The following is a 70,056-nucleotide window of genomic DNA, read 5'->3' as shown; positions in this document are numbered from 1 at the left end:
GCCAGCCAAACTATCGCAAATCTGACCCCAGTTTGATCGGCAGAGCTCCTCAGCGTGCTCAGTAATTTGTGTTTGCAGCGCGGCCAGCCGCTTTTTAAGGGTCCGATTGAGCTTTTGCCCTTTCCAGCGCTCTAGGATGCTATGGTGGGCTTCCCACAGGTGGGCCAGGCGAGTGTCGAGGGTGGGCGTATCTGATGTTGTGACATGGGTTCGCGTGTGCGTGGAGACATCGTTCATGAGTGATGCCACCCACTGGTCGATGTCTATAATAGGAGCGTCAGGGAGGGCCGCCCGTGCGGAGCAGACAACATCCCAGTTGGTGATTTTGTGTGTTAGGTGACGGGCATGTCTTTCCTTGTACGGTACTGTAACGGAGAGGATGTAATGATCGCTTCCTAATGTATGACGCGTTGTGGTCCACATAATACCAACAAGGCAGCGGCTCAGTGTCAAATCCGGGCTGGTGTCCGCGCTGACACTGTTACCAATCCTCGTGGGGGTGTTAAAGTTGAGTATTGTGAGGCGAAGCTCTTGTACCAAGGACCAGAGACGCCGGTCTCTTCCAGTGGTGGTGCGGCAGCCCCAGTCAGTATGCTGACTGTTGAAGTCCCCTCCGATAATCAATGAATGCTTGCCTGCAAGACGATGGAGATCTCGCAGTAGCGTTTCCAATGAAGCCATCGGGTGAAATCGATGGTACTGAGTGTGTATCATGTATGATTTCTGTAATTACGCACGGCGTCTCGGAGGTGATGTAATGGATTTGGTGTGTAATGGAGCGATGTATGAGTGTGGACGCCTTGGGTGTATTCGTGGCGTCCGAGTGAACAGATGTGTAGCTAGGAAGTCTGGCAGGGCTATGTGTGTCCTGAAGAAGGATGTGGGGCGTGGGAAGTGTGGGGAGGAGGAATTGCAGGGGTGCGCGCTTGCCCCGGAAGCGGCGGCAGTTCCACTGCAGAATTGATAAGGAATTAGGAGGTAGCCTCGCCATACTGGAGCTTTGGTGGGGTGAGGGTAAGTGGGTTGGTTGGGGAGTTCTGTGGGGTAGGTGGGCGGGATTGATGCGGCGGATTGAGGTGTAGCGAGGGAAGGGCCTGCTCTATTGTTTGGAGGCGGGCGTCGTACTGTGCAAGGCTCATCTCTAGGGTGTGCACCATGCGCGTAAATGCCGCTTCAATTTGTTGCTCGAACCGTTGGGAGAGGTGGTCGATGAGGTGATTGAATTTTGCCGGTTGTTAAGGACGAGATAGCAGCATCCCACCGCTGCCACCAGTTTGTTACATACGAGGTAGCATGGTCGTGTGCCGGAGAGGGAATGAGGGACGTCTGAGACGCGGCTGCTGGAAAAAGACAATGAGAGAGGACTTTATACAGGAATTTACATATTTACAAGTGAGCTCTACAGGAACGCTGCATCACGACAGCTCATCAGGAGACGATTCGATGACAAAGAGCTCCTCGGCCGTGCCGCTGCCGGGGTTTTAAAGAGTTCCCTTCCCTAGGGTCCCTAGATGGGGGCCGGGCCTGCAGGGGAAGGAAGTTCTCACTGGCACCAATCACCGACACACACGCACTCACTCACTCCCGAGAGATCACACCTCATACGAATTCAGCACTAAAGAGGAAACCAATACCTTTAATAGCATCACAGACATTCAGAAAAAGAACAAAAGGATCTATCCTCCTCCGGATAGATCGCTTAGCTCGGCTGAGGCCTATGACTGGAGAAGACTCCAGGCTAGAAGCTTCGCATCCCTGGTCTGGAGTAGCTGGACAGGAGGTGACACGAGGGAGGATGCGGAGGTGTGCGAGTTCTGCGGGCATACCGCTACACTCGAACACATACTATGGAGATGCCCCAGTGCCCCAGGATATGGCAGAATCAATAATGCAGAGGAATGGGAGACCATACTCAGAAGTGCCGACCTTAGCATACAACGATACGCTACCCGCCTGGCAGCAGAAGCTGCGCGACTATACCGTTGTTAGTCTTCCAGCTGCGACGCTGCCCCTCCCCGGACGCCTGCGTGCGGACCCGGAGGGGCACGGGTCTTCTTCTGGCGGAAATAAAGTTTCTTCACTCACTCACACCGCCGTCACGCGCTGGGAGAGGGGGAACGATGCCATCCACGTAGCGCAGACGCTGGAATGTCCATGAGCGGCGTTCCCGCGCAGTTCGAACGCGCGTTCACACTCGGTGTAGGGGAAACGCTCGCTCAACCGGGCAGACGGACGCGGCTTCCGTGGCAATCCAGGCGCCCACCCAACGCGCGTCTCGGGGTTTGTCGGCGTTTCGGTGCTGCCATGTCGTCTTCCCCACGACGAAGGCGAGACGTAACACTGTAGACGCGCGTCCATCTCAGCGAGTTTAGCGTCCAGGCGGGCCTCGAGGGATGTCAGGTCGGTCTGGGTAATAGGTGGGGGCTATGTTCTTCGTTTTTCCTTGGGTGAGGGTGAGAGTGGGGATTGGGAGACGGACTCTTCCATGTTTTCTGTTGATGTTTAAGGTAGTGGAGTGTGCTGGGCGGGAGGGACGGTACGTGTAAGCTGCGGAAGGACGGAGGTGGGGTTCTTGATAAGAGAGGTAAGACGACTCACCTCGTCTCGCAGGGCCTGGAGCTCCCGGTCACGAAGATCCACCTGTGTGGGCGGAGGGGCCGGGGGCTTGCTGGCATTGTTGACTCTGCCGGCCACTCTGTCCGCGACGTGCAAGAACTTTCTCGTTAAGCAACGAACCAGTCACTGCCGCCGGTCAGCTTGAAGCACGGTTGAGGCATCCACTATTCCAAGAGGGAACTTATGCCTTCCCTCTGGTTCAGGTGTCCACCGAGATGTGGACACCTCGCCCTCACCTCACGCTACGTAGATCCTGGCATAGCAGAGCTAATCCACTGCCAATATTTTTGCAGTCAATGCCAGTGCCTTCTCCCACTGGTCCTTCTGCGGATGGGGAGTTGTAGGGGCGCACAGCTGCGGTGGTTTCTGTGGCGAACATGGCCTCCTCTGTAGCTTCGTCAGCTCAAGCCAATGACACCTATTCCTGGCTGTTTCCCTTCGATACTTTCGTGATACATGTTAGCACCCTGTTAGTGTGAGCGTTAGCTTGCTGGCCGCTTCAAGAAGCTATTAATGCGTTCGCATTGCTGCTGCCATGTTATGACGTTGTGCCATGTCGCTGAGCAAAATGGGGGAGGTTGCTTCTCTGGGCTTTTATCCGGGGTTTTTCGCTCAGGGTGAACGACACCGATGTTTAAGTTTGCATTTCTGGAACTGGGGACCCCTGAGGCAATCCGGCTACAGAGGGAAAGAGTGGATACTTGTTGTTCTAGCTTCAGAGATGAGAGGTCTATATCGTATGAGTATGAGCGATGAATGAAACGGGCGGCTTTGTTTCGCACGGCTTAGACTACGCTCTGGTGTGCCAGCACTAAGACACCACGCTCACCGATTTCGCCACTGGGTCATGGCGATGCTGGCTGACTGTCTGTCCTCACGAAGAGCACTTAAAGGAGTATAGGCACTCAATTTTGCTGCCATGTTTTCTTCTCTGCAATGATGCAGAAGACACTACTGTGCATCAATCACCAAGTGGTATGCGCCTACGACCGCTGAATAATATCCAATTGTTTTCGTCTCGCACTCTGTCGATTTCGGTTTCAACAGCCGAACGATGACTGTGACGTCAGAGAGAGGTTATAGGTCACGTGAGGCATGAAAAAACTGCGACATGATCCCTGCATCGCGGCTTCATTGTTTTAATTCACTGCAGTGCTGAAGCCAGCCTTCCTCAAGAACCGGAATGCCAAGGTATGCAGAAGCACCGATTATATTGCAGTTTTTCATGCCTCACATGACCTGTAACCTTTGACGTCACAAACATCGTTCGGCTATTGAAACCGAAACCGTAACAAACAACACGAGAAAAATTCGATTATAGCTTATTTACTGGTCGTAGGAGGATGATACCCCGTGAAAATCCGTGTATAATAATGCAGTACTCGTCATTGCAAAGAAAACATGCACCCAAAGGATAGGTGTCTATTGTCCTTCAAGTGCCCCCGAAAGTTTTAATGCTTTAAGGCTCCCCCTCACCGGTTTCGCCAATCGTTGTCCTTGCTTGACATTGAATCCGATCGCTTAAGTGTCCCTTGTCCCAGAAAAGCCAACGTAGTCTTAGGCAACGGGGCACCTCATCTTTACCATTATTAATTGCTGCTCCCGCCTCTTGTATCTGCAATTTAACCACTTTCACATTTGTCTTTACTCTGGTTTGTTTCCATTTTTCTTATGGGTAGCTAGCTAATTATCGCGTCCGCACATGTATTCCCATGCCCTATATTTTGCTTCTTAACCTGTCCCGGTTCCTGGGTTGTATTTTTTTCCTGTTACGTTTTTATTCCGAAAGCAATACTGCTCGAGGTTTCCGCTCTTGGCCGTCGTCCCGGAGAATCCACCATTGACCTTTAGCGTGACCTATGTGTGACGTCATAGCAGCTGTGGAAAAGCGGCCCCCCAACTCGGCTCGTCGCGATCGTCCCAGCGAATCCTCCATGCCGCAGCTGCGCGCCGCTGCCGCGAGGGGCACTCGCTGTACGTGACGTCATGCCAGCTGTGGAAAAGCGCCCCCCCCCCCCCCCCCCCCCCACAACTAGGCTCATCCCAGTCGTCCCAGCGAATCCTCCACGATATGTCGGATGATGTGTATAAGGTGAAGCTTCAACGATGTACTGCAGCTAAGAAGCGGCGGCGTGCGGAACAAACGGATGAAGAGCGGGAACAATATTTAGCTAAACGGCGTGCATATTATGCAGCCAGGCGAAGGCGTTCAACATCTCTTGAACTGGGTGCTCGCTTTCGCAATCCACTAAGCTTAACCAAGCCAAGCCTCTGCCAATTTTTTATCTTTGTCTCTTGCCGCAACGTGCACTTTTGTCGGCTGTTCAAGGTTTTTCTCGGTCAAAGCTTCGTTAGCCACGCGCATTCAGTTTGACCCCTTCTGTATAAGTTTGTTGTTCTTTTCGTTCAGATTTTTATGCCGGTTTAGCGATGGCAAAAGTTTTTTTAATTTTCCCATGGTATCACCCACTTGCAGATACATCATACCTGGGATTTGTAAAGTGTTGGAGCTCGAGCCCTTAAGTGTTCCTTGTAGCTTCAAATAAAACTTGGAAGGCTGTGCTCTGTGTGTTTCCGTCCTGGTATTTTCCCGCAGTGTTTTAAACTGAACGAGTTTGAATCGGGGGGCCGGAAAATTTTTGAACTAGATGCCCTTTTTCTGCTGCAGTGATGTTAGCATAACCAGATATCCACTGGATAGATTCTGATTGAGAATAAAAATACGATGGAGTGTTCGCACTTTTCTTTGAGGGCTCTCCTAAGACTCCTTGCGAGATTTTCCAGTGCCAGGAATATGTAAATGCCCACCTGCCAATGCTCGTAAACGGTGTGTAGGAAAGGAATAAAAAGGTAGGAGCGCAGCCGCCATATATTCATAGCCATTTGGTAATAACGTGATATCATTAGAGTGCACGTTCGGCGGCACCTCTGGGGTGTAAGAAGAAAATTCCATTCGACGGCAACCCCCGAGTGTGAAAATGAAATCCGCATCGGTAGATGACGGTGTGGCATCAGTCTCTGGACTCTTTAACAAGGAGCAGGGGGAAACTAATTAAAATATAAAAATGCAAGAAAATAAAGAATGACCGCCCTTGTCTGAGCAGTGTATGCAAAGATGTCCCCTGGCCGCTGAAGTGACACATTATCGCTATCACGGAGCGATTGCAATGCACATCGATATAGCTACACCAAAACTATGCTATATTTCATATTGTACGCTCGCTGCCTTACGATCTACCAAACAGAGCAACGCGACTAAAAGTTTCGCCCATCGTCTTCGCAGTGCACCTACCCGCCGCTCAGGAGCCTTCCGCCGGACATGGCCTGGTTATTGAACAACGTGCACCTTGGCTCCTATGGCAAGAACTGCAACTCCACATCTGACCCCTTCCATCTGCTGAAGTACCTCAGAAAAGATACTATGTTGAATGTCTCCTGAAGTGGAAAGAGTCTCGGTGTTGGTGGAAAGGCAACAGTCATTATAAGAGGTCTTTCAGCGCGTGGTCAGTAGTCGTTGTGCCTGTCTCGCAAATAGTTGTGAGTTATCTGGACGCTCCCACTCGCAAGTGACAGTTTCCTAATCTCTGCAGTTGGCTGTTTAATGGTTTAGGTTAGTTAACTTGCGGAAGCTGTCTCGCATAGCTACGAGTACACTGCGAAACATATTTAGGCCGGTTCTATCATCCTATTTGGGGCCCTTCTCCTTTACACACTTTTCTCGTGATCCAAGTTTCATTTTTATGCCCTTATTTACGCGCATGCGTTGTTTATTAATGTAATTTTACGGTTGTTCATTATGCTTCTACCGCAACCACTTCAGGTGCAAAAAGGCGTCTGATTACGCCGTGCTTCCCCGAACACTGTTCTCTGAGCGAATCTAAATATTTTGGAGCTTTTTCTTAATTTAATATAGTTTGGCGTGCACTTTAAAAGTGGCTGCTAGGTGAAATACTATTCTGCGTTTGTTTAAAGAAATCACATTTCCTCTTTCTTTTCTGCTTCGGTATTCTTTTCACTGGCCCTTTCAGTTATTTTCTTCTGCCATGCTCTACAATTTTTAAGGCTTGCTGCGTATCGACTGTCTTTATGGAGCGTACCATTCTGTCTCTTCTCCACCACGGAGGGGGGAGGGCTTTTTCTAATCGCCAATAAAATCTTATTATTGCCATAATCTAGTCCTTCCAAGTGGCTTTTCAGTTCTGTGCAAAATGAATGGTAGATTTCGATTGCAGTAGAACAATGATGGCACTGGAAGCAATAGTTGATTTAATCTGATTTCTGCATTTGCGGGATCACTGGAAATATCTGGCTTTAGAAATATTCAGGCAATGAAATGTTCATCCGTAAGCTAGAGGCTGAATTTATTTTTCTGCGGGGAGCATTTTCCAGAACACACCAACTTGGCTTCTAAATTCGTACTTAGGGAGGCTGTGCTGCCCGCTTGGCAGCAGCAGCTGCTTCACTCCAGGTCGTGTTCTTTTTTTTTTTTGGAGTCTATTAACCAGTATCAAGCGTTCTAGTTTCGACAAAAATAACTGTAACCGCTCTACCGCTCTATTGTGAGCGCAGTTTTCATGCTACACTTTCGAACGTTCAGGATTTTTCGCTCACAACGCAGACTCCGGATTAATGTATCATAATGCAAATACAAAACTGTGCTTAATTGCGGCGTGAAGATGGCTTAAGAGACCTACAAAAAGTACAATCTGGGACAGAGAAACCCTCAGCAATTAGCAAGCTCAGAGAAGAATCTGTTCGCTTCCTACTGCACCTTCGCTTGCTACATCGATGTCGCCCTGGGGTTTTTTCCAATGTGCAAACAACCGCGTCTGCTTCTTTGCAGTCTCTGAATGCCCAAGCATTGTTTCTCAAAGGAACAAATTTGAGGTATACTGCTTGGCAACAGTGACAGCCTGCCATAGCCTTAAGAGCTTGAAGAAATTCGGCTGTCGTTCAACTCTGTCAACATGGTTAGTTGGAGGAAAAGGTAGTTTGTAACATCTAATTCACTCGCTCATCTCGAGGTACATTTCAAGACATCTGCGCATTCACTAGACGCGCGTCCTGTCCTGGACCATCGCCGTACATTGCGTGTTGGGGTTTCAGTGGGTGCCGCATGATGGCGCTACGATTGCACGCCACGCACGAGGAAGATTCACCGGAAATATACCCTGCTACTTCCTTAATTGCGATATCTAATTTACATGCTCATAATTCAGTTATTCTCGCACCTTTCAGTACATACCTCGAAGACGTTTCTTAGACATCTGTACGTTCACTAGACACCCCTTCATTCACTTGGAAGAGTCGGACAATCGTGGCCGAGCGGAAGCATCTCTCATTCTGTAGACTCTGGTTCGATTCCCACCTACACCGCAGTTTTCATTTTTTTCACTGAGACCGCTTCAAGGTCATATCACCGCGGTAACGTGACCTTCAAGGATTGTACGCGAGAAGTGGAGCTTTCGCTCCAAACATAACACCGCACCCCACCCCTTCATTTGTCAAACCTGGCTAGGTAGACTCATTGATATCTTGTAATTGCAGGAGCAAAAGCGCAAATGGGGGTCGTTTTCGCGTACACAAAGGCAGCCGCTAACCGTTCAGCAGGTCGCGTGCGAGGGTATATCTGTGGATTAATAATTGCGGCGGGTAATCCTGAACAATACCCTAACCATGAGTACTCGTCAGCCATATGCAGCCATGTAAACAAACTGCTTGTGACTGACGCGAAAGAATCGCGAAGGCACAGCCGGAAACGAGGCAGGGAATGATCTATATTTCGAGCGCTCTCAAACCGGGCGGATCCCCATCCCTACCACACCCCCCTCCTAGGACCGAATATGGTGACAGGTTAGAACACGTTAGGCTAGAAAGAAGAAACTACTCACCGCCTCACAAACAACTGCCCTTGGCGCGGAGCAATCCCCACGCTCTACCATACATCTCTGGAAGGCAAGGACAAACCGGAAAGAATGTTTCTGGTGCCACACCCCGACACACGAGCAGTGGGAGGAGGCCCTGACCAGTGACAACCTGGACCAGCAAGCCTGGATCATCCAGCTAGTCCGCTAGTCAGCTACCGCCAGCGGAGCACTGGACTAGAGGCCCCGGCCCCCCGGCTCCTGCGAATTAATCTCTTCCAAATAAAAGTTTTCTCTCTCACAGTCACTGAAGCGAAGGAGATCAAAGAGGGCACATAATTCGTGAACGCGGAACATGAGTAAAACTTTGCACAAAGTTGAAGATACGTAGTCTGCCCAAAACCGCATGCAGCATGTGGTTAAGCACAGTGTAACGCACTGCAGGTGCGGTGCCACCAGATACGAGTACATTGTACAAACACTGCCAGCGCGCCTTCCGCAGTCCAGCGATGCACGCGTATAGAGAAGCAAATTTACTTCGAAATTTTGCCCAGCGTAACGGCAAACAGCGCAGAGTGAAGCCTGAGTACGAACGTTTTAGGCGGCTGTTTTGAAGGGGACATTGAGGACAAATTATATTTCTGGGCAGACAGATTCTCTTGTTCATTATCTTTTTTTTTTGCGTTGGCGGGGGGGTGTTACCGCCCCCTTCCGGCCTCTCCCTCCTTTCCCCCACAGGTGCAGGGATATATTCCTCACTCTTGACCAACAGCAATAGAAGGCTGTTCCGTGTACACAACTTTACGCATGCCGACAAGAAACTGCAAGTTTCCTCACCTATATCAATAGTGATAAAAGGCGGAATTCTATTTACTTGCGTCGATAATTCTGCTTTGATCGCATATTCGCAACATCTTTTGATCACATATTCGCAACATCGCATATTCGCAAGCGGCCTCTGTGTTACAAATGCAAAAAAACTTCCTTGTTATAGACCTTTGCATGGGGCGAGGGAGTTGTCGAAAAGCCTCCTCTCTGGACTGTCGGAAACCGGTTCCGCCGCCGCTTCCACCGTGCTAGCGAGGGGTGCTCACGACAGTCCAGTGAACAATATGGCAGCGCCCAGGGAGCCCTTACTGCAAAGGTCTATATGGAAACTAAAAACTGTCGCTGTCTTGGCCTGCTGCCCGAAACAGTTTTCCCAGGACGTCCTTAGCACTATAGACAAGTTTGCTTGGAGGCTTGCGTTGTTGGTGCTTAGCATCACCAAAATTCGAAATAAGTTAGCCTTCATTATTACTGCGGCCTTTATAAGTGGGCTGTAGAATTGAGAGCTCGTCCAAGCGCCATTTCTTTAAACATTTTTTTTTCAGGGGGCAGTTACCGCCCACTTCCAGCCTCTCCCTCCTTTACCCTACAGGTGGAGAGATATATTTCTCTCTCTTCGCCACCACCAGCAGGTGGCTACTCTGTGTACACAATGCATGCCGACAAGGTGGGTGCTCACAACGGGCTTCGGATGCTAACACATTGAAACTGCAAGTTTTCTCACCTCAGTCAATAATGATAAAATGCGTAATTCTATTTGCTTGCACCAACAATTCTGCTTTGGTCGCATCTTCGCGACATATTTTTTAACAACCTGCCATTAAACATGAGTGCTTACTTTGAACACAGTATGCCGTGGAGCCACTGCTGGGGTACCCCCTGCTCAAAGCTATCCCCCTCTCCCCAACGCTACTTTATACCCGTGCCACACGCGCGCAAAAAAAATGGCAGTAAATTTTTCAGGCCTTAAGTTTGTTAATGCCATTATTTTCGGACTTGGTGCCACACGTCCACATTTAATGCCATTATCGAAAGTGACGATGACGATAACGCTTGCAAGGTAGTCAGAAATTTCAACTCAATATAAACATTCCAAACGGGAACAATATATGGAAAATGTTGTTCAGATGTAATGCAAAAACGATTTTTCAGAAAGTACGGCTGTTCCTGCTTTACAAGTCGAAAAAGTAGCCATAAACTAGCATGTCAGCACCCAAGTCGAGAGTATCTGTCAATAAGGCTGGTTAAAATGACGCTCTTCACATCAAAAATGCGGTATGGATGCCTCATCTGACTGAAAGTTAAGAATTAACCATTTTCTACTGGTTAGGAAGTTGTTACGAACAAAGCTGCATGCTTTTCTGCGTGTGGAATGGGAACGAGAGTACGTATTGCACGGGCGAATCAGTTGTGGCGAACTCAGTATAGGTCGCGAATGGCAGTAAGGCTAATGCCATTAAATTTACGCGTGTGGCACCGCACGAGTGCCATTAAAACTTAAGGCAGTAAGCACTTAATGGCATTAAATCTGTCTGTGTGGCACGGGTATTAGTTCCCACAGGGTTGCCGGCCACCTCTTCTGCGTCCTAGTGCAAGTCGTCTCCCCAGGACGACTTGTTTATGACGATGAGTGTTGATTGCGGAAAGGGCAGCGCAAGGAATTTCCGTGTATAAGGTTGTGTCATCGGCCCATTTTCCAATCATTTCACCCTAAATAAGCCAAGCAGCAGGTCGGGGAGAATTTCGTACCTATGTTGTTTCTGGTGAGCACCTGGTGCCATTGGGTATTGAACCCCGCTCCTCTAGAGTACGAGTCATTTGCCCAAACGACTAGAACACTGGGAAGATCGAAGATCCCGACGCTTCTCTCTCGCTCAGTGAGAAGATAATGCAGTGGTGGACAAGCTCCTGTAGTGCTTTGAGCAGCACCTGAGCGAACTGCAGGCTCACAGACACTGCCCGGTGTACCTAGACCACCAAATCCACAATGCCCTTCTGCAGCACGCGGCCACAGTCAGGCTCGGCTTCCGCGCCCTCAGGGGCCCTCTGCATGTGCGGCACGATCCTCGCGTGAAGTTCTGCCTCCACGACCCGCTTTATTCCTGATCGCATGTTCAAGTTCTTCGTCTGCTACTCACTAGACAACTGTTAGTTTGTGGACACCGCGCTTAAGACCCACAGCGTTGTCGGCTGTGGTACGTCACCCTCGCACTGCGTGTTACAGTACCGCTCTTTCTTCGTTAGACACTCAATCATTCTGAGTTTCGCTACCATTGCGGCGGATGTCTCCGTGTAGGTGCCTCTCGCATCATGCGTAGAAGGCTGCTCCCTGGTCTCGCTTAGCAGGCTGGGCTACAGCAAAGCATGAAAGCCACACAACCTGTGCAAGCAGCAGCTACCAAACGGTGCTGATAAGGGACAAGCTGCTCACTTAGATCTCAAATTAGTTCACGTAGACATTGTTTTAGCCTTTCCAAACAGCGTCATTTGTCTTGCCCCTCCGTGTAGAAGGTCGGCGAATTATTAACTTCCTGCGCCCACTGGCCATACCCTTGATCTCATGGGAGGAACCCGCGGGGGCACTATTGTGCCCCGCCTGTTTCTGAGTAGAGGCTCGCCTTTCGAAATCCATAGACGCTCTTCGCGTCGGGTTTTCTTCGATAGGTTGCGATGGCCTATGGAACACCATCCCTGCGCTTTACGGTCTTTGAACAGGGTTGCCTCGTTCTTTTGACGCGAGTGGCGTCGAAGATTTGCGAGCTTTGCGAAGATTTGCGAATTACAAAAGAATGTAATTAAAATTTATGTTCAATCTTCCTCCTAAGAAGGATGCCTCGCAACGTCCCTCACGCTGAGTCTGGTCCACGGCCTCAGTGCATCTAGCCGAATCAACTCGCGGCTTCAACGACATCGGCTCACGTTCATCCCTATACCAGCGTTGGTGACTGCTCGACTATGTCAGAATCTGCCAGGGCTTTTGTATAGATATTTAGTAAAAAATAAGAACATAGGTCGCTGCTTGTTGTCTGCAGGTGTCTGCAAATAGGGTCGCTTCCGGGCAGTTGAGTAACGGAAGCCCTTGCACGGTGTGGCCATAAATGGGAACAAGTTCAGAAACCCAGATCTGGTATTTGTGAGGAGCGATCCTTCAGACAAACGTTACGGCGCGGGTTATGAGCGATCCCAATTCCATCACCATTATTCTTTGCCCGGCCCAGCGCGGCGATTCGTATACTATGAAACGAGATTAGCTTCAAACCAACACCAAGGTAGCCAGAAGAATCTAGCGTACAGATAACAAGCTGCAACCGGATTTATTTTGCTTGGGACACTTTACTATCCACAAATATAGCGCTCTTGAGATAAGAAATCAAAGTGCCATCAAGCTTTCAGCTGAAATAATTGTCAAATATGGTGATGGTCTCAAAAAGACAATCGGTAACTGTACAAGCTTGAGCATATATCGGGCGTTCGTTGTGCACAGAAAAAAATGTTTATAGACACATTGCAACATAGGCACCCAGCAGAACACCACTGTTCCATTTTACGTTACGGTTCACACTGCAGCTCTTAAGTTCTGATTTGTAGTCGCGACATCAAGTGTGAACAAAACGACACGACATACAAATCATTACGCACGCATACACAAGTAGCCACACAAACAGAATTAAACAAAGCCTCTTATAGCGCGCAGTGCATAGATTAAACACAATTAGGCATCTCTAAGCAGCTCTAGTGCAAGAGCTGTCAATCTATCGGAAAGAAGCACGGCTGATTCCTCTTCGCTGTCGTGGTAAACCATCACTGATAATCCAGAGCCAAAGGCAGCAATGCTTAGGTGTCACTAGAAGTTAACCGCTCTGAAAGTAGCAGTCTGAAAATACTTATCCAACTCGTACGCAAACATCAGATTAAGGCTAAGAGAACAAACAAAAATTATGGTTGCGCCGCTGTTCAACGCAAAACGGTTTTGTTGTTTTAGCACAACACTGTTTTGTCCGCATTCGAAGGTTATACGTGAAAGCTCAAATGCCATAGAGTCGTGAACTTGCAAACAAACCAAGGGGTATGGCGCAATTGCATCAGCGTCCGCGCTGCACACCAGCCAATTATTTGCGCAGCATCAGGCGTAAACACATTTGGGATTCTTGTTCATCTCAGATCCAGCAGGGCAAGAAAAGGATCTTGCGAAGGCATCGAAATTTTGTACCGCTGCTCTGCACACTTGAGACACTTTCGCTCTCTTTGCAAAATAGTAGTAACAGTTGGTGTAACAGAAGGTGGAGAAAAAGATCTGTTCGGGAATGAAATGCGGGAGGCCCTTCAAAGGCAAGTCAGAGTCCTTATCTTTAAACCTTATGTACGCAGTGTAAGCGACATCAAGGGCAGGCAGCTCCGGGTAGGTAAACCTATTATTTATGGCCGCCGGGCACCACGAGCCGTTCCACAAGGCGGGAGTCTCAAGCGCGCCTGATGGCTTCATTACAGTGCCGCCGTTAAACAAGTGCGTCAGCATGTCTAGGGCTTCGAAGATTTCCTGCGCGTAAATGAAGCCCAGACCTGCGTACGTCATGGCGCTAGTTCCGTCCTTGTAATAAAATGGGGGTCTTAAGGCCGCCATGGAGATGGACATGGAGTTGAGGACGGGGTTGTATGAGACGAGCCTGTTGTCAGCGAATGCGTAGACCTCTGCGGCTGCCACGTACTCCCTGCTCGTGAACAGCGCCGAGCTTCGGTTCTGCATTTGCATGCGACTCCATTTCCACTCCTGGAAAAAGCCGTCCTTTCCTCGGTAAGGCTCCCCGTAGAACTTCTCGAAACCGCCCGGTCTTCCGAAATCGTCTTCCGGCCAGATTATGGTGGACATGTCTTCGAGCACCGCCACCAGAGCCTTCCTCGTCGTGGGGTTAAGCTTGGAGTATGAGCGCACCTTCTCCAGAGCGACCGCCCGGACGTTCTCAAGTAGACCGACGACGTAAAGGCGCTCGGCAGGTGATAGCAGTGCCTTGTCAAGGGCAGCCAAGAGGGCGCTGTACGTCGTGGCGACGTGGTCGAAGCAGACGATTCGTTGGAAGTACTTCCCGCTTGGGCGCTGGTTCATAGCGAGGAAAAGTTTGCTACTCGTCGCAACACCGACAGCCTGGACAAACCACCAAATCGTGTGGAAGAAAACCTCCTGAGCTGTGATGGCATCGAAGATTGAGTCTGCAGCCTTGAGGAGATTTTCGTTGGTCGCAAGGAGAAGATCGCTCGCCGTGATATTCAGCTGGGGGCCGAAAACAGAATCAAGGGCCTTTACCCACTGGTCGGCTCCCACTTTCCTTATCCAGGTTGGTAAGCTTCGAATATCTACGAGCCTGGGCTGCTTGTACGTCTCATGGAAGGCGGCGCTCAGGTGGCGCAGCACTTGCGTCTGCACGCTAACCCTACTTCTCAGGAAGAACGCGAAGGTTTCCGAAGGTGGTCGGTATTTGAATATGCTTGTGTTAAAGTAGCTCAAATAGATGAAATACGCGTCTTCGTACTGCAACAGCGTCTCATGGAGGCCATTCCAGATAGGTGGGAGCGCAGAGGGGCTGAGAACAACTGCCCGCCCTCGCTGAAGAGGAGACCTTGCAGGAAGCACCCAGACCCGAAACCACAAGGGCACTGCCCAGTGCACGGAAAGCTCCATGAGCAGCTGCAGGGGCTGAGAGTAGTCGGTGATTGGCGGCCCGAGGTCTTCGTCCGTAGTGGGCCAGGCGAAGTTTGCTTTGTTGACCAGTTCGAGCAGACTCATCACGGCGTCCACATCGTCGGCAGACCTCTCCATGCATTCACGCATCATGCTGAGTGGCCTGTTGACCACGGCCTCTCTTTCGTAGGCACCCAGACTCATCTTTTCCAGGCTGATAATCCAAAGGAGGATGGCTTGCGAACTGACAGTTGCGATCTCGTCCACGTCCCCAATCTTCCAGCCGGGGCAGATGAAGGCGCTGAAGTCATCGCAGGCTGATGGGCTGCGGCTGTGGTCAATGCCCAAAGCCAGGACGTGCTCGACGCACCCGCGTGTTCCGCACACTTTTATCTCACCCCCCTTGCGACTGCTTCCTGGCAAGAGAAGCACCACCAGTACCAGTGTCGCCGCAGACAGCAGTGTGGCCAGTGAGAAGGCTATGGCGTTCAAGTCCGGAACGAAGGACCTCACTTGCTTCGGATGGGACGCGAAGAAGTCGTCTTCTAGGCGAGGCTTGAGAGAGAACTGGACAAAAGTGAAAGAGCGTGGAAACAAGTTTACACGCGAGGCATGTGATGCAACCCGCACGGGAATGAAATGCTAGAACAATGTACAGTGCAGTTTTCGGAAGATAACTTTTAGCGGGTTAATTGCGTTAAGCTATTCGTGTAGCCTGCCCTATTATAGATATATATATATATATATATATATATATATATATATATATATATATATATATATATATATATATATCGCTCGTCTCGTATCAATTCGGTATTGTGACCTGCTCCCCACTGAAGTCGTTCCCATTGGGGTCTGAGTGCAATGAAATTAAATAAATTCTTCACAACTGAAACGCAGCTTGTATGAGGCTGTTTCAGGCCGACCAACAGTGTTGAATTCGCGTTTTCGTCAGCCATTAAGGCTCTAAATTTCCGGTGTTCCCCTAGACCCCGACTGACTAAATTTTTAATGGTTTTGGAGCAAATCCTGGTCCAGGCATCGAAACGCCGCCTGTTTGGAGGCTTGCGGAGAATCACTAGAACCTAGATACTTTGGAAAAACGCAGCCTCTTACCTGTACAATTACTTGTACCAAAATACATCGCTTCTCCCATTGAAGCACCATAGGCTACAAGGGTCAGCTACGCCAGCAAGGAAGCATCCTAAATTCCTGCTAATGTAAATCCTGCAGCTGCAGTGGGAACACCAATGGATGATGAAAATACATTTCCTTAAGGTTTTTATTAATAATTAAGAACCCATGTTGCCTGAACGCAGCGCTAAACTCTGCTCAAGGCCACACCCAGTGCAAGGTATTATACGAAGCACTTGTAAATCGAAGAAGCTTATCACAAAATTTTCTGAGTTTATCTAAATGTCGGAAAATCGTAACCTACGCAGGTCCCTGTGTTTTGACAATAGACATCACTGGTTTCCAGACGGCAAGCCCGGGTGTTCTGCTTTCGTTAAGCAGCGCCGCTAGCTGCCCGCAAATTAGAGTGCTTTGGACCCGTTAATTGGATTATTCCGAACAATCACATTATCCCATTCCTGTGACCACGACACAGTGCTACGCTATTTGCTACGCCATGACATTTGCTACGCCTTGACATTTGCTACGTCATTTGCTGCGCATCTACGATTGTCTGGATAGGCGAATCTGGCAAATGATATCACATGGATAATCCAGCACTCTAATTTCTTCAGCAACAAGTTGCACGTTATTTTCTTCATCCAGGAGGTATCCCTTCAACTTTCGCCGACAGTATAATAACAGTTCTAAGTGTATAACTAGAATTGTTTGCTGTGCATGCGTTTATAAGGTGGAATTCCCCATCCCTTAATTAACTGGCGGGAATTAGTTTGCGCACACCAACCGGTTCTTGCGGCCTGGGTGCTGGACAGGCTGTGATTGCGTCTTCTCCAGGAGGCAACACTGTAGCCACCACTGCCGGTGACGTGGGCAGCAGCTGTGGAGTGCTCCCGGTAGGTTGCACCTCTGGTTCCGTCGGGATGGGCTGGCGATGTTCGCCGATGCTTCGTTCCGGCAGAGGAGAGTCTCGGCCCCCGGCCACAGCTTCTGTGACGAAAGAGGAGATATGTGTGACAAAGTATACGTTTCCCAACAGGCCAGCAAACAGTTTAGTCGCTCCGACTAGTGTTCAGCCGCCGTGGTGTCTCTGTGGTCATGGTGCTGGGCCGCGGGTCAGAAAGACGCGGGTTCTATGCGGCCCGTGGGAGAGGCCCCTGTGCTGGCGACGTTAGAGCAAGAAAAAGAACCCCAGGTGGTCGAAACTATCCGGAGGCCTCCACTACTGCGTCCCACATAACCCGAGTCTCTTTGGGACGTTATTCAAGGGCGATAGGAGTGCAACAAAACTTCTCAAGAGAGTATATAATTTATTTGTGCACCCCTAACCACATACTATGGCGTAGAGTGTCAGGTAGAAGGGTGTTTTACGTGTTCACGCAGCAACCATGAGAAAACCCTGCTTTCATCGTGCATTGTCAAGCTATCATCGCTGCGCTCCAAGATTTCGAAGCATTTTTTGACTGCGATAGCTTTTAGTGCGAAGTGCCTGCAGGGAGCGCATTTTCAACGTTTAGTTACATTTTCTTCTCGTTTGATCTTTTGCCAGTGACCGTTGCTCGTGGTTAAGTAGGTCGTGGGCACAACATAACGCTATCCATGCGAGAAACGCGACAGTGAAGGCCCTTCCAGAAACGTGCCCCACACCTACGCAGCTACGGCGGACGGAATGAATAATGATGACGACGACGCGTTTCAGACGGTTTGACACGCCTGACGAGAGTGTGCACCGCTATTTTCGTCTCGGGAAAGATACCGTGCGCTGGTCTGAACGATCAGTTGGCGCTTCGTGGAAACTGCGATACAGCCGGTCTGGTTGTCCCGGTAGCCGGATGCCCATATGTTGCATCACATCAAGACCGGCAGTGCCGTGATTCGCAGTGCCTTTCCGCCTCGATCTTGATTTCGTCACAACTGACGTCGCGACCGAACAAAGCTAAAAACTAAAGAAAGTCTTGCAAAATACGGGCCAAGTATGGAACGATATTTTCAAAAGCGTATAGCTCGTTCAAGCAGGAAACATGGTATGCAAATGCCCCTTATCGTAGAGTGTGCAGCTGGAGTGGTCAAGAGAATGCCTATTTGGCAAAAGACACTGCACCACCTGATGTGGAAGACGAAAGACGTGCACTGCATGCCTCTTTGGCAGAGAAGTGTGCATTTCGACTACTTCAGTCATTGACCCCATTTTTATGTCCTTTCTGTTGTGGATGGTTAATAAAGCCAACATTACATAGAACAAGAAACCCACACAGTTTTTTTACCTAAGATACGTTTACAAAAAACAAACGAAAATATTAACAAATTTGAAAAGATAAGTACTGCGCGAATGGGACAGGACAGCAGAACGAGGAACACAGACGACAGACGTCGTTCCAACTAGCCCCAAGAACATTCTACTTCATGAACAGATTAATAAGCCTTTTAAAAATATTAACAGATTTATAGACCTTTTAAATTAGACAGTCTTTAGAGTGTACCGATAGACTTGCATCATTCCGTAAGTGTAGAACCCCACCTGAATTCACGACCTAAACTCTGCTGTTTGCTGCCAATACTTTGAAAGCTATTGTTTTGATATTCCGCGTGCTTTAAAAGAGAACTGTGTACCTTTTGCTGGAAGGACGGAGCTCGTGGTGGAACCGTTTGGACGCATCTTCGATTCGGCAGGGCTCGCTGGAAGATGGCTCGCATCTGTCGTTGAAGGAGCAGCATCGATGTCAGCAACGGTAGGCTGTTGGTGGTCAGGGGCATCGGCCAAATGCGGAGGTACGCTCACAGGACTCCATGGCACGATGGTGCGGAGGTCTGAAATCCTGGAGGCGTTTGCGGATGGTGCGTCCTTGACCGTCGTTCCAGCCGCAGCTTGCTCGGGTGCCTCGCTTGACTTGGACGAAGAGTCGCCCGTCGAGCTTGAGCTGCCATGTTTTCCACCAGCTCTGCCGTCCACTTGGTGATTCGAACCACTCTTGGTTTTCTGCGAATCGACCGGGATGTCTTTCAAACCGGCTGCGTCCGTAACTGCGACGTGGCTTGGTCGGCTGCCGCTTCAACCGCCGGAGCGAGACTGGGTCTGGAGTGCTTCCTCGCGGCATTGCTGTGCTTCCGGCGAGGAGCTTTCTTAGGCATGGTTGCCGCTGAGAGAACGTCTAGGCGGCAGTACTGAGCAGTGATCTTCTTCTTTATGACAGGCCACGAGGCGCTCGTGGCGTTCTCATGCTTCATTTCCTTCATTTTCTAAATTGTTGATGATGATGATATTGTGGCATAGCCCTTTGTAGCGGGCGGGCACAGAATTTGTGTCCTAGCCGAAGAAAAAAAGAAGGAAAATAAAAAAGAGAGAACGAAGCACACGCAACCAGAAGACACAACATATGTGCACCGCGACTACGTCTGTGTCGGTTCAGTTCGCGGAATAGGACTTTCTAGGGACCCTAATAGGACACCGCCGCGTCATCTGCCACCATCGTTGAAGCCGGGCCTTCGTGATGGACACGGCTTTCGTTGGTGTGCGCCTGCCTCAAATGCCAACGCCCGTGGGAAGGTGACGCCATCTACATGTGGAGGGGACAACCCGTCGCAGAGAAGCACCCAAGTGCTCCGGGAGCTCCTCTTACTTTCCGCAGGCCCTGCAGATAGCGGCTTGCACGTCGGCGGTGGGGTCGAAGTGGCGGCGGTACACGAGTGTGCGCAGCGCACCAGCACGCGCCTCGAAGAGAAGAACGCTGCCCCCACTGTTGTCGTACAGCTGCTCCGGGGCGATTTCCTATTTATGCGCGCAGTACAGCTGGAGCGTAGCTTTCTTCTGCATATCGGATTGTGAGTGGGCGGCTTCCACAACCTGTACCTCGGTTGGTGGCGTGGCGCTCTTACCGGAAATGATCGCCTGAACTTCCCGCTCCTCAGACGACCGTTTCCGGTGGGAGCGCACCGCTAGGGACCAAGACCTAGCCAGCCGGAATAAGCACACGCAGATGGCGTCTTCAGTGCCGATGTCGCTGCCTGAACTTCCTGCTCCTCAAGGTTTGACCTGCTGCGTTATTAGGGTATACGCCCTTCCCACCCGGCAAATAAAGTTTATTGTCTTCCTGTCTGCCCTGCTCTTCACCGATCGCCATATACGTAGATAATAAAATGGCAATGTTGAAACTTCTCCATATTCCTGATACATTGTATCTTGCTTGTTGGTACATGTGCAACATGGACGCCGTGCTTGCGGAACATCCGCGCCAGCGCCTCGCTGATCCCTGATATACACGGGTTAGGGGCTCGCTTCGGTTTCGGTGCGTCGGCACTTTCGTCTTCCCTGGCAGTAGGCTTCTTCGATGGAGCCAATCTTCTTTGCGTGTTCCTAATGAAGGAAAGCGGGTAGCCGCTTCTTTTTAAGTAATTTTCCACGGTCTTCATTCCGTGGTTTAGGGCTGCATCTTCACTGCAGACTTCCCTGGCGCGGTTGATTAGAGATGCAACCACTGACCGCTTGTGACTGACTGGGTGCGCTGAATTGAAATTTCGGTATCTTCCAGGATGCGTCGGTTTCCGGTAAACGCGAAAACTAAGACCAGTAGGAGTACGTGTCACCACAGTGTCGAGGAACGGGAGGCAGCCGTCGGTCTCTTCCTCAACAGTAAAGTCGATTGAGGGCTGAATGGCGTTGAGGTGATCGAGGAAAATGCGCGTGTGCTTTCGGTCTATGCGCAGAAGCAGTCGTCCACATACCTAAGAAATACTTTTGGTCGCGGTTGGAAGGTGGCCAAAGCTTTAAAGCGCTTTCGATGGCTTCCATAGCGATGTTAGCCGCTGTGACCGAGATGGCTGCCCCCATTGCTGTGCCAAAGGTCTGTTGGTAGAAGCTGCCGCTGTAACTAAAATGTGTGTTGGCGAGGAAGAAATGCAACAGTTGGCAAAGTTCCGCTGCTTCGAACGGCGTACGATCTTGCCACGAAGTGTCATTCTCGAGACGTTGTTTACATGTCTCAACTGCGAGATCATAGGGTACGCTTGTAAATAGCGAGCAGACATCGAAAGAAACGATCTCGTCTGTGTCTTCTAGAGCGACCGCTTTGACCTTGTCGATGAAGTCGGATGAATTCTTGATGCCCGTGCCTGTCTTTCCCACCAGCGGAGACAGAACGCCATGAAGGTACTGTGACAACGAGTACAAGGGAGACTTTCTAAAATCCACTATTGGGCGCAGGGGAGTCCCTGGTTTATGCACCTTCGGTAATCCGTATATGGCGGGCGCTCAGCCGTTTGTGCATAGCAACTGATAATGAAGCCGTTTCATAGACGGACGGATGCCCTTGAAGATTTCTGTGAGCATTTTTTGAGGAGACGCCTGCACTTTGGGAGTACGGTCTTTCGGGATCCGGCAATAAGTGGTATCGTCCTTAAGCGTGGCCTCCATTTTTTCCTTGTAAGAAGAGCGGTCAAGGATAACAGTAACGTTACCTTTATCTGCCGGTAGGATGGCCATATCCTTGTTAGCCTTGAGGCTTCGGATTGCTGAGGGTTCGTCTTGACCAAGAGGGCAGTTTGATGACGTCTTCTTCATGCGTGACAGCACTCCAATTGCCTTCGTTCTGACTTGGTCCCGAACGTCTCGTTTCAGAAGTCGTACTGCCCCTTCTACGGCGCATGCAACCTTTCGTGGGTCCAGTGCCTTCCCTTGGTTGAAATTCAAACCTCGGCTGAGCACCTCCGCTTCGGATAGGCTCGGTTTGTAGGACGACAGGTTCCGTGTTTCGAAGACTGGTGTCGCCCTGATCGCTGTCTCCTTTTCAGCAAGTACAGTCTGCAGCTTTTGATCCTGCGATTTCAGATGGCTCTCCTCCCTTCTGTACATTTCTTGGTTCGCAACCAACTGAACGCTGGCGAGGACATCCGGAGCGATAAACTCCAATTGTCGCTTTGCAAAGAACATCAGTACGACGTACGAAAAGGAAAAACGACAACGAACGCAATCGCGGAGCATGCGCAAGAGACTGGCCATGAAATTAACTGGGACGAAGCAGATATAGTGACAACAGAAAAGAATGTATCAGCCCGCCGAAATCTCGAGTCACTAATCATCCAGACTACGCCTAACACAATAAATAAGAATGGTGGCACATTGCACCCTATCTACGCTAAATGTCTAAAAACGATACTAACCGCTACAAAAAGCTCGGGACGTCCAGCCGGTTGCTCATTGTGAACAAGGGAGCCGTAGCGCTCCCGAAATGTCATTTGTGTTTGGCCATGGTCAGTGACCAGTGAATATCATCAAGCCAAGATTCCTGACCAGACGGTATGCCGTCGAACCCTCGACTACATAATCACATCCATTCTAATTTGAACCGCAGCCCAGTGCTTGCACTTTAAGAAGCCTTTCAGAAGGAATCTGGGCAGCGGAAAGGATTTGTCGAAGCGCGCGTAGTATGCAAGGCGTTTTTTTTTTAGCCGTTTACAGATTTGTAAAAAGGAGGCGCCGATAGTATCGTGAATGCTGCCTTCACGGAATGTATACTTGGCTCGGCAGACACAAGATAAGGAAATAGCGGCCAAAGTTAACTTAATAATTAGCCAAATTTCGTTCATTACTTTCTTTAACTCTTCACTTTACGTTAAATACTGCAATCGCCATTTTGGAGACTGTAATGATTCAAAGCAAACGCAATTCGCAGCATGTCCCTAAGCGCAACAGGGGATATTCGCGACAGAATTTTCAGCCTTTTCGGATCCGATTCGGGAACTGAACGATCAGAGTGCGCCGGAAATCCCTCCCACGATACTACGTAAGGCAGTGACGAAATGATGACGACAACCGACGGCACCGAGGCTACAGCTGCGACTGCGGCAGGCAGGCGCTCATGAAGAGCGCATAGTCACTTCTTCCATAAGCAGCACGCGCTCTTCTTTCTTCACTATCATTGAACTTGGAGGCACGTTTCCCGTCATCAGCGGCTCCGAAAAAGCAACACGATGATAACGCGCAAAATTTTAGTTCCCGCTCTGGCTCGGCCAAGAAAGGAAGGGACCCCTTATGTAATACCCCCAGTGGGTTTTTAAGGTATTAAAATGAAATGAAAATGAAGGGTGTGCAAGTTGGTTGCTTGTGCTTCATTATTTTTCATCCAAAGTAATTTCGAAAGACCTGAACTGATGGCTGTTGCCCCGTCGTATCTCGGTGGCTAGGTTTTATGCATCAGTAATGCTCATATTGCTTGCCTTCAACCGCCACGCATGCCATAAATCTCTACTACATGGACTGCAGCACTCGTTTCACCACATACAGGGGTATATTCGCACATGCCTTGATGATTCTTTGTATGAGGTCTGCCACGTCTTCGGGTTCAGTTGGTTGGTTGGTTGATGGGGTTTAACGTCCCAAAGCGACTAAGGCTATGAGAGACGCCGTAGTGGAGGGCTCCGGAAATTTCGACCACCTGGGGTTCTTTAACGCGCACTGACATCGCACAGTACACGGGCCTCGAATTTCTCCTCCAAAGAAATTCAGCCGCCGCGGCCGGGATCGAACCCGCGTCTTTCGGGACAGCAGCCGAGCACCATAACCACTGAGCCACCGCGGCGGCTCGGGTTCAGTAGCGTAGACTTCGTTCTTGACGTGACCCCAAAGAACGAAGTATAATGGAGCTAGGTCGGGTGACCTAGGTGGCCAGAACATGGTCCCACCGCGCCCTATCCACTTACCGGGGAATTTGCTGTCGAGCCAATGACTTGCACCCGACAGGAAGTGCGCAGGCGCCCCGTCGTGCTGAAACCAGTCGACGGAGACTTGACTTAAGAGGATCGCGGACATGAAATCGCTGACAGCGCCACTTAGAATGCTCGCTGTGTATTACTTTGCTATTATATTTTCTTCCCGAAAGTACGGCCCCACTACTAGATTTGAGTAAATGCCACAGCAGACATTCACTGACCACCGGACTTGGTGGTGGTGTTCCCGGAGCCAGTGCGGGTTCTGATCAGACCAGTAGTGGGCATTGTGTACATTGACTTCCCCATTATGGCGGAAGTGGGCCTCGTCCATCCACAGAACTTTCCTAAAAAAGTCTGAGTATTCTTCAAATTTGATCAACGCCCAGCTGCTGAATTCATGCCGCTTTTTACAATCGTCTTCGCTGAGATCCTGATGCAGCCATATGTGCTTCTTGACCACTCTACAGGCTGAATAGCGGGAGGATGCAACGGCCTCGACGATTTGACGGATGCTGGCTTCGGGGTAAGCACGAACGTAGGCGAGAACATTTGTCTCGAATCCTTCACTCAGGATAACTCCCTTTGCCTTCCATGAATGAAGCACAGATCCTGTGGTCCGGAACAGTTCGTGCATTTTAGCGAACATCGCATGGGACGAAACCGGGCGCCCAGGATTCTTGAAGGCGTGGAGTCTTGAGGCGAGGCGAGCGTTGCCATTCGTTTTTACGCAGGCGACAACCATCTGGACCTTCTCGGTCAACGAGAATCGCGGTTGCAGCTGTCCTGCCACTCCAACGCGCATTCAGAGTTCATATGTATAGTATTGCAGCAGCCTTGTTTCTTCTGTTAAGAGAATCTACAGCCGGCAATGAACCAGTGGAGAATCCGCTGAAAATAATAAATCGCAAGCCGATAAGCCACCGGTTCTTTCTCGTCCGAGCCAGAGCAGAAACGCAAATCTTGCGCGTTGTCATCGTTCTCCTTTTTCGAAGCCCCTAAGGGCACGAAACGTGCCTCTAAATTCAATGCCAATGACGAAAAAAGAGCGCGTGCCGCTCACGGAGGCAGTGACTATGCGCTCTTCTCGAGCGCCTGTCTGCCGCAGTCGCAGCTACAGCCTTTGTGCTGCCGGTTGTCGTCATCATTTCCTCAATCTCTTACGTAATATCATGGACGGGATTTCCGACGCACTCTGAGCGTTCTATACCTTAATCGGATAAGAAAAGGCTGAAAATTAAATCGCGAATATCTCAATATCTATGCCACTTTGAATCTTAACAGCCTTCAATATTGCGATTGCAATATGTAACGTAAAGTGAAGGGTTAAAAATATAATTAGCGAAATTTGGCTAATTAAATATATTTGACCACTTTGTCTTATCTTGCGTCCGCTGAGCCGAATATACATTCCGTGAAGACGGCATTCATGACACTATCAGCGCCTTTTTTTTTTTTCAATCTGTAAACGGTAAAAAAAAAATTACCGACGATTACGTTACTTCCTAATGCGAAATTTGAGCGCAGCAAATAAGCTGTTTCACCTTTTCGATAGATTGAGGCAAAGAAATCGAGCAACACATGTATGCGCTATCACAGAATTTTTTTTTTTATTTTTCGCAGGAAGAGGGGGGAGGGGGGCGGCGTGTACACCCAGCGGCAAACGATAGGGGCAGAAGCGCGCGCACCAAGCGGACAACACGATAAAGGGAGGAGGGAAGAGATAGCAGCGACTGACTGATGCCGCTGACGCCGATAGTGAGTCAACCCCAGCTGCGGAGTTGGTTTCAGGGACAACGCCGCCGATGCCGACACAAACAATATGATACCCTCGCCTCCGCAGCGCTAAGAACCAGGTCTAGCCGCGGGAAGGTGGTCACGTATTCGTCGACGTGCCGGGGCCTACGTGAAATAACCGGCGCGTCGGCAACTGAAGAGCACCCTATCCGCCACACAAGAACAGGGGGGGGGGGGGGGGGGGGGGGGGAACCTTTCCTCCTCTTTCTGCATGGCGGCGACGGTGTTCTATGCAGTCACGTTATCTTGACTCTCTAGCGGCGTAAGCGGCATCCAGCGGTATCAGTCGGTCGCTGCTAGCGCTGGGGGATGAAAGGGGGGCGGAGCTGGTTACGAGGCCGACGACAACGCCGACGACGACGCGAAACCCAGGAACGGACGCCAAGGAGCTGCGCTCTAAAACACCCTGTATGCTTATCCAAAACTATTAGAATTCACGCCTTCAGCCGAGGTCATCACAAGACAGCAACAGCATACAACAAAATAATTCTCTCCAAGCCGCCGCGGTGGCTTAGTGGTTATAGGGTTCGGCTGCTAACTCGAAAGACGCGGGTTCGATCCCGACCGCGGCAGTCGACTTTCGACGGAGACGAAGTTCTAGAGGCCCGTGTTCTGTGCGATGTCAGCGCACGTTAAAGAACCCCAGGTGGTCGAAATTTCCGGAGCCCTTCACTGCGGTATCCCTCATAGCCTGAATCGCTTTGGGACGCTAAACTCCCTAAAACTAAACCGATCCTCTCTTTCCACCCGCATAAATTAGCATACTGTCGGTGGCAGACAAATCGAAAGTGGCAAAACTGAGACCACTTCCTTATAGCTTACATCCACTCGGACAATGCCAACCAAGCTGCACCCACAAGGTACAATGTATGCGTTTAGTTACGACAATGTGCGAACCTGAAAGCAACGTGGGCACTGTTTACCTGGGAGGGAGTGCCCCTCTGCAGTCCGGGATGAAACTTTGTCTTATCCCTAGGTTTACACACCTAAACAATCGCCACGTCCATAAAACAGTCATTTATTTACATCATTTTTAGATTTCAAAATTCCGCGTCTGAGAGCCTAGAACAGTGATCTTTTATATATATGTAATAAAGAGAGTTGGGGTTTGCTGCCCCAGCGGCTAGCGCCGACGAAGGAGACGAAGAAGATAGAAGACGAAGCTGACGAAGCTCGGGAGCGCGCTTGTGAACGCTGGCCTGCTGAGCAGCACCGCTTGAACAAAGACCGGCCGTTCACACTAATTGTGCGAGTTGTCTCATTACAATATTTCAGTTCTAGGCAATAAACACAGGCAGGGGCATGTCAGAGGCAGCAATGAACGTTAGTTAGTTTAGTTTATGGGGTTTAACGTCCCAAAGCGACTGAGGCTATGAGAGACGCCGTAGTGAAGGGCTCCGGAAATTTCGACCACCTGGGGTTCTTTAACGTGCACTGACATCGCACAGTACACGGGCCTCTAGAATTTCTCCTCCAAAGAAATTCCAGCCGCCGCGGCCGGGATCGAACCCGCGTCTTTCGGGTCAGCAGCCGAGCACCATAGCCCCTGAGCCACCGCGGCGGCGCAGCAATGAACGAGCAGCGTTCTTTATTGGTCACGGTGTGAAATCTGGAGCTTAACAAAAACTGCTGCCAGGTGCACGCGCATAAATGCGTCGAAGCTGTCTTCCCCCCCCCTCCCCCCCCCCCCCTGTTCTCGGCCCGGGCTAATCAGGGCAGCACCTCGAACCTCACCCTGATCTGGTCATCTTTCACATAGCCGTTCCTGATCACATCATCAAGGTCAAGCCCATAATTGGTACAAAGTCCCGCAGTATCACCTGATCCCGCCGGCTTTTGACAAACAGGATCATTACCAGAAAAGTAGTCTCTGAGCTCACGTTCGTCCCCTCCATTTGGGTGCACGATGGCCAGTTTTATTGTCTGTTTGAACGGCCACTGAAGAGCGTCGTCCATGGCACCACTCTCCAAACAGAACCAAGCATGGAGTAACAATTTTTGCGCTGCATTTTTCATGAGTACCAATCCAGGTGACATATTATAGCCGCTTAGGTATAATCTACCTGCTTTGTACAGGGACCCCCCATCCTTGAGAGCTTTTTCTCGGAGGGATTGCAAGTTTTTCACGAAAAACTCGCAGCGCGTCACCTGCCTTTCAGTGTGTCCCAACACTCCGTCGCTGCAGCCTGTTGTATTCTTCCTTTCTGTCACGCTTTTGACCTCCTTTACGCCACGTGAAATCTGGGAAGCCTTTTCAAGGATCTCCCTCGCCGCTTTTTCCGACTCGGCTATCACTACTTTTTCCAGTCTATCCAGGCCATTGAAAAGAATTTGCATAGCCTCGCTGTTGGCAACCAAACGTTCCTTCATATCCTTCGTGAAAGTTGTTATTTCATCCAAGCATTTTTTCTGAGTGTCCCTTTGTTCTGTCCTTCCCGGGACCACTTCTCGTCCCATGGTGTCATTCAGAGCGTTAATACCGCTCCGCAGTTCACTCAGTGCTTCTTGGCAGTTGTTCACGCCATCAACAACTTCACTGAGCCGGTCACTATTGGCGCCGTTTCCAACAAGAAGACGCTCAAGAAGCGCTTTCATTTCGTCTGCCCGTCCTCCTAAGCTTTGCTTGAACGATGCCAGAAGCGCCGCACCGTTTCTGCCGCTGGCCTCCCCTCCGCACTCGGGTGCAGCAGGCGTAGCAGTGCTGCAGCAGTCCGATCTAAAATGCCTGCAGACGTCGGTGCAAAGAACAACGGCCGCGCATTTGGGGCAGCAGATGGAATGGTATCCGCATTCTCGATGGAAGTGCTGGACGATCTTGGATGCAGGCAGTACTTCCCCGCAGTTACTTTCCATATTCCAGCATTCGACCTGCAAGTGATAAAGCGCACAGCGCTTTTACAACGCTAAGATCGAGACAAACACAAAATTCTGCTGCACTATTTTTGTAAGTTACGTTGAGGCTTTCGGAAACCAAGCGCTTTGGCGAATGCCGAGTGATTATCGGAACGTTCGTGATTTTCAATTTAGACAGTCGAAAAATAACCGACATTACAATTGATACGAAAGAAGCGAAACAGTCTTTGATATAAGGACGAGCAGAGGGAAGTACAGTCGCGATCAATTTGAAGGTGATCGCGCGAGCATCGACCGGCGGGCCTTTCAAGCTGCATCGCGGCCGATATCGCAACTGCGACGATAAAGATTGCATTGTCTTCTTTCCCTCATAGGCTCTTCCGGGCTACAACCGTCACCCCTGTGACTACCTCGCCACTTTTTTTCTGGGTTTGTTCTCTTTCATGCAAATCATGTGCCCGCGTCGTTGCCTCATATCGTAACCGATAATGAATGAGTTTGAAGGTTATCTCACGAAGGGTGACGAATCTTTAAGACAGCGTCTTCGCGTGGCACATTTTTAACACACCGTCCGGTCTAACAGTATACACAAGATTACGACACATGCGTATCTGTCTGCTGACGCGTAAAAAAAAAACGAAATTTGCGACTTGCTAGAAGGGAGTGACAGTAGCTCAAGGAACAGCGAAAAGAGAGAGGGAAGCTACTCTGATGTTCCCCTCGCCACGGAAGGCGATGACGTAACGTGGCGCTGCTCCTTGCCTCGGTCGCCGCTCGAGCGATCACCTTCATATTGATCGCCACTGTACATTTTAAAGCTCGGCTGTTGATGGCTTACTTCTAGCGCGAGTGCCATCAGCGTTGAAGCACATCACGTGATCAGCGCCGCAGACGCGACCTGCGCGCCAAGATGTCACCGCAAGATGCGCCGCCTAGCCACAAGCGCGCCATCTACGAAGGCAAGACCGTGCTGTACGAGCTTCCGCTGAAACCAAGCGCTGGGCTTTCATTGCAAAGAGGGAAGGTGCCACAAAGACATCTTAAGGATGGTTACTTGCTAAATTTTTCGACCATATATGCCGGCTTAATGTGTGATCACCTGTTTGAGCGCGGCTTACGCCCAATGGCGGAGTTCAAGCACGCCTTATGCGAGGCGTTCGCGCTCGAGACTACTCCCAACATCAGCTGCTCAGTTAAAAGCATTACTGGAACGCATAATCTCAGGGGCATTTTTTTCTTTAATGGTGTCGATCACTGTTAGACAATAAAAGATGACAAAATTGAACAGAAAGGAAAAGAACCGACAACCACATGCCGCCAGTGCATTCCGAACCCACGAGCCACGACCTCCGCATGTAGCGTGCGGTGCTCAACCGCATGCGTTACGCCTATTACGTTCGACCGCATCTGTTTTGCATGTAGCCTCACCTTTAACCAGGTTTAAAGCCTCCAAGAGCGCGTACCGGCCAGCTTTCGGGAATTAGTCGCTTCCTTCCTCCTTCCTCCTCGCCCAACAGCTTACCTTGTCCTTCTAAGGAATGCGTAGCTTTGGAGCCGTGAAGAAGAAACCACGATAAAAATCAAACTTCACGCAAGATATGCCTAAGCCTCTAGAAAATGACACCAGCGTCTCACAGGGCTCATTAAAGGCCCTCTAAAACAAGGGTCTGCATTCGCAGAACAGTTGCACAAAAGACAGAGTCATTCCTTTTGTCGCACTTACCTTTCTTTTCAGCAGATCCTCGACGGGGAACTCGTTCAGTTCAACGTCATCGTCGTCACAGCGACGGCCGTCCAGCGGACACACAATGGCGTCGCCCTGGGCGCACTGCTCGTAGCAGGACTCGCACAGAGTGTGTGCGCACGGAAGAAACGCGGTCCTCTTCCGCAGCAGTCCACAGACGCCGCATACGCTGTGGAGCGGAATGGGTTTCACGAAGCGTAGGGGCTTCCAGTCGAGCTCCATCGAGAAGCCCACAACAGTGTACTGCCAGTTTTCAGGAGGCATCACTCCCGGCGTTCACTCGCAGCTCGGCGGTGTCCACGATCTGACCTTTTGCGCCCCTCGGAATGCGCGCTCTCATCGCTTTTTGCTTGCTTCCCCCCCCCCCCCCCCTTTTTTTTTTCTTCCCGGTCGTCAAGGCGACAACGCCCCCAATACCATCTGCCTCTCGTTCCTCGCCTCGCGGATGCTGTTCATGCGGCGAAAGTTATCAGTTACGCAGACTTCGTAGTGCCCTCCTTCAAAAAATGAAAGGAAAGAAGAACCCTGATAGCAAGCTGCAAACTAGGCGACCACAACTGCTCCCCTATATACACCGAGTGGTTCACAGCTTTAAAAACGTGGCAAGCCGCTACGACGTACAGAATTTGTCAACAATACACAGCCCAAGGGGTTTGCTTTCAAATCGTGCAGCGGAGCCTTTAAGCACATTTGATAGTTCTAAGCTTGGGAAGCATGTGGACTTAAGCTCTTTCCGCCTTCGTGAAATTAGAGTCCCTAAGTATGCAAGAGGTGCCGCACTTCGGAGCTCAGAAGCCGACCCCTTGGGCTGTATTCATTTGACAAACACTGTACCTGTCGTGTTCTCCGCACCCAGAAAGCTGAGTGGGTTGTACTCACAGATCGGGCAAAAGAAGAAACCCGACTGCGATAAGAGGCATGACAAGTCTGTTGTTTCCTGCGCCGCCAGCGTGGTGCATGAAATCCCGCTGACATGTGGAAGCGTCTACATAGGCCAGACGGGACTTTGCATCATTGACAGGGCACGGAAGCATGAGAAATCGCTAGAGTAAGGGGGGGGGGGGGGGTGAATTGGCCTCCCCGCTGTAAAGATTGGGAGTGTGAGACAGTGCTTAGCAGTATTCTAAGCAGAAGTCGCGCTCAAGTCGCACGTGAAATTCTTGCAGCCTTTAGGATTAAAAAGAATGGCCGCACGTCTGTTAGTGACCGCTCTGTAGCTCTTCGAAGAAATCAAATTTGCTATCTGGAAACGTTTTTATGAAGACCTGTACCGCTAATTATTCTCCCTTCTTTCGCTGGCGTGCGACGCCCAAACCTGGGTGTCGTTGTTGTGGTGGTTTTATTGTAATTGTACTTTATTATTTTACATCGTTTTTGTTTTGCTTTTACGTTTAAGGTACTGACTGTTTTTGCTGCGGGTGACTGACACTGCTATTGCTGAGATTTGTCTCGTTTATTTTTCTAATCTTTGCAATAAGCTAGTGCTTTAAGTGCACAGGGTTGAAGAAGCGTTTTGCGATTTGTATTTAGCCTAGTCATTTGCACAATACTTGTCACTTGCTGGGTTGAGAGCGATATAGCGCTGTTAAATGGTGAGTGAGGGTCATAAATATGCCCCTGTTCTTGCAAAAACAGTTTGTAGTGTGCGCATGTGTTGTCCTTTTCTCTATTGTGTTGTCGGCGTGGCGCCGCAATGTTTTCAGTGATGCACCAAATCGCCCCACAGGCCGACATTCTTCGCCGTTGGCTCTGCGGGGCAGCAATATCGATTTTATACGGACAGGCACAGAAAAATAATTTCTCGAGCGCGCATTTTAGCGCGATAGCGTGAATGGTCCCGATCAGCGGAGAACCAGGCGTCGTCGTTACCGTTGGCGTGTCGAGAAAATCGGGATTGGTCGAGAGTAGTGTGAAGTCACCACCACGTGACCTCGCGCGGGGAATTCAAATATCCCACACTCATCACACAGTCCAACAATGATGACGTGAATACACAATTCCTCATTGGTATACATGGTCGCGAACGTCATTCCACCTCCATTATGTAACACCTCCGAGGAAATTAAAGAAGTCGCGCAGAACATAATGATGCTCGAGCTGGGACTCGAACCGTTGCCTCTTAGGTCGTGAGCCGGGCGCGCTACACACTTCTATCACTGAGGAACGTTCATTCGACTTTGTTAAAGGACTTCGTGTATGCCTCTTTGTATAAAAATAATGATTGAAAATAAAAATAAAATAAACAAAGAAATAAAATTACAGTTCACTAGTGTGGGCAACAACAACACATACTAACTTACACGAGATATTCATCCTTAAAAAAAAATAAAGAACATTTTACAAATACATTACATATGCAAGGAGGACCCAGGCCACTGAAGGCGCCCATTACGGCTATCGGGTGATACTCTTAGAGCAAAACCTAAGTGTCCCCCGAATTTTTCTTCGAAGGGAAGCAGTACAGAAAAGTGCATTAAGTGAATTAATTTGTCTGTTATTCACAGCCGCAATAACTTCGAATCAGTACTCCGTCGCGGTATTCTAAAATTACGATTTCGTAGAGACGCAGCCAGTCAAAGCAATCACGATTTCATCATTCGCACTGTCTACGAGCCGCCTCAGCTCGCAAGCAATAACTGGAAAGTTTTAGTTTTCCCATTCTAGATTGTGAAGCTAAATGTGAATATTAACTTGATGCGCGCATAGCGCTTTCAGGCACTTGGTATACAACTGTGTCGACAGCGAAACTCATAGCTTTTTCTGAGAGTGTGCCGCACCTAGGAATGATCTCATTGCTTCAGTCGAATTTAATATCCTTGAGTAACATACGTTTGTTTGGTTTTTGTTCCATACAGCGAACGCAGTGGAAAACGTTTTACTAAACACTGAGCTCGGTAGTATGTCGTCCGCCATTTCTATGCAGATTTTGCCAAAAGTAATAACATCGATTGTTTTTGCTAAATGGCGAGAGCAAAGAGCACCTTCAAAACAAAGTGATTCCACGTTCCCTGGAAGCTTACCTGATATATCCGTATATTATGGTGGTACTATGTCCCAAGGAATTCGAGTAAAATTCTCAACGAATCAGAATACCGTAAGAATTTAATGCACGAACCCTATTGATTTGCAGGTTGGCTTAGCGCGACACAAACGAGTACGAGACAGGGACACAGGACGAGCGCCCAACTGGCCCAAAACTCCACTTTGCTAAAGAGCCCTATTCTTTCATGATTTTGAACTTACAGATTTTGGACCCTTCCTACTTCAATGTAAACAAAACATGAAAGCGAAGGGTCGTGGAGTATACAGTAGTAGTAGTAGAAGACCTTTATTGGGCCATAATTTACAGGCCGAGCTCGTCGACCGCCTGGGCGACCAGAAGTCGCTGTTCTTCCTCTCCTTCAGCGCCAAGGCTGCAGTATACAAGTATATATATTGGGATGAAGCGCATTTTTTACAAGTAGGAGTATCGCACGCTGTTACAGTGATTTCATCCGATGCAACACGGAGGGATCGGCACACGCCGAACGTCAATGGCAAACCACTCGGCCGCTGTTTTGGTCTCCATATTACGCATATTACGCAATAATTTAGGTATTGAACTTAGTATCCTAATTATGCGTGCGTTCTGTGCAGAATCAAAAAGTGCTTAAGTTCACATAATGGTCGCCGCATTTCGAGCACATATAATTTTATGGCTATGCATCTTCAGGCGCCTGGTTCAAACCTTTTTTCTTTCATCTTCGTGACGTACCGCGATCGGTCAGTTAGGCCAAGCCAGTTCGTTTAACTTACTCTTTCTCGTAAGCACCGACTCACATCTGTTTTAACAAAGGTTTTTTTTTTTAGCATCACCTTTTCGACTTACTTTGCTGCCGCTTTTTCAGTGTTTAACCATTCTTATACCTTGCACCATTCTAAGCTGCAATAAAAGCTTTATTTTTTTTATCTAATCTCTGCTGCGCTTGAAGTTCGATTCGCTTTCTGCTATTCCCCTACTGGCACTTTGGCAATTGAAAACCGATTTTTGAGGGAAGTAAATGGCGCAGTAATTGTCGCACATATCGGTGACACCCAGACCGCGCCGTAAGGGAAGCGAGGAAGGTTGGAGTGAAAGAAGAAAGAGAGCAAGGTCCACAATGCTCCCTGTACACACGATGTTTGTTGAACCGCAGTTGAGTAATTTTGTTTCGTTTGACAGAAAACGTTATATTCCAAAGAAGACGATGGGTGGTTGCCCCAGCGCCCAGCGCAAATCTGGCATCGGTAAATAAGTCGCCTAGGTGAGCAGCGCTTACGAAAGCAATGTCAAATTTTGCCGTGACAGAAAAAAAAGCGTTTGGAAATCACCTGGGCCCTTGTAGATTATAGCCTAAATTGTTATGGCCGTCGTTTTGACGTTCTGACAGGTTACTGTAATTTTCTCTTCGTTTTCGCGCCAGAGGACCCATCTGGCCGCCTCGCCACGTGGACTCCCCGTCTACAGGAATATGACATTTGCGTCGTCTGTCGCGCCGGCCGCAGGGATCGAAACGCCTTTCCACAGCAGACGCCCCTACACCGTCATTATTCATTTTCTGAGAGGTCTTCACCGCACCGCAATAACCCTCGGATCACATTGCTCTCGATTTACTTTCCAAGCTAATGGCTGTTAACTCATCACGTGCCCTTTACCGTCAAGCTTCCCAATTCTCCATTCGCGATAAGCTCCTACCTCCTTTATCGCGGCGACAATCTCTCGGACGACCAGAAAAAGTTGCTACTTATTGTGAATATCTATTTCCACTCAAACTCACTATGTGCGCACCCTAGAGTGTTGAAGACGGGCGCAAGTATTCAGCCGCGATACACTAGCATCGCATGTATGTATAATATCGTTCTCAAGTAAATTCGCTCAAACCTTAACTGTTAACGTCGAAAGACGCTCTCCTGTCCATCTCCTGGAGAGTTGCAACCGCTGCCTTCCCCGCTTCGACCACTTGACCGCGTCAACATTCATTTACACAGTCCACTTCCATACACTGGCACCGTTTGCCTATAGGCAGTTGTCGGTGTTTGTCCAATGAACAGGTACTCTGAAACATCAGCTCTCCCGGATGATCTCCCAGGAGGCAGACATCAAGACTGGGACCAAAGACAGGTGGAACTAATATGGGTGCCGGCACACTCGGGGAATAGGGGGAATGAGTTGGCTCACAGCATTGCTCGAGGTTATGTCAGTCGTGCAGTGAGCCGGGTTGAGTCCCCATATTTCACGAGAGGTGCATTCGTATCATTTCACGAATATACCACTCAGTTTAAACTGGAAAGGAGGATCTATCCGCCACCAGACAAAGAGCTCGACAAAAGCCAGGAGATAACGTGGCGTCGGCTGTAGACGCGAGCCTTCTTTAGCCCGTCGAGACTAGCACACATGTATCCAACACAATACAATCCGACTTGCAAGAAATGCGACAAGATAGCCGGATATGACCACATTTTATGGAGCAGCAAAAAGGCGCCGCCACCGCCGGACCTACCACCAGTCCCTTCTGTAGAGCGGTGGGAGGCTATACTGGCCAGCTCAGACCCGTTGACGCGAGTCCGGGACACTGAGTGGGCTCGCAAGGTTGCCGAGAGCCATGGGCTCGAAGCCACCTAGTATAACGCCCACTAAGGCTCAGTACTGGCAATAAACGTTTTGCAATCTGATCCCGGCTTGTGCTGCGCAAGACGTGGCGTCCTTCATTCTGCGGCATTTCGTGCAACTTCATGGTGCACATCGCTAGCTGCTCAGTGCAAGGAGACGTGTAATAAAATATGATTAATCAGACCAGCCCAGCCTATCATCCGCAGAGCGACGACCACACCGAGAGATTTATTCACCCACACTGTCACCGACATGCTCTGTCTTCTTCTTACTGAACCAACTGGGGCCTCGTCTCTCACTGCCGTTTGCGCTTAAAATACCCCTACACGCTAAATATGTTAATGGGCTGCTTAGTGCCCACTCTGGGAACATGCGCTGTGCTTAATCACAACGTACTGTTCGAATTTGTGTTAGTTTGTAGGTTCGAGAACGCATCACACTGCTTATAATCCTGCCCCCCCCCTCATCCCCCCCCTCCCCCCCAAAGAAAAAATATGTCGGGTTTGTTTCGCCAAAAATTCAGGGGGGCACTTTGTTCACCTAAAGTGCGATGAGGCGAAAGCGTTTGGCGCGGTTTGTCTGCTTGTGTCACTGATGTGTGGTTAAGATGATAATTAAGTACACAATTGTTTGCGAATCTTATGGTGTCTTCGGCTGACACGCACTGCCTCCGTGCCGGTGCGCAGGAAGTTACGTCAAATACTACACGAGTGGCACGTCTCCTTGCACATCAGCTGAACGTGCGAAACACTCGCAGAGTGCCATTGCTCTTCCTGCCGTCTGTTAACCGACGCCTCCGAGACCCTCGATGATCTCAGAGGCTATTCCTACGAGCGGCCGACGCCAACGAGAGCACAGTTTGTACAACTAGCAACAGCCTCTTCAGAACAATGCAGTACCGGGCTTGAAACAGGCGTTGATAGAATCGGCGGGAAACGCGGGACCCACGAGCCTGCTCGTGAGATACTGCGATTAATTATGGGGGCGCAGGTTTGTAGGAACCACACCAAGGCATTATGCTTTCCGGTTTCGATGCATACGCCTTTATAGCTTCGAAAATATCAGCAGGTGATTCTCAATCCGCTAAGGGCCCTACATTGTCGCTTTATTGATTTCCTTTAGCCTGCGCATACGTTGGCAAAAAGTTCGATGTTATAAAGTGCAAGCATGCCGGATGAACAGCATATGCCGTTCGCTGCAAGAGCCAAGGCAGAACTTCCAAGACTAAAAATATTGACAAACCTTTAATTTCCTCATAACGGAAGGCACATGGCTTGCCGGCCGGTGGCTGCGTGAATGCAGCGCGAATAAATGCATTGCAGCTTCTGTAATACTGAACATTTTTTTTTAAATGTACCTACTTGTAATGCTTCGTCCGTTTTTCCTCTTCGTCGATGCTGCGTCAACCAACGAGCGTGAACAGCGTAGCCTGCTAGCGCGCGCTGCACGACGGGATTGCACCGCGCTCCACCGTCGGTCTCCACGATGGCGCGGTGGCACGCACGTATGTCGTGCTCGTCCCACCCGAATGTACGGCACTGCACCAGTGGCATCTAGCCGAACGTGGGGCACCGCACGAGTGCGTAGAAAACTCCACGAGTGCCGTCAGCCGAAGACACCATTAAATGCTGGAGGCATACGTCTTATTCGACGCCCTTCTTCAAACACCCTCCAGCGTCCTAGACAAGGAGAACTGCACATGCGTTGGCAGCGAGTAGCGTAGCAATCAGCACGCTCGGCTGTGGAACTGAATGATCGTGGTTCGAATCCCATCGTTCACAAAGATTTCTTCTCTGGTCTCACTAGAAAAATCGTGACACCTTTGCTGGCAACCTTCTGTCGACAACGATGAGGCATTAAAGGCTTTCCCCTTAAAAGTGGGCTCCATTGTTTCCCGAACAGTTCGCAAAGCATACCTTTAATCGTTGCGGTTCGGGCTCATATTAAAGATTAAGCAGTTGTGGGTTCGGTTCGGATGCGCCCAAAAATACGCGCCTAGTGTACGAGAGTTATTTATATTAGTATTCGCCCTTTTTCTGCGGAGGGCTACGATGGACATCATCCGAAGGTGGCCACGTACTCCCTGGGCCGCATCTCTCGCTCTTCGGGCGCCGTGTAGTTCCAGCTGGCGTCAGAGAGGTGCGTGTCGAAGGGGCGCATCCGAACCGAACCCACAACTGTTCAATCTGGGATTTGAGCCCGAACCGCAATGATTAAAGGTATGCTTTCCGAACTGTTCGGGAAACAGTGGAGCCAACTTTTAAGGGGAAAGCCTTTAATGCCTCATCGTTGTGGACAGATGGTTGCCAGCAGAAGGTGTCACGATTTTTCTAGTGAGACCAGAGAAGAAATCTTTGAGCACGATGGGATTCGAACCACGATCCTTCAGTTCCACAGCCGAGCGTGCTGATTGCTACGCTACTCGCTGCCAACGCATGTGCAGTTCTCCTTCTGAGCCGCTTCTCTCGCTCGTCGGGCGCCGTGCAGTTCCAGGTGACGTCAGAGAGGTGCGTGTCAAGGAGCATCCAGGCGATGTTCTTGCGTAGCTGGAGCCTCTTCACCTTGTCCACCTGTCACAAGAGGGCCGCACTCCGTTTACGGCTTCTGTTTTGAGCGTCCGTCATTATGTTAGCAAACGTGATAAGGATAAAAAATGTGCTTCTTGACCGCCCTCCAGACTGAATAGCGGGTGGATGCAACGGCCCCCACGATTTGACGGATGCTGGCTTCGGGGTATGCACGATCGTAGGTGAGAACATTATTCCCGGATTCTTCAGTCAGGATAACTCCCTTTGCCTTCCGTGAATGAAGCACAGATCCTGTGGTCCGGAACAGTTCGTGCATTTTAGCGAACATCGCATGGGACGAAACCGGGCGCCCAGGATTCTCGAAGGCGTGGAGTCTTGAGGCGAGGCGAGCGTTGCCATTCGTTTTAGAGCGCAGGCGAAAACGATCTGCACCTTCTCGCTCAACGAGAATCGCGGTTGCAACTGCCCTGCCATTCCAACGCGCATTCAGAGTTCATATATACAGGGTGTCCCAGCTATTGCTGCAGCCTTGATCGTTCTGTTAACAGAATCTACAGCCGGCAGCGGACCAGCGAAGATTTCGGTGCAAAATAATAAATCGCAAGCCGATAAGCCAGCGAGCCAGAGCGGAAAGGAAAATCTAGCACATTATCATCAGGCTGCTTTTTCGAAGCCGCTGAGAATAGGTAGCGTGAATCTCACTTCAATGCCAATGACGAAAAAAGAGCGCGTGCTGCTCGCGGAGGCAGTGACTATGCGCTCTTCTCGAGCGCCTGTCTGCCGCAGTCGCAGCGATAGCCTTTGTGCTGCCGGTTGTCGTCATCATTTCGTCAATCTCTTATGTAATATCATGGGCGCGATTTGCGACGCACTCTGAGCGTTCAGTTCCCGAATCGGATACGAAAAGGCTGAAAATTCAATCGCGAATATCAATATCTGTTCCACTTTGAATCTTTGCAGCCTTCAATATTGCGATTGCAATATGCAGCGTAAAGTGAAAGGTTAAAAAGATAATTAGCAAAATTTGGCTAATTAAATGTATTTGACCACTTTGTCTTGTCTTGTTTCGGCCGAGCCGAATACACGTTCCGTGAAGGCGGCATTCACGACACTATCAGCGCCTTTTGTTTTAATCTGTAAACGGTTAAAAAAACACCCAGTATGCTTTTCACGCCACAAGCCGAGGTCATCACGAGACACAACAGCATGCGAGAAACCGACCCTCTCCAAGCCGCCGCGGTGGCTCAGTGGTTATCGGGTTCGGCTGCTGACCGGAAAGATGCGGGTTCGATCCAGGCCACGGCAGTCGAATTTTGGCGGATACCAAGTTCTAGAGGCCCATGTTCTGTGCGATGTCAGCGCACGTTAAAGAACCCCAGGAGGTCGAAAGTTCCGGAGCCCTTCACTGCGGCGTCCCTCATCTTTGGAACGCTAAGCCCCCTCAAACGAAACCGATCCTCTCCCGCGACCCGCATAAATTAGCATACTGTCGGTGCCAGACAAATCGAACGGGGCACAACAGAGACCACTTGCTTATAGCTCACATCCACTCGGACAATGCTAACCAAGCTGCACCCACGAGGTACATATATATGTGTTTGGTTACGAGACGGTGCGATCCCGAACGCGAGGTAGGCACTGTTTGTCTGGGAGGCAGTGCCCCTGTGCAGTCCGAGATGCAACCTTGTCTTATCCTTAGTTTTACACACTTCAAACAGTCCTAACATCAATAAAATAACTGATTTATATAATTTTTAGATTTAACGTACGCGTCACAGAACCTACAACAGTGATATTTTATATATATTTCAGTTCTAGGCAATAAACACGGGCACAGGTGGTGGTGGTGAAAAACATTTATCATGTATTAAATTTACACAGTAAAGTGATTGGGGTAGGACCCTACTGGTCCTTTCTCCTCACATTACTAGGTGGAGCCCCTATTTCGGGGCCCCATTGGCAAGCAACGCCGCCCGCGTCCGGTGAACCAAGGCCTTTTGGGTCTTTAGGTCCTGACAGCCGAGCAGGGCCGCCTCCCAGACCTCGCTGGTGGGGTTGGGGTTGGGGGCGATAGATGGGTTTGATTGACACGCCCAAGCCATGTGGAAGGTGTCAGCCACCTCCCCACAAAACTGGCACGTGCCATCAAAGGATGTATTGAAAGCGCACGTCAGAGGGAGCAATGACCGAGAAACATTCTTTATTGGTCACGCTGTGAAATCTGGAGCTTAACAAAAAAGTGCTACTAGGTACAGGTGCTTAAATGCGACGAAGCTGTATTTCCCCCCTGTTCTCGTTCGGAGCTAATCAGGGCAGCACCTCGAACTTCACCCTTATATGGTCATCTTTCACGTAGCCGTCATTGATCACAACATCGAGGTCAAGGGTGTTTGCGGTACAAAGTCCCGAAGAATTGCCTGACTCCACCGGCTTTTTACAAGCAAGATGAATACCAGAAAAGGAATCTCTGAGCTCACGTTCCTCCCTTCCATTTGGGTGCACAACGTCCAGCTTTATTGTTTGCTTGAACGGCCACTGAAGAGCGTCGTCCATGGCACCAGTGAACAAACAGAACCAAGCATGGAGTGACAGTTTTCGCCCTTCATTTTTAGTGAGTAGCAATCCAGGTGACATATAATAGCCGCATAGGTATACTTTATCTGCTTTGTACTGGGACCACCCATCCTTAAAAGCTTTTTCTCGGAGGGATTGGAAGTTTTTCACGAAAAACTCGCAGCGCCTCACCTGCCTTTCACTATGTCCCAGCACTCCGTCGCTGCAGTCTGCTGTGTTCTTTCTTTCGGTCATGCCTTCCTTGACCTCCTTTATGCAACCTAAAACCTGGGAAACCTTTTCAAGGATCTCCCTTGACGCTTTTTCCGACTCGCCTATCAATGCTTTCTCCAGTCTATCCAGACCGTTGAAAAGAATTGGCATACCCTCGCTGTTAGCAACCAAACGTTCTTTGATATCCTTCCTAAACGCTGTTATTTCATCCAAGCATTTCTTCTGAGTCTCCCTTTGTTCTGTCCTTCCTTGGATCACTTCTCGTCCCATGGTGTCATTCAGAGCGTTAATACCGCTCCGCAGTTCACTCAGTGCTTCTTGGCAGTTGTTCACGCCGTGAACAACTTCACTGAGCCGGTCACTATTGGCGCCGCTTCCGACGAGAAGACGCTCAAGAAGTGCTCTCATTTCGTCTGCCCGTCCTTCTAAGCTCTGCTTGAACGATGCCAGAAGCGCCGCACCGTTTCTGCAGCTGGCCTCCCCTCCGCACTCGGGTGCAGCAGGCGTAGCAGTGCCGCAGCAGTCCGATCTAAAATGCCTGCAGACGTCGCTGCAAAGAACAACGGCCGAGCATTTGGGGCAGCAGATGGAATGGTATCCGCATTCTCGATGGAAGTGCTCGGCGATCTTGGATGCAGGCAGTACCTCCCCGCAGTTACGTTCCTTATTCCAGCATTGGACCTGCACGTGATAAAGCGCACAGCACTTTTACAAAGCTAACATCGAGACAAACACAGAATTCTGCTGCACTATTTTTGTAACTTACGTTCAGGCTTTTGGAAACAAAGCGTTTTGGCGAATGCCGAGTGATTATCGCAACGTTCGTGATTTTCGATTTAGACAGTCGAAAAAGAACCGGCATTACAATTGATGCGAAAGATGCAAAACAGTCTTCGAAATCAGTATGAGCAGAAAGGGTACATTTTACAGCTCCACTGTTCGCGGTTCACTTCTAGCGCGATTGGCGTCGGCGTTGAAGCCCATCACGTGACCAGTGCCGCTCACGCGACCTGCGCGCCTAGATGTCGCCGCAACATGCGCCGCCTAGCCACAAACGCCCCACCTACGAAGGCAAGACCGTTCTGTACGAGCTTCCGTTGAAGCCAAGGGCTGGCCTCTCATTGCTGAGAGTTAAGTTGCCACAAAGACATTTTAACGATGGTTACTTGCTAAATTTTTCTACCATACATGCCGGCGGAGAGGTTCAAGGACGCATTGTGCGGGGCGTTCACGCTCGAGATTTCTCCCAACATCAGCTGCGTCAGTTAAAAGCATTACTGAGAGCGCATAATATCAGGGCAATTTTTTTCAGTAATGGTGTCGATCACTGTTGGTCAATAAAAGAGCACATAATTCAACAGAAAGGAAATGAATCGACAGCAACATGCTGCCTGTGCATTCCGAACCCACGACCTCTGCATTTAGCATTGTGGTGCCCTACCGCGTTAGTTACGCCTTTTACGTTCGAGCGCATCTGCTTTGCATGTAGCCTCACTTTTAATCAGGTTTATAGCGCTCCATGAACGCGCACCTCTAACTTTCGGGAATTTGTCGCTTCCTTGTTCCTTCCTCCTTCTAACTCGCACAACAGCTTACCTTGTCCTTCTAAGGAATGCGTAGCTTTCGAGCCGTGAAGAAGAAACCACGATAAAAATCAAACTTCATGCATGATATGCCTAAGCCTCTAGAAAATGACACCAGCGTCTCACAGGGCTCATTAAAGGCCCTATATAACAAGGGTCTGCATTCGGAGAACAGTTGCACAAAAGACAGAGTCATTCCTTATTTCGCCCTTACCTTTCTTTTCAGCAGCTCCTCGACGGGGAACTCGTTCAGATCGACGTGATCCTCGTCACATCGATGGCCGTCCAGCGGACACACAATGGCGTCGTCCTGGGCGCACTGCTTGTAGCAGGACTCGCACAGAGTGTGTGCGCACGGAAGAAACGCGGTCCTCTTCCGAACTAGTCCACAGACGCCGCATACTCTGTGCGACGGAATGGGTTTCACGAAGCGTAGGGGCTTCCAGTCGAGCTCCACGGAGAAGCCTACCACAGTGTACTCCCAGATTTCAGGAGGCATCACTCCAGGCGTCCACTCTCAGCTCGGCGGTGTGCACGATCTGACTTTTTCCGCCCCTCGGAATGCGCGCTCTTATCGCTTTTTGCTTGCTCTCCCCCCCCCCCCCCCCCCTTTTTTTTTTTCTTGCCGCTCGTCAAGGCGACAACGCCCCCAATACCAGCTGCCTCTTGTTCGTCGCCTCGCGGACGCTGTTCATGCGGCGAAAGTTATCAGTTACGCAGACTTCGTAATGCCCTCCTTCAAAAAATGAAAGGAAAGAAGAACCCTGATAGCAAGCTGCAAACTAGGCGACCACAACTGCTCCCCTATATACACCGAGTGGCTCACAGCTTTAAAAACGTGGCAAGCTGCTACGACGTACAGAATTTGTCAACAATATACAGCCCAAGGGGTTTGCTTTCAAATCGTGCAGCGGAGCTTTTGAGCACATTTGATAGTCCCAAGCTTGTGAAGCATGTGGAGTTAAGCTCTTTCCGCCTTCGTGAGATTAGGGTCCCTGAGTATGCAAGAGGTGCCGCACTTCGGAGCTCAGAAGCCGACCCCTGGGGCTGTATACTTTTGACAAAAACCGTACCTGTCGTGTTCTCCGCACCCATAAAGCTGTGTGGGTTGTACTCACAGATCGGGCAAAAGAAGAAACCCGACTGCGATAAGAGGCATGACAAGTCTGTTGTTTCCTGCGCCGTCAGCGTGGTGAATGAAATCCCACTGACATGTGGAAGGGTCTATACATAGGCCAGACGGGACGTTGCATCATTGACAGGGCACGGGAGCATAAGAAATCGCTAGAGAACGGAGGGGGGGGGGAGGGGGAGGGGGTCGAATTGGCCTCCCCGCTGTATAGATGGAGAGTGTGAGACAGTGCTTAGAAGTATTAGGATTCTAAGCAGAACTGGCGATCAGGTGGCACGTGAAATTATTAAAGCCTTTAGGATTAAAAATAAGGGTCGCACGTGTATTAGTGACAGGCCTGTATAGCTCATCGAAGAAATGAAGTTTGCTGGCTGGAAACGTTTTTATAAAGACCTGCACCGCTATTGTGGGTTTTTTGCGCAAAAGACACGACACAAAGGAACGAGGTAGACAGGACAAGCGCTTGTCCTGTCTACCTCGTTCCTTTGTGTCGTGTCTTTTGCGCAAAAAACCCACAATGCTTAGGCACCAACTAGCCTGCAAAAACATACTCGCAAAAACATACTGCACCGCTAATTATTCACTCTTCTTTTTCTTGCGTCCGACGCCCAAAACCCGTGTGTTATTGCTGTGGTGCTTTTACTGTGATCTTACTTTGTTTTTGTTATCTTACTTTGTTTTTGTTTTGCTTTTAAGTTTGAGGTATTGACTGACTGCTTTTGCTGTTAATGCATGGCACTCTTTTTTCTACGTTTCATTGACACTGCTATTGCTTAGATTTGTCTGGGTTATTTTTCTAACCTTTGTCATAAGCTTGCACTTCAAGTACATGGGGTAGGAGAACCGTTCTGCGATTTGCGTTTAGCCTAGTCATTTGCAGATTACTTGTTACTTTCTGGGCTGAGAGCGATAGTGTTGTTAAATGGTGAGCGAGGGTAATAAATATGTCCCTTTTCTTCCAATAAATAGTTGGTAGCGTTCGCACGTGTTGTCCTTTTCTTTATTGTGTTGTCGACGTGGTGCCGCAATGTTTTCAGTCATAGTTAATTAAAAGACTAGCGCAAAAAACTAGGACAAAGACAGAGAAGGAGACAGGACGAGCGCTAAAAATCAACTGAAGGTTTACTACACCAAACATGTACTTAAAAACACTTCAGTGGCACATGCGCACACTGAGTTACAAAAAAGTAATCAGGAAGTGGCAAACTGTTTCGAAGATACATGGTTTCTTTCCTGGTCAGGGCAAGTGACGTCGTGCTTACACACTTGTCACCTTCCCTGATAATGTGATAAGCCTCACAAATCTCACGACCTAGCCTTGTGCCTCCCCTACCAAGCACACACGTGGCATCAAACGCCGGCACGCACCCGCACCGCTTACAATGCGTTGCCAAATGGCTGCCCCCCGCCAATGAATCCACCAGCGTGCGATGCTCACGTAGCCGTTCATTTAGGCAGCGTCCAGACTGTCCCACGTAGCATCTACCGCATGAGAGGGGTACGTGGGAGAGTCTGGACGCTGCCTAAATGAACGGCTACGAGAGCATCGCACGCTATGGTGCTCGGCTATGGCTATGGTGCTCGGCTGCAGGCCCGAAAGACGCGGGTTCGATCCCGGTCGCGGCGGTTGAATTTCTTTGGAGGAGAAATTCGAGGCCCGTGTACTGTGCGATGTCAGTGCACGTTAAAGAACCCCAGGTGGTCGAAATTTCCGGAGCCCTCCACTACGGCGTCTCTCATAGCCTTAGTCGCTTTGGGACGTTAAACCCCATAAACCAACCAACCAACCAACCAATACTTTGGGTATTGGACTTGGTATCCTAATTTTGCGCGCGTTCTGTGCGGAATGAAAAAGGGCTTAAGTTCATGATATACTCGCCGCGTTTCAAGTACATATAGTTTTATGGCTATGTTTCTTCAAGCGCCAGGTTCAAATCTTTTTTCTCGTTCGTTCAACTTACTCTTCCTTGTTAGCACCCACTCACGTCTTCTTTAAAAAATGTTTTTTTTTTTTTTAGCGTCACCTTTCCCACCTGCTTTGCTGCCGCTTTTTCAGCGTTTAACCATGCTTATACCTTGCACCATTCTACGCCGCAATAAAAGCTTTTTTTTATGCGAAGCATACTACTTTAGCTACCACTTCAGCCCTTCACCGTGGTTATGCGCCTCCAAATCACGTGATACATGACGTCACACCACGTGACACGATGACGTCACGACAGTAGAGAAACGGAGGCAAACCTTGCGCCGTCGCTGTGGTTGTGCGCCTCCAAATCACGAGATACATGACGTCACACCACGTGACACGATGACGTCACGACAGTGGAGAAACGGGGGCCCACCTCGCGCCGTCGCTGTGGTTGTGCGCCTCCAAATCACGTGATACATGACGTCCCACCACGTGACACGATGACGTCACGACAGTGGAGAAACGGGGGCCCACCTCGCGCCGTCGCTGTGGTTGTGCGCCTCCAAATCCCGTGACACGATGATGCCACACCACATGACACCATGACGTCACGGCAGTGGAAAAACGGGGGCCCACCTCGCGCCGTCGCTGTGGTTGTGCGCCTCCAAATTACGCGACACGATGATGCTTCGCATTCTCCAGGCTTAACCAAGTTAAGCCTCAGCCATTTTTTTTTATTTAATCTCTGCTGCGCTTGAAGTGCGATTCGCTTTCTGCTTTTCCCCTGCTGGCACTTTGGAAATGGAAAATTGATTTCTGAGGGAAGGAAATAGCGCGGTAATTGTCTAACATATCGGTGACACACGGACCGCGCCGAGAGGAAGGGGAGGAAGGTGGGATTGAAAGAGGAAAGAGGCAAAGGTCCACAATGCTCACTGTACACACGACATTTGCTGAACCGCAGTTTGGAGTAATTTTTTATCGTTTGGCAGAAAACATTATATTGCAAAGAAGACGATGGGTGGTTGAACCAGCGCCCAGCGCAAATCTGACATCGGTAAATAAGTCGCCTAGGTGAGCAGCGCTTACGAAAGCAAAGTCGTATTTCCCCGTGACAGAAAAAAAAGAAGTGTTTGGAAATCATCTGGGCCCTTGTAGATTACAGGCTAAATTTTGATGGCCGTCGTTTTGACGTTGTGACAGGCTACCGTGTGCTTCCCTAACTTTTCGCACCAAAAGACCCATCTGGCCGCCTCGCCAGGTTGACTCCCCGTCTACAGGAATATGACATTTGCGTCGTCTGTCGCGCCGGCCGCAAGGATCGAAACGCCTTTCCACAGCAGACGCCCCTACACCGTCGCTTTTCATTTTGTGACAGGTTTCACCACACTGCAAAAACCCTCGGATCATATTGCTGCTCGATTTTCTTTCCAAGCCAACGGCTGTTAACCCATCACACGCCCTTTACGGCCAAGCTTCCCATTTCTCTGTTCGCGATAACTTCCTACCTCCTTCATCGCGGCGACGATCTCTCGGATGACCGGAAAAAGTTGGTTGTTTTTCTGAATAGGTGCCCACATATTTCCACAGACACTTGCGATGTGCGCACCCTAGAGTGTTCAAGACGGGCGCAAGAACTGAGCTCCGATACACTAGCATTGAATGTATGTATAATATCGTTCTAAAGTAACTTCGCTCAAACCTTAACTCTCAACGTCGAAAGACGCTCTCCTGTCCATCTCCTGGAGAGTTGCAACCGCTGCCCACCCCGCTTCGACCACTTGACCGCGTCAGCGTTCATTTACACAGCCTACTTCCATACACTGGAACCGTGTGCCATCAGGGAATTCCCGGTGTTTGTCACATGAACAGGCACTCTGAAACCGCAACTCTTCCGGATGATCTCCCAGGAGGCAGAACGAATCCTAAGACATCAAGACTGGGACCAAACAGAGGTCGATCTAGTATGGGTTCCGGCCCACTCGTTGAACAGGGGAAACGAGTTGGCTCACAGTATAGCTCCAGGTTATGTCAATCGAGCAATGAGCCGGGTTGAGTATTCATATTTCACTAGAGGTGCATTCGTATCATTTCACGAATACACCAATCCGTTTAAACACGAAAGGAAGATCTATCCGCCATCAGACCAAGAGCTCGACAAAAGCCAGGAGGTAACGTGGCGTCGGCTCCAGACGCCAGCCTTCTTTAGCCCGTCGAGACTAGCACACTTGTGTCCAACACAATACAATATGACTTGTAAGCAATGCGGCGAGATAGCCGGGTATGACCACATTTTATGGCGCTGAGAAAAGGCGCCGCCACCGGCGGACCTACCACCAGTCCCTTCTGTAGAGCGGTGGGAGGCTATACTGGCCAGCTCAGACCCGTTGACGCAAGTCCGGGACACTGAGTGGGCTCGCAAGGTTGCCGAGAGCCATGGGCTCCAAGCCCCCTAGTATAATGCCCACTAGGGCTCAGTGCTGGCAATAAACGTTTTCCAATCTGATCCCGGCTTCTGCTGCGCAAGACGTTGCGACCTTCATTTTGGGGCATTTCGTGCAACTTCACGGAGCACGTCGAGAGCTGTTCAGTGCAAGAAGACGTATAATACAATATTGCCGCGAATCTTGGTAGCGTTTGTTTGTTGTGTTTATTTGTTCATGCTTCAAGGCTGCCGGCAGGCCGCTTTATTGCTTCGTTGGTGGCGCAAGAGGCGCCTAGATTTACCTCGATTGATCGCATCCAGGCAGGGCCGATTCAACTTTGTGACAGAATGTCCTAGAAAGTTTCCAACCTTTTTCTCGAATGTTCGCTATCAGCTCTAAAAAGGGCACGCCCGACAGCGGCGGGCATTCTGTTCGACGACCGCCGAGCACGCTAGTTGCCGCCGCCGAGTGATTCTGTTCTTTGCGGGCGCAAGTCAGCCCAAATAAAGAGTTTCGTTTCGAAGACATTCTCGCTGTGTTTCTGTTCGCCGGACTGTAGTACCCACTACGTGACAATATAATTAATGAAACCAGCCCCGCTTGTCATCCACAGACCAACGACCACACCGAGAGATTTATTTACCCACACTGTCACCGACATGCTCTTTCTTCAAGTACCTCGCTTTTTACTGAACCAACTGGGGCCTCGTCTCTCCCTTTCACTTACGCTTAAAATACCCCTACACACAAGGTGTGTTAATGGTTGCTTAGTGCCCACTCTGGGAACATGCGCTGGGCTTAATCACAACGCACTGTTCGAATCTGTGTTAGTTTGCAGGTTCGACAACGCATCACACTGCTTATCATCCTGCCCCCTCATCCCCCCCCCCTCCAAAAAAAAAATATGGTGGGTTTGTTGCGCCAAAAATTCAAGGCGGCACTTTGTTGACCTAAAGTCCGATGAGGCGAAAGCGTTTGGCGCTGTTTGTCTGCTTGTGTCACTGATGTGTGGTTGAGATGATAATTAAGTACACAATTGTTTGCGAATCTTAAATGCTGGAGACACTGGAGGGCGTTCGGGAGGCATCCGTCTGATTCGACGTCCTTCTGCAAACACTCTCCAGCGTCCTAGACAGGCAGAACTTCATATGCGTTGGCAGGAAGTAGCGTAGCAATCGGCACGGTCGGCTGTGGAACGGAAGGATCGTGGTTCGAATCCCAAACTGCACAATGATTTCTTTTCTGGTCTCACCAGAAAAATCGTGGCACTTCTGCTGGCAACCTTCTGTCGACAACGATGAGGCATTAAAGGTTTTGCCTTAAATGTGGGCTCCACTGTTTCCCGAACAGTTCGGAAAGCATATCTTTAATCGTTGCGGTTCACGCTCAAATCCAAGATTAAACAGTCGTGGGTTCGGTTCGGATGCGCCCTAAAATACGCGCGTAGCGTACGAGAGTTATTTATATTAGTATTCGCCCTTTTTCTGCGGAGGGCGACAGAGGACGTCATCTGAAGGTGGCCACGTACACCCTGAGCCGCTTCTCTCGCTCGTCGGGCGCCGTGCAGTTCCAGGTGACGTCAGAGAGGTGTGTGTCGAAGAGCATCGAGGCGATGTTCTTGCGCAGCTGGAGCTTCTTCACCTTGTCCACCTGTCGCAAGAGGGCCGTACGCTGTTTACGGCTTGTGTTTTGAGCGTCCGTGATTATGTTAGCAAACGTGTTAAGGATAAAAACCATGCTCCTTGAGCACTCTCCAGAGTGAATAGCGGGTGGATGCAACGACCTCGTCGATTTGACGGATGCTGGCCTCGGGGTAAGCACGAACGTAGGCGAGAAAATTTATCTCGAATTCTTCACCCAGGATAACTCCCTTTGCCTCCCGTGAATAAAGCACAGATCCTGTGGTGCGGAACAGTTCGTGCATTTTCGCGAACATCGTATGTGACGGAACCGGGCTGCCAGGATTCTCGGAGGCCTAGAGTCTTGAGGCGAGGCGAGCGTTGCTATTCGTTTTTACGCAGGCGACAACCATCTGAACCTTCTCGGTCAACGAGTATCGCGGTTGCAGCTGCCCTGCCACTCCAACGCGCATTCAGAGTTCATATGTATTGTATTGCAGCAGCCTTGTTCCTTCTGTTAAGAGAATCTACAGCCGGCAGTGAACCAGTGGAGAATCCGGTGAAAATAATAAATCGCAAGCCGATCAGCCACCCGTTCTTTCTTGTCCGAGCCAGAGCAGAAACGCAGATCTAGCGCGTTATCATCGTGCTGCTTTTTCGAAGCCCCTAAGGGCACGAAACGTGCCTCTAAATTCAATGACAATGACGAAAAAGAGCGCGTGCTGCTCACGGAGGCAAACACTATGCGCTCTTCTCGAGCGCCTGTCTGCCGCAGTCGCATCTATAGTCTTTGTGCTGCCGGTTGTCGTGGGCGGGATATCATGGGCGGGATTTGCGACGCACTCTGAGCGTTCAGTTCCCGAATCGAATATGAAAAGGCTGAAAATTCAATCGCGAATATCAATATCTGTTCTACTTTGAATCTTTGCAGCCTTCAATATTGAGATTGCAATATGAAGCCTAAAGTGAAGGGTTAAAAAGATAATTAGCGAAATTTGGCTAATTAAATATATTTGACCACTTTGTCTTATCTTGTGTCCGCCGAACCGAATATGCATTCTGTCAAGGCGGCATTCATGGCACTATCAGCGCCTTTTTATTTTTTAATCTGTAAACTGTAAAAAAAAAAACACCCTGTACGCTTTTCCAAAAATGTTGGAATTCACGCCTTCAGCCGAGGTCATCACAAGACAGCAACAGCATACAACAAAATAATCCTCTCCAAGCCGCCGCGGGGGCTGAGTGGTTATAGGCTTCGGCTGCTAACTCGAAAGACGCGGGTTCGATCCCGACCGCGGCAGTCGACTTTCGACGGAGGCGAAGTTCTAGAGGCTCGTGTTCTGTGCGATGTCAGCGCACGTTAAAGAACCCCAGGTGGTCGAAATTTCCGGAGCCCTTCACTGCGGTGTCGCTCATAGCCTGAATCGCTTTGGGACGCTAAACTTCCTGAAACTAAACCGATCCTCTCTTTCCACCCGCATAAATTAGCATACTGTCTGTGGCAGACAAATCGAAAGTGGCAATACCGAGACTACTTGCTTATAGCTTACATCCATTCGGACAATGCCAACCAAGCTGCGCCCACAAGGTACAAAGTATGCGTTTAGTTACGACAATGTGCGAATCCGAAAGCGACGTGGGCACTGTTTACCTGGGAGGGAGTGGCCTTGTGCAGTCCGAGATAAAACTTTGTCTTATCCCTAGGTTTACACACCTAAACAATCGCCACGTCCATAAAACAGTCATTTATTTACATCATTTTTAGATTTCAAAATTCCGCGTCTGAGAGCCTAGAACTGTGATCTTTTATATATATGTAATATAGAGAGTTGGGGTTTGCTGCCCCAGCGGCTATCGCCGACGAAGGAGACGAAGAGGATAGAAGACGAAGCTGACGAAGCTCGGGAGCGCGCTTGCGAGCGCAGGCCTGCTGAGCAGCACAGCTGGAACAAAGACCGGCCGTTCACGCTAATTGTGCGAGTTGTCTCATTACAATATTTCAGTTCTAGGCAATAAACACAGGCAGGGGCATGTCAGAGGTAGCAATGAACGAGCAGCGTTCTTTATTGGTCACGGTGTGAAATCTGGAGCTTAACAAAAACTGCTGCCAGGTGCACGCGCATAAATGCGTCGAAGCTGTCTCCCCCCCCCCTCCCTGTTCTCGGCCCGGGGATAATCAGGGCAGCATCTCGAATCTCACCCTGATCTGGTCATCTTTCACGTAGCCGTCACTGATGATATCATCGAGGTCAATCGCAATTGTGGTATGAAGTCCCGCAGAATCGTCTGATGCTACCGGCTTTTGACAAACAGGATCATTACCAGAAAAGTAGTATCTGAGCTCACGTTCCGCCCCTCCATTTGGGTGCACAACGGCCAGTTTTATTGTTGGCTTCAACGGCCACTGAAGAGCGTCGTCCATGGCACCACTGTACAAACAGAACCAAGCATGGAGTGACATTTTTCGCGTTGCATTTTGAATGAGTATCAATCCAGGTGACATAAAATAGCCGCATAGATATACTTTATCTCCTTTGTACTGGGACCATCCATCCTTAAAAGCTTTTTCTCGGAGGGATTGAAAGTTTTTCACGAAAAACTCGCAGCGCCTCACCTGCCTTTCACTGTGCCCCAACACTCTGTCGCTGCAGTCTCCTGCATTCTTTCTTTCGGCCATGCCTTCCTTGACTTCGTTTATGCCACCTAAAATCTGGGAAGCCTTTTCAAGGATCTCCCCGGCCGCTTCTTCCGACTCGCCTATCACTGCTTTTTCTAGTCTATCCAGGCGGTTGAAAAGAATTACCATACCCTCGCTGTTGGCAACCCAACGTTCCCTCGTATCCTTCCTAAACCCTGTTATTTCATCGAAGCATTTCTTCTGAGTCTCCCTTTGTTCGGTCCTTCCTTGGACCACTTCTCGTCCCATGGTGTCATTCAGAGCGTTAATACCGCTCCGCAGTTCACTCAGTGCTTCTTGGCAGTTGTTCACGCCGTGAACAACTTCACTGAGCCGGTCACTATTGGCGCCGCTTCCGACGAGAAGACGCTCAAGAAGTGCTCTCATTTCGTCTGCCCGTCCTTCTACGCTCTGCTTGAACGATGCCAGAAGCGCCGCACCGTTTCTGCAGCTGGCCACCCCTCCGCACTCGGGTGCAGCAGGCGTAGCAGTACCGCAGCAGTCCGATCTAAAATGCCTGCAGACGTCGCTGCAAAGAACAACGGCCGCGCATTTGGGGCAGCAGATGGAATGGTATCCGCATTCTTGATGGAAGTGCTGGACGATCTTGGATGCAGGCAGTACTTCCCCGCAGTTGCTTTCCTTATTCCAGCATTGGACCTGCAAGCGATAAAGCGCACAGCGCTTTTACAACGCTAATATCGAGACAAACACAAAATTCTGCTGCAATATTTTTGTAACTTACGTTCAGGCTTTTGGAAACCAAGCGCTTTGGCGAATGCCGAGTGATTATCGGAACGTTCGTGATTTTCAATTTAGACAGTCGAAAAAGAACCGACATTACAATTGATGCGAAAGATGCAAAACAGTCTTCGAAATCAGCATGAGCAGAAGGGGTGCATTTTACAGCTCGACTGTTAGCGGTTCACTTCTAGCGCGATTGGCGTCGGCGTTGAAGCCCATCACGTGACCAGCGCCGCTCACGCGACCTGCGCGCCAGGATGTCGCCGCAAGATGCGCCGCATAGCCACAAGCGCGCCACCTACGAAGGCAACACCGTTCTGTACGACCTTCCGTTGAAGCCAAGGACTGTCCTCTCATTGCTGAGAGTTAAGTTGCCACAAAGACATTTTAACGCTGGTTACTTCCTAAATTTTTCGACCATACATGCCGGCGGAGAGGTTCAAGGCCGCATTGTGCGAGGCGTTCACGCTCGAGATTTCTCCCAACATCAGCTGCGTCAGTTAAAAGCATTACTGAGAAAGCATAATATCAGGCGAATTTTTTTCAGTAATGGTGTCGATCACTGTTGGTCAATAAAAGGTCACATAATTCAACAGAAAGGACATGAATCGACAACCACATGACGCCAGTGTATTCCGAACCCACGACCTCTGCATTTAGCGTTGTGGTACCCTACCGCTTTAGTTACGCCTTTTACGTTCGAGCGCATCTGCTTTGCATGTAGCCTCACTTTTAATCAGGTTTAAAGCGCTCCATGAACGCGTACCTCTAGCTTTCGGGAATTTGTCGTTTCCTTCTTCCTTCCTCCTCGCCCAACAGCTTACCTTGTCCTTCTAAGGAATGCGTAGCTTTCGAGCCGTGAAGAAGAAACCACGATAAAAATCAAACTTCATGCATGATATGGCTAAGCCTCTAGAAAAGGACAACAGCGTCTCACAGGGCTCATTAAAGGCCCTCTAAACAAGTGTGTGCGTTAGCAGCTCAGTTGCAAAAAATACAGAGTCATTCCTTTTTTCGCGCTTACCTTTCTTTTCAGCAGCTCCTCGACGGGGAACTCGTTCAGTTCAACGTCATCCTCGTCACAGCGACGGCCGTCGAGCGGACAGACAATGGCGTCGTCCTGGGCGCACTGCTCGTAGCAGGACTCGCACAGAGTGTGTACGCACGGAAGAAACGCGGTTCCCTTCCGCACCAGTCCACAGACGCCGCATACTCTGTGTGACGGAATGGGTTTCACGAAGCGTAGGGGCTTCCAGTCGAGCTCCACGGAGAAGCCTACCACAGTGTACTGCCAGATTTCAGGAGGCATCACTCCAGGCGTCCACTCTCAGCTCGGCGGTGTGCACGATCTGACTTTTTCCGCCCCTCGAAATGCGCGCTCTTATCGGTTTTTGCTTGCTCTCCCCCCCCCCCCCCCCCTTTCTTTTTTCTTGCCGGTCGTCAAGGCGACAACGGCCCCAATACCAGCTGCCTCTCGTTCCTCGCCTCGCGGATGCTGTTCATGCGGCGAAAGTTATCAGTTATGCAGCCTTCGTAATGCCCTCCTTCAAAAAATGAAAGGAAAGAAGAACCCTGATAGCAAGCTGCAAACTAGGCGACCACAACTGCTCCCCCATATACACCGAGTGGTTCACAGCTTCAAAAACGTGGCAAGCCGCTACGACGTACAGAATTTGTAAACAATATACAGCCCAAGGGGTTTGCTTTCAAATCGTGCAGCGGAGCTTTTGAGCACATTTGATAGTCCTAAGCTTGGGAAGCATGTGGACTTAAGTTCTTCCCGCCTTCGTGAGATTAGAGTCCCTGAGTATGCAAGAGGTGCCGCCCTTCGGAGCTCAGAAGCCGACGCCTTGGGCTGTATACATTTGACAAACACTGTACCTGTCGTGTTCTCCGCACCCAGAAAGCTGAGTGGGTTGTACTCACATATAGGGCAAAAGAAGAAACCCGACTGCGATAAGAGGCATGACAAGTATGTTGTTTCCTGCGCCGTCAGCGTGGTGCATAAAATCCCACTGACATGTGGAAGGGTCTACATAGGCCAGACGGGACTTATCATCATTGGCAGGGCTCGGGAGCATAAGAAATCGCTAGAGAACGGAGGGGGGGGGGGGGGGGGGGGGGTCGAATTGGCCTCCCCGCTATATAGATGGAGAGTGTGAGACAGTGCTTAGAAGTATTAGGATTCTAAACAGAAGTGGCGATCAGGTGGCACGTGAAATTATTGAAGCCTTTATGATTAAAAATAAGGGTCGCACGTGTATTAATGACAGGTCTGTATAGCTCATCCAAGAAATGAAGTTTGCAGTCTGGAAACGTTTTTATAAAGACCTGCACCGCTAATTATTCACTCTTCTTTGTCTGGCGTCCGACGCCCAAAACGTGTGTGTTATTGCTGTGGTGCTTTTACTGTGATCTTACTTTGTTTTTGTTATCTTACTTTGTTTTTGTTTTGCTTTTAAGTTTGAGGTATTGACTGACTGCTTTTGCTGTTAATGCATGACACTCTTTTTTCTACGTTTCATTGACACTGCTATTACTCAGATTTGTCTGGGTTATTTTTCTAACCTTTGTCATAAGCTTGCACTTTAATTACACGGGGTAGGAGAACCGTTCTGCGATTTGCGTTTAGCCTAGTCATTTGCAGATTACTTGTTACTTTCTGGATTGAGAGCGATAGTGTTGTTAAATGGTGAGTGAGGGTCATAAATATGCCCCTGTTCTTCCAAAAACAGTTGGTAGTGTGCGCATGTGTTGTCCTTTTCTTTATTGTGTCGTCGGCGTGGCGCCGCAATGTTTTCAGTCATGCACCAAATCGCCCCACAGGCCGTCATTCTTCGCCGTTGGCTCTGCGGGGCAGCAATATCTATTTTATACGAGCAGGAACAGAACACTAATTTCTCGAGCGCGCATTTTAGCGCGCGTGAATGGTACCGATCAGCGGAGAACCAGGCGTCGTCGTTACCGTTGGCGCGTCGCGAAAATCGGGATTGGTCGAGAGTAGTGCGAAGTCACCACCACATGACCTCGCGCGGGTAATTCAAATATCCCACACTCACCACACAGTTCAACAATGATGACGTGAATACATAATTCCTCATTGGTATACATGGTCGCGAACATAATTCCGCCGCCATTATGTAATGCCTACGAGGAAAGAAGAGAAATCGCGCAGAAAATAACGATGCTCGAGCCGGGACTCGAACCGTTGCCTCTTGGGTCGTGAGCCGGGCGCGCTACACACTTCTATCACTGAGGAACGTTCATTCGACTTGTTAAAGGATTTCGTGTATGCCTTTTTGTACGGAAATAATGATTGAAAATAAAAATAAAATAAACAAAAATATAAAAATACAGTTCATTAGTGTGGGCAACAACAACACATACTAACTTACACAAGATATTCATGCTTAAAAGAACAAAGAACATTACAAATACAAATACATTACATACGAGGGGGTACCCAAAAGAAACCGGACTTATTTTTGTTTGAACTTATTTGTTCAGATTTCAAGCACAGACCTTCAATCTGCTTCAAAGTATTCCCCACTTGCAATGATACGCTTGTCGAATCTTTCATTCCATTTTTCAAAACATTGTTTAAATTCATCTTTTGTGATGCTTGACAGTGCCTCCGTCGTTTTTTTCTTCACCTCAGCAACATCAGCGAAACGCTTTCCATTTATTTTTTTCATTATATGAAACAAAGAAAGTAGCACGGGACAAGGTCGGGAGACTATGAGGGTTGAGGAATAGGGGTCGTGCCATTTTTTGTCCAAAATTGCCGTAGAGACAGGGCTGTGTGAGCAGGGGCACTGCCATGATGGAAAAACCAGTCACCCGACCGCCACAAATCTGGCCGCTTCCACCGCACACTGTTGCCCAATCTTTTCAAAAAATCTAAGTAGAAAGACTGTCTGACCCTGCGGAACAAATTCTCAATGGACGACTCCTCTCGCGTCGAAAAAACAAATCAGCATTGTTTCGAGGTTTGGTTTCACCTGACGAGCTTTCCTGAGGCGAGGTGAATTTGAAGTTTTCCATTGGCATGATTGTTGCTTTGATTCAGGATTCGATTCAGCAACACTTGAGTTGTCCCCATAACATCGTCCTTGTACGCCTTTCTTAATATTTCAAGAGTTTCCATTCAACTTTTTCCGAGAAAAAATCAGAATTTCACCGGCGCACGCTGTTCACGGAAATCAGCCATTGCAAAAACGACATTCACACAAAACAGTCGTCACTCTAAAACTCTGCCTAAACTAGTCTCACCTCCTTCAACGACGGCACTCGGCTTACTGACTCTGGAATGTTCGTTCTATGCGCTCCTAGTGGCAAAACGCGGTACCACAGAAGCTTTGCCGACCAAAAAATTTAGTCCGGTTTCTTTTGGGTACCCCCTCGTATACTAGGAGGACCCATGCCACTGAAGGCGCCCATTACGGCTATCGGGTGATACTCTTAGGGCATAACCTAAGTGTCCCCCGAATTATTCCTCGAAGGGAATCAGTACATAAAAGTACATTAAGTGAATTAATGTGTCTGTTATTCACAGCCGCAGTAACTTCGAATGAGTACTCCATCGCGGTATTCTAAAATTACGAGTTCGCAGAGACGCAGCTAGTCAAAGCAATCACGATTTCATCGTTCGCACCGTGTACGAGCTGCCTCAGCACGCAAGCGATAACTGTAAAGTTTTGGTTTTCATATTTCTAGATTGTGAAGCTGAATGTGAATATTAACTTGATGCGCGCATAGCGCTTTCAGGCACTTGGTATACAACTGTGTCGACAGCGAAACTCATAGCTTTTTCTGAGAGTGTACTGCACCTAGGAGCGATATCATTGCTTCAGTCGAATTTAGCATCCTTCAGTAACAAATGTTTGTTTCTTTTTTTGTTCCATACAGCGAACGTAGTGAAAAACGTTTCACTAAACACTGAGCTCAGTAGTATGTCGTCCGCCATTTATATTCAGGTTTTCCCGCCAGTAATAACATCGATTGTTTTTGCTTAATCTCGAGAAAAGTGAGCACCTTCAAAACATAAACTGATTCCACGTTCCCTCGGGCGCTTACCTCATATATCCGTACATTTTGATGGTACTATGTCTCAACAAATTCGAGTAAAATTCTCAAGGCATCAGAATAACGTAAGAATTCAATGCAAGAACCCTATTGATTTGCAGGTTGGCTTAGCGCGAGACAAACGAAGACAAGAGAGGGACACAGGACGAGCGCCCAACTGGCCCAAAACTGCACTTTGCTAAAGAGGCCTATTCTTCCTTGATTTTGAACTTCCCGATTTGGACCCTTCCTACTTTCAATGTAAACAAAACATGAAAGCGAAGGGTCGTGGAGTATACAGTAGAGGTAGTAGTAGTACAAGACCTTTATTCGGCCATAATTTACAGGCCGAGCATGTCGACCGCCTGGGCGACCAGAAGTCGCAGTTCTTCCTCCCCTTCAGCGCCAAGCCTAGAGTATATATGTAGGTATATATATTGGGATGAAGCGCATTTCTCAAAAGTAGGAGTATCGCACAGTGTTACAGTGCTTTCATCCGATGCAACAGGCAGGGATTGGCCTATGCCGAGTGTAATTGGCGAACCGCTCGACCGCTTCTTTGCTCTGCATATTAAGCAATAGGAATTCTCATTGCGATTGAATAATTTCGGTATTGAACTTAGTATTCTAATTTAGCGTGTGTTCTGTGCAATATGAAAATGTGCTTAAGTTCATGATATAGTCTCCGCGTTTCAAGCACATATAATTGTATGCCTATGTTTCTTCATGCGCCAGGTTCAAACTTTTTTCTTTCTTCTTGGTGACGTACCGCGATCGGTTAGTTAGGCCGAGCTAGTTCGTTCAACTTACTCTTTCTTGTTAGCACCCACTCACGTCTGTATTAAAAAATGTTTTTTACCGTCCCCTTTTCCACTTCCATTGCTGCCGCTTTTTCAGCGTTTAACCATGCTTATACCTTGCACGATTCTACGCTGCAATAAAAGCTTTTTTTTTTATCTAATCTCTGCTGCGCTTTAAGTTCGATTCGCTCTCTGCTATTTCCCGACTGCCACTTTGGAAATGGAAAATTGATTTTTGAAGGAAGGAAATGGCGCAGTAATTGTCGCACATATCGGTGACACACCGACCGCGCCGTAAGGGGAGGGAGGAAGGTGGGAGTGAAAGAAGAAAGAGAGAAAGGTCCACAATGCTCACTGTACACACGAAGTTTGCTGAACCGCAGTTTAGAGTAATTTTGTTTCGTTTGGCAGAAAACGTTATATTGCAAAAAAGACGATGGGTGGTTGTCGCAGCGTCCACCACAAATCTGGAATCAATTTATGAGTTTTTCCCTAGACAAGTAGCACTTACGAAAGCCAAATCGAATTTCTCCGAGACAGAAAAAAGAAGTTTTCGGAAATCGCCTGGGCCCTTATCAAATACAGGCTATATTTTTATGGCCGTCCTTTTGACGTTGTGACAAACTACCGTGTGTTTTCCTAGCTTTTCGCGCCAAAAGACCCATCTGGCCGCATTGCCAGGTGGTGGTGGTGAAAACTTTTATTTGGTGGAATAGAGTTTGGGAGCCACACAGTGGCCCCGCTACATGGTCGGCGTCCCTAGTCCGGGACACCGCATGAAGAGGCCCCGTCTCGCGCCCATTTCACCAGAGCCCTTTGGGACACGAGAGAGGAGCAGTTGAGGAGGGCAGTCTCCCATTCCTATCGGGAAGGGATAGGAGAAGGAGGGAGGTGGGAATTTTGAGTATATCCCCACACCATGTGGAATATATCACAGCTGGCCATGTGGAAGATATTACAGGCCTCTCCACATTGCGGGCATCATCGATGCGTGTTAGGATCATAATGTTTTATGATTGCAGGACAGAGTAGAGTGGCTGTCGTTATAATGTGTTATGATTTCCCTGAACAGCAGTCTCCGAGCCACAAGAGCTGGGATGAGCAGCCGCGTAGTGGCCTCATTACCTCGCAAGCCCCGGTAGCCAGGAGCCCAAGTGATTCTGTTCGGTGTTGGATCAGTGGCAGTCCGCCTTAGAATACAAGCGGCTAAGGGGGAGATCTCCCCTGCCAAGTATAGAGTGTTCAAGACGGGCACAAGAACTCAGCTGCGATACACTAGCATCGCATGTATGTATAATATCGTTCTCAAGTAAATTCGCCCAAACCTTAACTGTCAACGTCGAAAGACGCTCTCCTATCCATCTCCTGGAGAGTTGCACCCGCTACCTCCCCGCTTCGACCACTTGACCGCCTCAGCGTTCATTTACATAGTACACTTCCGTACACTGCCACCGTGTGCCGTCAGGGAATTGCCGGTGTTTGTCACTTGAACAGGTACTCTGAAACCTCAGCTCTCCCGGATGGTCTCCCTGGAGGCAGAACGAATATTAAGACATAAAGACTGGGACCAAAGAGAGGTGGAACTACTATGGGGGCTGGCACACTCGGGGAACAGGGGAAACGAGTTGGCTCACAGTATAGCTCCAGGTTATGTCAGCCGAGCAGTGAGCCGGGTTGAGCCCCCATATTTCACGAGAGATGCATTCGTATCATTTCACGAATAAACCAGTCAGTTTAAACTGGAAAGGAGGATCTATCCGCCACCAGACAAAGAGCTCGACAAAAGCAAGGAGGTAATGTGGCGTTGGCCGCCAGACGCGAGCCTTCTTTAGCCCGTCGAGACTACCACACATGTATCCAACACAATACAATCCGACTTTCAAGCAATGCGGCGAGATAGCCGGATATGATGGAGCTGCAAAAAGACGCCGCCGCCAGCGGACCTACCACCAATCCCTTCTGTAGAGCGGTGGGAGGCTATACTGGCCAGCTCAGACCCACTGATGCAAGTCTGGGACAGTCAGTGGGCTCGCAAGGTTGCCGAGAGCCATGGGCTCGAAGCCACCTAGTATAACGCCCGCTAGGGCTCAGTGCTGGCAATAAAGGTTTTCCAATCTGATCCCGGCTTGTGCTGCGCAAGACGTGGCGTCCTTCATTCTGCGGCATTTCGTGCAACTTCATGGTGCACATTGGTAGCTGCTCAGTGCAAGGAGACATGTAATAAAATATGATTAATCAGACCAGCCCAGCCAATCACCCGCAGAGCGACGACCACACCGAGAGATTTATTCACCCATACTGTCGCCGACATGCTCTTTCTTCAAGTACCTCGCTTCTTAATGAACCAACTGGGGTCTCGTCTCTCACTGCCGTTTGCGCTTAAAATACCCCTACACGCAAAAAAAGTTAATGGGCTGCTTAGTGCCCACTCTGGGAACATGCGCTGTGCCTAATCACAACGCACTGTTCGAATTTGTGTTAGTTTGCAGGTTCGAGAACGCATCACACTGCTTATAATCCTGCCCCCCCCCCTCATCCCCCCCCCCTCCCAAAGAAAAAACATGTCGGGTTTGTTTCGCCAAAAATTCAGGGGGGCACTTTGTTCACCTAAAGTGCGATGAGGCGAAAGCGTTTGGCGCGGTTTGTCTGCTTGTGTCACTGATGTGTGGTTAAGATGATAATTAAGTACACAATTGTTTGCGAATCTTATGGTGTCTTCGGCTGACACGCACTGCCTCCGTGCCGGTGCCCGGGAAGTGATGTCAAATACTACACGAGTGGCACGTCTCCTTGCACATCAGCTGAACGTGCGAAACACTAGCAGAGTGCCATTGCTCTTCCTGCCGTCTGTTAACCGACGCCTCCGAGACCCTCGATAATCTCAGAGGCTATTCCTACGAGCGGCCGACGCCAAAGAGAGCAGTCAACAGTTTGTACAAATAGCAACAGCCTCTTCAGAACAGTGCAGTACCGGGCTTGAAACAGGCGTTGATAGAATCGGCGGGAAACGCGGGACCCACGAGGAGCCTGCTCGTGAGATACTGCGATTAATTATGGGGGCGCAGGTTTGTAAGACACCACCCGAAGGTGTTATGCTTGCCGGTTTCGATGCATACGCCTTTATAGCTTCGAAAATATCAGCAGGTGATTCTCAATCCGCTAAGCGCCCCACATTGTCGCTTTATTGATTTCCTTTAACCTGCGCATACGTTGGCAAAAAGTTCGACGTTATAAAGTGCAGGCATGCCGGATGAGCAGCATATGCCGTTAGCTGCAAGAGCCAAGGCAGAACTTGCAAGACTAAAAATATTGACAAACCTTTAATTTCCTCATAACGGAAGGCACATGGCTTGCCGGCCGGTGGCTGCGTGACTGCAGCGCGAATAAATGCATTGCAGCTTCTGTAATATTGAACATTTTTTAAAAATGTACCTACTTGTAATGCTTCGTCCGTTTTTCCTCTTCGTCGATGCTGCGTCAACCAACGAGCGTGAACAGCGTCGCCTGCTAGCGCGCGCTGCACGACGGGATTGCACCGCGCGCCCAAAAATACGCGCGTAGTGTACGAGAGTTATTTATTTATATATATTAGTATTCGCCCTTTTTATGCGGAGGGCTACGAAGGACGTCATCCGAAGGTGGCCACGTACTCCCTGGGCCGCTTCTCTCGCTCTTCGGGCGCCGTGTAGTTCCAGGTGACGTCAGAGACGTGCGTGTCGAAGGGGCGCATCCGATCCGAACCCACAACTGTTCAATCTGGGATTTGAGCCCGAACCGCAATGATTAAAGGTATGCTTTCCGAACTGTTCGGGAAACAGTGGAGCCAACTTTTAAGGGTAAAGCCTTTAATGCCTCATCGTTGTGGACAGAAGGTTGCCAGCAGAAGGTGTCAAAATTTTTCTAGTGAGACCACAGAAGAAATCTTTGTGCACGATGGGATTCGAACCACGATCCTCCAGTTCCACAGCCGAGCGTGCTGATTGCTACGCTATTCGCTGCCAACGCATGTGCAGTTCTCCTTCTGAGCCGCTTCTCTGGCTCGCCGGGCGCCGTGCAGTTGCAGGTGACGTCAGAGAGGTGCGTGTCGAAGAGCATCCAGGCGATGTCCTTGCGAAGCTGAAGCTTCTTCACCTTGTCCACCTTTCACAGGAGGGCCGTACGCTGTTTACGGCTTCTGTTTTGAGCGTCCGTCATTATGTTAGCAAACGTGGTAAGGATAAAAAACATGCTTCTTGAGCGCTGTCCTGACTGAACAGCGGTTGGAAGCAACGGCCTCGACGATTTGACGGATGCTGGCTTCGGGGTATGCACGATCCTAGGTGAGAACATTATTCCCGGATTCTTCAGTCAGGATAACTCCCTTTGCCTTCCGTGAATGAAGTACAAATCCTGTGGTCCGGAAGAGTTCGTGCATTTTAGCGAACATCGCATGGGACGAAACCGGGAGCCCAGGATTCTCGAAGGCGTGGAGTCTTGAGGCGAGGCGAGCGTTGGCATTCGTTTTTACGCAGGCGACAACCATCTGCTCATTCTCGGTCAACGAGAATCACGGTTGCAACCTCCCTGCCATTCCAACGCGCATTGAGTTCATATATACAGTGTGTCCCAGCTATTGCAGCTGCCTTGATCGTTCTGTTAACAGAATCTACAGCCGGCAGCGGACCGGTGAAGATTTCGGTGAAAAATTATCAATCGCAAGCCGATAAGCCAGCGAGCCAGAGCGGAAAGGAAAATCTAGCACATTATCATCAGGCTGCTTTTTCGAAGCCGCTGAGAATAGGTAGCGTGGCACTTCAATGCACTTCAATTGGCACTTCAATGCCAATGACGAAAAAAGAGCGCGTGCTGCTCGCGGAGGCAGTGACTATTCGCTCTTCTCGAGCGCCTGTCTGCCGCAGTCGCATCTATAGCCTTTGTGCTGCCGGTTGTCGTGGGCGGGATATCATGGGCGGGATTTGCGACGCACTCTGAGCGTTCAGTTCCCGAATCGAACACGAAAAGGCTGAAAATTCAATCGCGATTATCAATATCTGTTCCACTTTGAATCTTTGCAGCCTTCAATATTGAGATTGCAATATGCAACGTAAAGTGAAGGGTTAAAAAGATAATTAGCGAAATTTGGCTAATTAAATATATTTGACCGCTTTGTCTTATCTTGTGTCCGCCGAGCCGAATATGCATTCTGTGAAGGCGGCATTCATGGCACTATCAGCGCCTTTCTATTTTTTAATCTGTAAACGGTAAAAAAAAAAAAAACACCCCGTATGCTTTTCCAAAACTGTTAGAATTCACACCTTCAGCCGAGGTCATCACAAGACAGCAACAGCATACAACAAAATAATCCTCTCCAAGCCGCCGCGGTGGCTGAGTGGTTATAGGGTTCGGCTGCTAACTCGAAAGACGCGGGTTCGATCCCGACCGCGGCAGGCGACTTTCGACGGAGGCGAAGTTCTAGAGGCTCGTGTTCTGTGCGATGTCAGCGCACGTTAAAGAACCCCAGGTGGTCGAAATTTCCGGAGCCCTTCACTGCGCTGCCCCTCATAGCCTGAATCGCTTTGGGACGCTAAACTCCCTAAAACTAAACCGATCCTCTCTTTCCACCCGCATAAATTAGCATACTGTCGGTGGCAGACAAATCGAAAGTGGCAATACCGAGACTACTTGCTTATAGCTTACATCCATTCGGACAATGCCAACCAAGCTGCGCCCACAAGGTACAAAGTATGCGTTTAGTTACGACAACGTGCGAACCCGAAAGCGACGTGGGCACTGTTTACCTGGGAGGGAGTGCCCCTGTGCAGTCCGAGATAAAACTTTTTCTTATCCCTAGGTTTACACACCTATACAATCGCCACGTCCATAAAACAGTCATTTATTTACATTATAAAGAGGAAGAGGAGGAAGAGGACCGTGCCAAGACGGCTTTTGTTACACCAGATGGCCTGTACGAATTTACCGTCATGCCTTTCGGCCTTTGTAATGCCCCAGCGACTTTCGAGCGAATGATGGACTCCATTTTACGCGGCCTGAAGTGGACCACGTGCCTGTGCTACTTAGATGACATTGTCGTCTTCGCGCCTGATTTTGAGACGCACCTTCACCGCTTGGAGCACGTGTTGACATGTTTAACTGCCGCGGGGCTCCAACTTAATCTCAAAAAGTGTCGCTTTGGCGCCCGCCAACTGACAATTTTAGGTCACGTCGTCTCTAAGGACGGCGTGCTTCCTGACCCAGCCAAACTTCGTGCCGTCGCTGAGTTCCCCAAGCCGTCGACTCAGAAGGAACTACGCAGCTTTCTCGGCCTGTGTTCTTATTTCCGACGTTTCGTCCGAAATTTTGCCTCTATCATCGCACCACTTACGAAACTTCTTCGGGGCGCCAACAACCTGTCCGATTGGTCACCTGACTGCGACGACGCCTTCATCACCTTACGCCGGCTGCTCACAGCGCCTCCCATTTTACGCCACTTCGACCCCACTGCTCCCACTGAAATTCACACCGATGCCAGTGGCGTTGGCCTCGGCGCTGTCCTTACGCAACGTAAACCCGGATTTCCCGAGTATGTCATTGCCTACGCGAGCCGTGCACTAACAAAAGCGGAATCCAACTACTCAGTAACCGAGAAGGAATGCTTGGCGATTGTTTGGGCGATCGGAAAGTTTCGCCCTTACGTTTATGGCCGCCCTTTCGATATCGTCACGGACCATCATTCCCTGTGCTGGCTGGCCTCCTTGAAAGACCCTACAGGCCGCCTCGCTCGCTGGGCCCTACGCCTACAGGAGTATGATATCCGTGTCATCTATCGCTCCGGCCGAAAACATAACGACGCCGACGCATTGTCCGGCTCTACACTGCCGCCAGACGTTGTCTGCCACTCGCCAACCGGTTGCGCTTCGCTGTCGTTTTCAACAGATACCATGAGCAGCGAGCAAAATAAGGACCCCTGGATATCTTCGCTTGTACGTTTTCTCTCAAATTCCTCGGCGGCACCCGTGCCTCGTGCCCTCCGCCGCCAGGCTGCTCACTTCGCCATTCGTGATGGTCTATTGTACCGCCGCAACTACGTCCCTACCGGCAGGAAGTGGTTGCTTGTCGTCCCTGCCCATCTGCGGTCGACATTCTGCGCCCTGTTTCACAACGACCCGCAGTCTGCTCATTCCGGCGCCTTTAAAACATACACGCGACTCCGTCTCCGCTATTATTGGCGCGGTATGTCCACCTACGTCCGCAAATACGTCCGCTCGTGCCCTGACTGTCAACGTCGCAAGCCGGCTCCTCACCACTCAGTCGGCCAGATGCAGCCTCTCCCTTGCCTTTTCCGTCCTTTTGACAGAGTTGGAATTGACCTCTACGGCCCCCTTCCTTACACTGCTGCTGGCAACCGCTGCGTTATTGTAGCCGTCGACCACCTCACGCGTTACGCCGAAACCGCGGCTCTTCCTGCTGCTACGGCACCACACGTTGCCTCTTTCATCTTGCATCACTTCATTCTTCGCCATGGAGCGCCTCGAGAACTGCTGAGCGACCGTGGGCGCGTTTTTCTGTCCGAGGTCGTGGAATCTCTTCTCAAACAGTGTAAGATCACTCACCATACCGCCACGGCCTACCATCCTCAGACTAACGGTTTGACGGAACGGTTTAACCGCACCTTGGGCGATATGCTGTCGATGTACGTGTCTTCCGACCACTCCGACTGGGACAGGATCCTGCCGTTCATCACCTACGCCTACAACACCGCCACGCAGACCACCACCGGCTTCTCGCCATTTTTTCTCCTCTGCGGGCGCGAACCTTCCTCACCACTCGACACAGTACTTCCTTACCGGCCCGACGTGTCCGAGTGCACCACTCTTTCGGAGGCGTCCAAGCATGCCGAGGAGTGCCGTCAGCTCGCTCGGTCGTTAACATCCGGCGAGCAGGGGCGTCAAAAATTCCGTTTCGACACAAGCCACACTGATGACAGTTTTCTACCCGGTTCTCTCGTCTGGCTTCACGTGCCGTCTACCTCACCTGGCCTTTCGTCCAAACTTCTCCCCAAGTACCACGGACCTTACCGCATCGTAGAGCGCACTTCCCCGGTCAACTACATTGTCGACCCGGTGACACCCTCCACAGATCAACGCCGACGCAGCCGCGAGACTGTTCATGTGTCACGCCTGAAGCCGTACTATGACCCGTGTGTGTTGTCGTCTCCCTGACTCGCCAGGATGGCTTCGCCTTCAGCCCGGGGGTGATTGTAAAGAGGAAGATGAGCAGCGGCGGCCGCCGCTCCGCTAGCGCGCGGCGCGAGATCGCTGGCTGGATGACCGAAGCTCGGACCGGCATTTTGGCTATCTGTCGCTAAGTTCCTTTCCCCGGAAATCCTGCTACAACATCATTTTTAGATTTCAAAATTCCGCGTCTGAGAGCCTAGAACAGTGATCTTTTATATATATGTAATAAAGAGAGTTGGGGTTTGCTGCCCCAGCGGCTAGCGCCGACGAAGGATACGAAGAAGATAGAAGACGAAGCTGACGAAGCTCGGCCAATCCCCCGCCGTGGGTATGTGCCATTCAGCCCGAGGACATCATCATCATCATCGGGAGCGCGCTTGCGAACGCTGGCCTGCTGAGCAGCACCGCTTGAACAAAGACCGGCCGTTCACACTAATTGTGCGAGTTGTCTCATTACAATATTTCAGTTCTAGGCAATAAACACAGGCAGGGGCATGTCAGAGGCAGCAATGAACGAGCAGCGTTCTTTATTGGTCACGGTGTGAAATCTGGAGCTTAACAAAAACTGCTGCCAGGTGCACGCGCATAAATGCGTCTAAGCTGTCTTCCCCCCCCCCCCCCCCCCTTGTTCTCGGCCCGGGGATAATCAGGGCAGCACCTCGAATCTCACCCTAATCTGGTCATCTTTCACATAGCCGTCACTGATGATATCATCGAGGTCAATCGCAATTGTGGTATGAAGTCCCGCAGAATCGTCTGAGGCTACCGGCTTTTGACAAACAGGATCATTACCAGAAAAGTAGTATATGAGCTCACGTTCCGCCCCTCCATTTGGGTGCACAACGGACAGTTTTATTGTTGGCTTTAACGGCCACTGAAGAGCGTCGTCCATGGCACCACTGTACAAACAGAACCAAGCATGGAGTGACATTTTTCGCGTTGCATTTTGAATGAGTAGCAATCCAGGTGACATATAATAGCCGCATAGATATACTTTATCTCCTTTGTACTGGGACCACCCATCCTTAAAAGCTTTTTCTCGGAGGGATTGGAAGTTTTTCACGAAAAACTCGCAGCGCCTCACCTGCCTTTCACTGTGTCCCAACACTCCGTCGCTGCAGTCTCCTGCATTCTTTCTTTCGGTCATGCCTTCCTTAATCTCCTTTATTCCACCTAAAATCTGGGAAGCCTTTTCAAGGATCTCCCCGGCCGCTTCTTTCGACTCGCCTATCACTGCTTTTTCCAGTCTATCCAGGCGGTCGAAAAGAATTACCATACCCTCGCTGTTGGCAACCCAACGTTCCCTCGTATCCTTCCTAAACCCTGTTATTTCATCGAAGCATTTTTTCTGAGTCTCCCTTTGTTCTGTCCTTCCTTGGACCACTTCTCGTCCCATGGTGTCATTCAGAGCGTTAATACCGCTCCGCAGTTCACTCAGTGCTTCTTGGCAGTTGTTCACGCCGTGAACAACTTCACTGAGCCGGTCACTATTGGCGCCGCTTCCGACGAGAAGACGCTCAAGAAGTGCTTTCATTTCGTCTGCCCGTCCTTCTAAGCTTTGATTGAACGATGCCAGAAGCGCCGCACCGTTTCTGCAGCTGGCCTCCCCTCCGCACTCGGGTGCAGCAGGCGTAGCAGTGGTGCAGCAGTCCGATCTAAAATGCCTGCAGACGTCGCTGCAAAGAACAACGGCCGAGCATTTGGGGCAGCAGATGGAATGGTATCCGCATTCTCGATGGAAGTGCTGGACGATCTTGGATGCAGGCAGTACTTCCCCGCAGTTACTTTCCTTATTCCAGCATTGGACCTGCAAGTGATAAAGCGCACAGCGCTTTTACAACGCTAAGATCGAGACAAACACAAAATTCTGCTGCACTATTTTTGTAACTTACGTTCAGGCTTTTGGAAACCAAGCGCTTTGGCGAATGCCGAGGGATTATCAGAACGTTCGTGATTTTCAATTTAGACAGTCGAAAAAGAACCGGCATTACAATTGATGCGAAAGATGCAAAACAATCTTTGAAATCAGCATGAGCAGAAGGGGGTACATTTTACAGCTCGACTTTTAGCGGTTCACTTCTAGTGCGATTGGCGTCGGAGTTGAAGCCCATCACGTGACCAGCGCAGCTCACGCGACCTGCGCGCCAAGATGTCACCGCAAGATGCGCCCCCTAGCCGCAAGCGCGCCATGTACGAAGGCAAGACCGTTCTGTACGAGCTTCCGTTGAAGCCAAGGGCTGGCCTCTCATTGCTGAGAGTTAAGTTACCACAAAGACATTTTAACGATGGTTACTTGCTAAATTTTTCGACCGTACATGCCGGCGGAGAGGTTAAGGACGCATTGTGCGAGGCGTTCAAGCTCGATATTTCTCCCAACATCAGCTGCGTCAGTTAAAATCATTACTGAGAACGCATAATATCAGGGGAATTTTTTTCAGTAATGGTGTCGATCACTGTTGGTCAATAAAAGATCACATAATTCAACAGAACGGAAATGAATCGACAACCACATGCCGCCAGTGCGTTCCGAACCCACGAACTCTGCATTTAGTGTTGTGGTACCCTACCGCGTTAGTTACGCCTTTTACGTTCGAGCGCATCTGCTTTGCATGTAGCCTCACTTTTAATCAGGTTTAAAGCGCTCCATGAACGCGCACCTCTAGCTTTCGGGAATTTGTCGCTTCCTTCCTCCTTCCTCCTCGCCCAACAGCTTACCTAGTCCTTCTAAGGAATGTGT

At 49.7% G+C, this 70,056-nt stretch overlaps 5 protein-coding genes and 1 pseudogene across 6 annotated transcripts in view; 1 reads left to right on the top strand and 5 right to left on the bottom strand.

Moving 5' to 3' along the window:
- LOC149331661 (uncharacterized) overlaps positions 1 to 6,330 on the top strand; it is a 35,040-nt gene extending 28,710 nt beyond the window's left edge. The window contains exon 8 of the mRNA XM_089557392.1: positions 5,900 to 6,330. Coding sequence (XP_089413518.1) covers positions 5,900 to 6,055 — 156 coding nt within the window. The 3' untranslated portion in view covers positions 6,056 to 6,330. The remainder of the gene's footprint in view (positions 1 to 5,899) is intronic.
- Positions 6,331 to 12,603: 6,273 nt separating this feature from the next.
- Positions 12,604 to 19,516, bottom strand: LOC149331660 (membrane metallo-endopeptidase-like 1). 2 transcript variants are annotated; one of them, XM_089555545.1, is made up of 3 exons: positions 18,727 to 19,516; positions 16,904 to 17,106; positions 12,604 to 15,549 (listed from the first exon to the last, which is right to left on the bottom strand). In XM_089555545.1, the coding sequence occupies exons 1-3, from the start codon at positions 18,770 to 18,772 to the stop codon at positions 13,432 to 13,434; spliced, it is 2,367 nt and encodes a 788-aa protein (XP_089411671.1). In that variant the 5' UTR covers positions 18,773 to 19,516; the 3' UTR covers positions 12,604 to 13,431. The 2 variants fall into 2 exon arrangements, with proteins under 2 accessions (XP_089411671.1, XP_089411672.1); XM_089555546.1 differs by having other exon boundaries at positions 16,904 to 17,103.
- Positions 19,517 to 27,321: 7,805 nt separating this feature from the next.
- On the bottom strand, positions 27,322 to 30,558 carry LOC149331659 (TNF receptor-associated factor 3-like). The gene is made up of 2 exons (XM_089555544.1): positions 30,188 to 30,558; positions 27,322 to 28,479 (listed from the first exon to the last, which is right to left on the bottom strand). Exons 1-2 carry the CDS (start codon positions 30,470 to 30,472, stop codon positions 27,322 to 27,324), a joined length of 1,443 nt encoding a protein of 480 aa, XP_089411670.1. The 5' UTR covers positions 30,473 to 30,558.
- A 9,977-nt stretch (positions 30,559 to 40,535) lies between these two features.
- On the bottom strand, positions 40,536 to 43,280 carry LOC149331658 (TNF receptor-associated factor 3-like). Its single transcript, XM_089555543.1, has 2 exons — positions 42,950 to 43,280; positions 40,536 to 41,833 (listed from the first exon to the last, which is right to left on the bottom strand). Exons 1-2 carry the CDS (start codon positions 43,232 to 43,234, stop codon positions 40,673 to 40,675), a joined length of 1,446 nt encoding a protein of 481 aa, XP_089411669.1. The 5' UTR covers positions 43,235 to 43,280; the 3' UTR covers positions 40,536 to 40,672.
- Positions 43,281 to 51,854: 8,574 nt separating this feature from the next.
- LOC149331657 (uncharacterized) lies at positions 51,855 to 54,582 on the bottom strand. The gene is made up of 2 exons (XM_089555542.1): positions 54,267 to 54,582; positions 51,855 to 53,158 (listed from the first exon to the last, which is right to left on the bottom strand). The coding sequence occupies exons 1-2, from the start codon at positions 54,549 to 54,551 to the stop codon at positions 51,998 to 52,000; spliced, it is 1,446 nt and encodes a 481-aa protein (XP_089411668.1). The 5' UTR covers positions 54,552 to 54,582; the 3' UTR covers positions 51,855 to 51,997.
- A 13,383-nt stretch (positions 54,583 to 67,965) lies between these two features.
- LOC149331656 (uncharacterized) overlaps positions 67,966 to 70,056 on the bottom strand; it is a 2,572-nt pseudogene continuing 481 nt past the window's right edge.

The sequence above is a fragment of the Amblyomma mixtum genome, chromosome 8, assembly GCF_055824585.1.
Source record: "Amblyomma mixtum isolate Tamu chromosome 8, ASM5582458v1, whole genome shotgun sequence".
Lineage (NCBI taxonomy): Eukaryota > Metazoa > Arthropoda > Arachnida > Ixodida > Ixodidae > Amblyomma > Amblyomma mixtum.
This window is presented reverse-complemented; position numbering and strand designations above follow the sequence as displayed.

Coding starts and splice junctions, on each gene's coding strand:
- LOC149331660 (XM_089555545.1), bottom strand. CDS start 18,772: ATGCGTCCAAACGGTTCCACCACGAGCTCCGTCCTTCCAGCAAAAG. Junction 17,107..18,726: donor CTCCGTCCTTCCAGCAAAAG/GTACACAGTTCT, acceptor CTTTCGTCACAG/AAGCTGTGGCCGGGGGCCGA. Junction 15,550..16,903: donor CACCCAGGCCGCAAGAACCG/GTTGGTGTGCGC, acceptor ACTTTTGTCCAG/TTCTCTCTCAAGCCTCGCCT.
- LOC149331659 (XM_089555544.1), bottom strand. CDS start 30,472: ATGCCTCCTGAAAACTGGCAGTACACTGTTGTGGGCTTCTCGATGGAG. Junction 28,480..30,187: donor AGGATCTGCTGAAAAGAAAG/GTAAGTGCGACA, acceptor TATCACTTGCAG/GTCGAATGCTGGAATATGGA.
- LOC149331658 (XM_089555543.1), bottom strand. CDS start 43,234: ATGCCTCCTGAAATCTGGGAGTACACTGTGGTAGGCTTCTCCGTGGAG. Junction 41,834..42,949: donor AGGAGCTGCTGAAAAGAAAG/GTAAGGGCGAAA, acceptor TATCACGTGCAG/GTCCAATGCTGGAATAAGGA.
- LOC149331657 (XM_089555542.1), bottom strand. CDS start 54,551: ATGCCTCCTGAAATCTGGCAGTACACTGTGGTAGGCTTCTCCGTGGAG. Junction 53,159..54,266: donor AGGAGCTGCTGAAAAGAAAG/GTAAGCGCGAAA, acceptor TATCGCTTGCAG/GTCCAATGCTGGAATAAGGA.